Source organism: Schistocerca piceifrons, chromosome 4 (genome assembly GCF_021461385.2).
Source record: "Schistocerca piceifrons isolate TAMUIC-IGC-003096 chromosome 4, iqSchPice1.1, whole genome shotgun sequence".
NCBI lineage: Eukaryota > Metazoa > Arthropoda > Insecta > Orthoptera > Acrididae > Schistocerca > Schistocerca piceifrons.
Window position 1 is genome coordinate 729,469,582 of NC_060141.1, and position 72,089 is coordinate 729,541,670.

The window sequence follows — 72,089 nt, forward strand, 5'->3', positions numbered from 1 at the left end:
ATGTCTGACTCTTAAGCAACAGGTTCCCGGGTTCGATTCCCGGCGGGGTCAGGGATTTTCTCTGCCTCGTAATGACTGGGTGTTGTGTGATGTCCTTAGGTTAGTTAGGTTTAAGTAGTTCTAAGTTCTAGGGGATTGATGACCATAGATGTTAAGTCCCATTGTGCTCAGAGCCATTTTTTTCTTAATCAACAAGCAAATATTATAAATGAAACATGAAAAAAATCATTCAGAGCCATGCACATCTTATTAAATGGCTGAATTAAGATTTCAAAAATTTCACTGTCTTAATAAGCTTCCCATTTCCCTTGAACTTTACAAGTGTGGCTCTATAAAACGGACTCATGTCTTCCTTTAATAAAATTATCAACGTCTAAACTACAGAGGCATTTGTTCCTTGAAATTTACGAGTCGCCTTAGAAGCTGTGTGCCCTCTCCGTATCTACACAGAAATCTAAAGGCGCGCTATGCTGGAGGCCTTGAACTTAGCACGGTGACCAACTCGACCTACCTATCGATCGCATAATATTGACTTTCGTGGAGGTGTTTCCGGACGGCCAGAACGTGCACCCATGTCGACAGCAAAACTTAATTTTACTTGACATAGAATACCTGTAATACTTTTCCACACAAAGTGCCCATTAATTGGCCCCACTGCTGTCAGTCAAAACTGATAATGCAGACTAATCGTAAACTTTCCATTTAAGACACAATTTAATCTGTGCTTCTAGTTTACCAGAAATATTCGGGACCAAATTTTCCTCTTACTTTTATTTATTTTATGTCAGTACTGTAGGATGAGTTTCAAAACAGATTTTAAAATCTTCTATCCGTCTATTGTTAATCTTTACCTGTAATAGAAAGTCCAGCTTGGAATGTCAACAATATTTTCACTTAATTAAGGTTGTGTGGCATCACAGCCTGGCGCAATTCTTTCATTTGGACGTCACTTTGGCGATCTGAGTGCCCTTAATTCCAACGGCACCCTGTTTTTCCCCCACGGTCACGTTTCCAAGCAGTAGCCGGAGCCAACATTGATTAACCTTAGTGATCGGGTGCGAACCAGTGTTATCAACCTGACACAGTTGTTGGTTAGCAAAATCATGAGAGGGACAGATTGCCGCTCACTGTAAAGATGATAGGCACAACCAAAAGACCCGTCTGTTACTTAAAATGTCAAATGTTTCAAATGGCTCTGAGCACTTTGCGACTTAACTTCTGAGTTCATCAGTCGCCTCGAACTTAGAACTAATTAATCCTAACTGACCTAAGGACATCACACACATCCACGCCTGAGGCAGGATTCGAACCTGCGACCGAAGTGGTCGCTCGGTTCCAGACCGTAGCGCCTAGAACCGCACGGCCACTCCGGCCGGCCTTAAAATGTCTGTACGGTGAGTAGCAATTTATGATTTTCATAATATTGTCAACTTTATATGTGCCAGCTACAAAGATTCAGCAGGAACAGAAAAGCAAAAGTGATTCATTTGCGTCCTATTGACGTAGTATATTTGGTTTTCTCCGTTTAAGGACCTGTAAACTTCCTCAGAGATTGCTGAAAACAGCCTTAGTGAAAAGGTAATCTGCTTACCCGACTATCCTTTCAGTAATGGATTTCACACAGTTTGATGAACTATAAGTGATGCTTTATTTCATGATCATTACATTAACATACGATAAACTAGTGTCGTGGACTATTAATGACAATTTAGGTGGAAATAAGTTATGTGTTGTTCAATATGATATATCCGAACTAATGGCAGGTCCTTTCTTTGCTTGATTTAAATCCAGGAACCATTCTGTGGCGAATGAGACATTTTGTACAGATACTGCTTAATGTAGACGGCACTAAGATAATTCTATGGTTTTTTTTTTTTTTTTAATCTCTTGTTGGTTTCCTTTCCGGTGAAGTAGAAGAACTGAAAAATTGCTCCGCCTTTAGATAACATTATTGTAAAACAGTGATGTGACAGTTAAGTAAAGTCACCAAAAAAAGAGTCTCGATCTCATAACTGTTAATTTAAAAAAAAAATTTCGGTTTCGGCCCCTAGTAGTAGGCCGGAACTGCTCATATTTTTAATACATGATTATGTGATCGAGAATCTTTTTTGCTAGTTTTATTCTACTTTTAATAAACTGACTTCCTCTGCACATACTCTGTAAATAATCTGGCAAGTTACTTTTTATTATCTTGCGTGCTGCTTTAACTATTTCTGTGCAGTTATCGCCATCTCCTGTCGTCTTTACATGGCTTTATGTAATTCCTTTATATAATCCCGTAATTTCCTAGATTTCATTATTAATTACCTCCATTATCACTGATTTCTTGAATTATGCAAATATTTAACGAAACCTTTGAAGATTGAGTAATGATCTCTCTGTTGTTAATTACTGTGATATCTGCCATCTCAGTTTTGCAGAGCGTGATGCCTACCTAAGATAAGTTTCTGTTTTGTTTTCTTCACATTTATATTTTTTCAGTTGTTTCTCTTAACAAATTTTCATCATCACTTCTCACATCCTTTTGAATATCATCGAATTTTTTTCTTTATATCTTCTCTTATTGCTTCTTTGAAACAGTACTGCTGTTCAATACTGGACTTCGTGTTTTGAGGATTTATTTTCTTCTTCATACCTGATACGTCTTTTGCTGCATAAGTACGAGGGTAACCTCAAAAGTAAGGTCTTCAATTTCTTTATAAGTACATGGTGTGGTGTCACCGCCATCACCGCCAGACGCCACACTTGCTAGGTGGTAGCCTTTAAATCGGCCGCGGTCCATTAGTATACGCCGGACCCGCGTGTCGCCACTGTCAGTGATAGCAGACCGAGCGCCCTCACACGGCAGGTCTAGAGAGACGTACTAGCACTCGCCCCAGTTGTACAGCCGACGTTCATAGCAATGATTCACTGACAAATACGCTCTCATTTGCCGAGACGATAGTTAGTATAGCCTTCAGCTACATTTGCTAGGACCTAGCAAGGCGCCGTATTCAATTGATAATTAATATTATGAAGCATGTACCGTAACGAGAGATGTTCTACAATTGTGGATTAAAGTTAAGTATTACATCATCTACGTACTTTATTTACAATTCTCAAGATATTGTCCTGTTCCAGACCTCACGCCAGTCAGCGTGTAATTAAACGCGTGCACTTCGGCCTCCTCTAGAAAAACAGTGTTGGCTCTTCTGCCAACACTACACATAGACCTGTTTATTTCAATTTCGATTTTTTAAATTAAATATTTAAATATTATATTTCACCTTATATATCGTATTTCATCTTCACGCATGTGGTACCGTGTTATCCTTTTACCCTGTCGTCTTCAGTTAGAAACTCTTCTGTCTCTTTCAGACTGTTTACGGGATGAAATCAACAGATGTGAAGGTAATTTTGGAAAGAGTCAGTATTGCTTAAAATGTTACAAAATTTTTCCGGAGCCCAAGCTGATCCTCCAGGAAGTGGACTTCTACCATTTTTTCCATTCTTCGGTAAATAAACCCTGTCAGTATTTTGCAGTTCATAATTCGGCATGTCCGCTCCTACCTTCCTTGGATTTAGAATTACAACAGTCTTGTTGTCGTCTAAGGGTATTTCGTCTGTCTCATATATCTTATACACCAGATGGAGTAGTTTGTCAGTGCTGCCTCTCACCAGTAACTCAATAATTCTGAAGGAATTTCGTTTAGTCCACGGGCCATTTTTAAAGTACGTCTTTCAGTGCTCTGTCAAAATTCTTGTCGCAGTATCGTATATACCGTAATGACCACCCTTATTAATTTCATTTGTTTCTGTAACATCGTCTTCAAGTTGATTTCATTTATGTAGCCATTCTATATATTCCTTCCACTTTTCAGCTATCCATTTTTGCTTGGCACCGGCTTCCCATCTTAGCTCTCGATATTCGTAAAGGTGCCTCTGTTTTCTATAATTTTTTCAATTTCTTCATCACCTGCTGTGCTAGTTCGCATAAAACCTCGTGCTGCTGTGTTGAATTTAGGCTTTGTCTCTATCTTGACTATGATTATGCATTCACTATGCTGTTGATAGTTTACCCACGTTCCTCATTTCTTACTCAGCACTGGACCTACTCCAGCACTACCCGTATTTGATTTTGTTATCATTCACTTGACCAGAAGTCCTGTTCTTCTGCTATCGAAATTCTCTAGTTGTCACTTAATTCACTTTACCCTACCCCTTTCCTCTCATAAACCCTCTAACTTGCCTAAGCGATTAGGGGCCCTAGCGAGGTGGCGCAGTGGTTAGCACACTGGACTTCAGGCAAATTCTGGGATGGTTCCTTTGAAAGGGCACGGCCGATTTCCTTTCCCATCCTCTCCCACCAAATCAACCATCAAACCAGCCAACCTAATGATAACATCCTACTGAGTAGTCCCCATCAGGAGATCTGTATGGGGGACTAGGTCATCTCCCAAATATTTTACCCCAGGGGATGCCATCGTAATTTAACCATACATGCCCTCGGGAAAATCAATGGCGGGAGTTTTGCTTTGCTTTCAGCTGTTTGGAGTACCAGTGCAGTAAGGTCATGGTAGCTAATGTTGCAAGGGGAAACCAATAAAAATAAAACATGTAGACTCTACCCCCGCAACAACTGAAAAGCCTGTTGCTCCTATTCAGGAACGATAAGTTAGTCTGAGATCTGCATAGTCACCTCTCCGTTGAGGTGACATCTGCGTTACAGCTACCTGTATCGTTGAGATACGCAGTCAAAAACACCTTGGCAAGATCCATGGGGGTAAGGTGGGTAGGGGAAGGAAGGGGGAGGGGGCGCACGGATCACTTGTGAAAAGAATCACGACGAGAAAATCAGAGTAGTTTATCGACAGTACTTTTTCCCACGCACCATTCGCTAATTGAACAACAAAGTGGAAAAATGATAGTCCTATCAGAGGTATCCTCCGCAGCACACTGTAAAGTGGTATGCGGAGTATAGAAGCAGATCTAAGTAACCTGTGCTGTTGGTCCCTCATCTTATCTTTCCCCTTCTTTTATCTCTTCTCTCGTTGTTTTGTTGCCCTATTGCAAGCATTACCTGTGATTTATGCACTTGCCTTACCTTTGTAGCTTCAAATATGTCTTTTTTTATTATATTGTTTTCTCCTACTGAAGTAGAGTAACCACTGGAGGACCTATTCGACTACGACAGAAAAGACATCACGTGATGAACCTTGCTTTCACTCGTACTGTTGATCGATCCTTCTGAGGTTACATGAGCAATGAAGTTAGTCAAAGAGTCGAAGAAGTTAAAGATGATTTCGATTTTCCCTTACATCAAGATCTTATAACCATAAATTTCATCAATTGCAGTTGCTCACCCATGGAAAACGAGTGAAGCAACAGTGAAATCATTCTGCAGAGACGAATGGAAAAGTAAACTGTTAAATGAAATAAATCAATGAAATCATTTCTTTCTCTGTGATATTATTTGCCTATCGTGGCGATTGAACTAGGTTGCTGTTCAATTTTGGAGCTACGACTTTATGAGGAGTAGACGCTTTAAGCATTACAAAATCTGAGCATGCTTCCAGGACTGTATTTTTCCTCATATCATTTTCGAACTAAAGAGATCCTCACACCGTATATGGGAACAGCAGCAGTAGGGAGACGCATTTGGTGCCACAAGTACCACTGGCATGCACGTTAATTTTCCATGAGAGATTAATAAGTTAACATTGACTGCCTTAATGAATTTTACTTCATTGGCGGCATTATATGGATATCAACATCCCTAGTCCGTGGCATAGCTGTCTGCTCATTGGGTGGCCTGTCAGGCGGAGGGGTTAGGCTTATGAGCTTGAACGACTTTTTTTTTTTCTTTTTGTTTTCGTTGTAAAGGAAGATGTTGGAACGTCAGAAGCTAACACTTTGATGGCAAAAAGTAAATACTACTTATTTCCTTTATCCCTGAACCCAACCAGATATTTATTTCCATTACATAACAATTGTAACAGTTTTCGAAGACACACGATTCCATCTTTAGGCTTATAATGCGGGAATCTGTACTGTACAATGAGCTGTGCGATTTGTACCTCAAGATGGAACCTTGTGGGTTTGAAATATATCGCAGTTATAGTGGAACTCAATAAATATAGCTGTTCGGGTAGAAAAAGAAAGGAAAAGCAGTATTTGTTTTCTGCCATGAAAACTCTGGCGATCTGGTTGTATATACACTCTTCGCGACTGTATTTACATTTCTGAAGGGCCTTCAAGCCTCTGCAAGTAATTGGAACAGCATGGTCGAGGGAATATTAACAAAAACAGGAACTCTTTGGGATTGCATCTATCCATTCATCCATCGTGAGAACATTTCGTCATCATGCACTCTCTGGGAAACACAGCACGACTACAATCACCATTGAAGACATGCCAGCATTTTATGAGGTCACTTTCAAATTAGATCAGCTATTGCAGAGGTAACTGCAGTCAGCTTGAAGACATGCTAGCAATTTGTGAGTCGCTTCCAAATTAGATCGGGCACTGAAGAGGGAATTACATTAAAACATTAAACAATAAAAGTAGTAGACGAAGTCTATAATTTGGTCAGCGACAAACCTGTTAATAATTGAACTAAAAGGTACATAAAATGTAGCTGGCTGTAGGAAGAAGAAATTCTCGCAAATAAAGAAAGCGCGTAGTGTATATGGCATTTTGTAAAATGAAAGGAAAAGTTGTGTTCTAAATAAAGGTAACTATTTACAGCATGTGGCTGCTCTTACGTTTTTTAGTAGAACTGAGACCATATCCGACGCTATCTCGAAGACCTCCGCCTGGCGTTCAAGGTACAAAACGATGCAAGATTGGACGAGTTGACTTTAACCTTCGATCCCAATTGGAAATCAAATAAACGTGTCTGCAGGAGTACTTGTGTTGGAAGAATTATGCTATTATAAACCAAACTGCGACGCACTAATAGGACACTTTACAGACTGTTACAAAAAAAAAAGCACTTGTTGGCAAAGAATGTAAACTGAAGTGCGAGTAAGATTTTGTTATGAAAGTATATGGCAATAGTGTAGCCGTTAATACGGGAGTTAAATGTAGATTATAAGCAGAACAGCAAAGGGAGAATAGGAATGAGATGAGATCTTGAAAAAGAATGCTGAACATTAGATAATGAAGAGATACTGCGTCGAATTAGGGAGAAATGAGCTTTATGGCATAGTTCGACCAAAAGAAAGGGTAGACAGATGGGTCGCATCCTGAGGCTTTAAAGAGGAGGTAATTGGGTAATGCAGTATGAAGTCTTTAAATTAAAGAGGTAGTCAAGGCCTGTCTGTACTTAATAGTTTCAACTCGATGAATTTTGCACTACTTACGTAGAGATGAAGAAACTTGGATGGACAAACCATAATGTCTCTCTGACCAGCACCGAGAACCACTTGTGCCGTCGGATCGTGGCGCTCTGTACGTCCAACATGTTCGCCCCACTGGCGATGAAGTGAATCGCTTGCACTGTGTTTGTGGCCACAGTCACTAAGGAAGTCACAAGGAACCACTCGTGAGCTGACGCAACACTTTCTGATGTCTCGCACAAGGCCTCATACAGCAGCTTGAGTGAGCGCACACACGCTGGTTGGTGGAGCGAGTTCTGAAAAGGATTGAGAGGTATATCCTGCAATATTAAGTTTCAGTCTATAACTCTCTTCCTATGAAACTTATGGAACCCATTTATCAGCATGTTAAGTAAACAAACATTAAAGACCGAAAGCCTTTGCTTTATCTGCAGTTGCAGATTGACATGTTTTAATTTTGTTAACATAATGCCACGAAACAGTTCGTAATACAAAAGCCGCACAGTACTAAGTGGTAGCTAGATTTTAAACTAAACACCAAAATGTATTGCACAGAACAAACGCAAAGCAATAGTAGCAAGTATATATGCACAGCCTTAAGAACTGACACAACATGTTGCCCTTTGTGCTCCAATAACATTCTGTCACTCAATGAAAGCAACATGAGAAATCTTTCATATTTTATAGTATTATAAAGCTGATCCGAAACTATAGACACCACATACAATAATGGGCACTGCATAACGCTTAAACGCAAACCATTTTTTTAAGAAAATTGTGGCATTATCCGATTACAGAAATAGAGTGTAGCAAAGGCAGACGCCTTGTGTACAGTGCCACCGATGCTGACAATAACAGTACCTGTTACAGATCTCCTCAGAGTTCACAGTAAAGGGTATCATGCCGAACAGCGTGTATACGAACAGGACGACTTGCTGGCCAGAGAGGTTCGCACAGCAGTTTGTGGAGTTGACCTGTCTTGTTCATTTGTCAGTGCAACCTGAAACATGAGATACACCAATTTTTAAATTTGACTTCGTACAGTGACCATTAACTAATATTTTTCACCATTTTACTTTTCATAACTCACAAAATAAGGTGTAAGCTCCTGCGTAATGAAAGCTACTTTGAGAATAAGATTCTATAACCAAGTAAACAACAACACTAATTGATAAAAAAGAATTGTTAATAATAAGACGTTAACAGCAGTTCAAGATATTTATTTAGTGGTGCCACTGAAATACCATAACATTACGAGAAATATTAAAACAGCTATTCTTGTAACAATGTTAATTATTGCTCATTAATTTATATTTTATCACCCCAATGTTCGTAAATGAAAGTGAAATACACGATAACTGGGAAAAACTCAAATAATACTGTAAAGGGATCAGGGGTACTGGGGGGGGGAGTCCGGACTGAAGTAACGTATCACCTATTTCACATATGATTATGACTCTCTCAACCAGAGTAAGCTTAGTAAAATTTCAGTAATCAATGAAGTGTAAATTTTTCGTTATTTTTTTTTTAGAAAATTTGTAAACTGTATGAATGCTTAAGGCTACAGGACAGATTTTTCTGGAATTAAATATTTTTCCTCTGCTCCTACAGACATGCAAACTATGAATGTTCAGGAATGACGTTGCCAGTTTTAATATATAGGCTATTTCATTTAATCGTGATATATTTCTAAATATTTTAACTTCATAGTATGTATTATTGCTTCTTTACCATATTCATATTACTCCAAACCTTGAGCAAGCCATTCAGTTAGAAAAATATCCTAATCTGACCTATCGTAAAAGTTGAAAACCGACAAAATCGTATTCTAGTGCAATAAAACGTGGTAAATTGCGCTTTTAATTGGGTTATGAAGAACGTTCTTGTGATTAATATTATAAGATATGAAAATTCATTTCTCAAAAGCAAAGCATAAGAAAACTCTATATAGCATTGTAGTAGGCATTATCACGGGTAGTAAAATGCTTTGAGTGCTGTCGAGATTGTCAGGGGATAAAACAAAGAGCTGTCGGCACTCTTTTTCCGACTACTAGCGACTTCCGCAGGTTTAGAACTGGGTAGAGTGTACACTAAAGAAAGTTTGTCAAACAGTTCTTCTTAGAAACTGTCAACAGTTTTGTTTCATGATGACTCCTGTTGCATCAAAGTTATCATTTAAATTAAGATATTGGGTTACGATGAATGATACTTCCACAACAGACGGGAAGATCGTCGTATATCGTGCAGAATAAACAGATTGGGTGCTCTACGAGGTCCGAACTTCCGGAACATACGTATAGTGATGTGCACAAATGAACAAAGCAGTGCAATCGTCAAAGGAGCAGATGTCATTGACACAGATACATAAGGCTCTGAGTTCCACAAATGATTTTGTTTGTTTGTTTGTTTGTTGGTATCTGCTCCACTGTGATTGCGGCTAACATTCCATGGTTTAAAATTCAAGTGCCCAAATATCACCCATTTCTAGCGAAGTCTGCAGGTAACAGATTCTTGTGGAATCAACAAGAAAGGAAAACTATTTAGATTTTTATTACCAGAAGTTCTGAAACGTGTATGGCTCTATATACGTAACCACCACATATAGATACCCGTCTACGAAACAGCAACCGTATGTGCACGTTTAATTGGCAGTATTATTGTTGCCATACTCGATTTTTTGCAGAGTCAAAACAATCATCAGTAGCACAATTTGTGAACGACAGTCATAAAGTACTATAGCTTGAGAGAATTCAAGAAGAAAACGTTCTTGTTATGTTTCCGGATGTTGCAGTGTACTTGCTGAAGACGGTAACTACCAAACACGTATTGTATGGGCATTTAATCCTCTTCATCGGTTGCCCGTATAGTGCAACGTGTCGTAGTGTATAAGAATATCACTTCGGGATACCCAGAACAAAATAAAACAATTTCATACACCAAGAAAGTGTTTCTCACAGCCAAGTATCGTGTGTCGTTCTACATCGAACTGCTACCGAAACGTTGCTGTCCGAGCCTGTGCTGACGAGGTGTGATACATGGGTTAAAGCTGTTGGCTTTTGACACGAACATTTTTAAGTTGTGGTAAGTGTGACTATTCATTTCGAGAGAATCTTCAGTTTCAGTACGAGAAGCACAAAATGCTAAAATCGAAAATTGTCTGCGGTAAACCCATAGAAACATTGGCTTCCTTGCTAGCAGCATTAATCAATTAGACTCTATTGCGTTACCTTTGCAGAATTCGTTAGAAAATGTCGAGAATGTCAAAGGGAAGCGGACTGACACAAGAAGTGATATTAGGTGGAGGGTAGTGATAAGTTTCACGTTGTTTTGGCCAGAAGTCTTCGTTACTTAATTTTTACTGCTATCTGAAGCATCCTCAACGTGGGGGAAGGTACTGCAGCAGCCACCTCTCCAGGAATATTTCATTTCCTAAAATGCGCACGTCCTGCGATATTCCTCCTATAAAGACATTCTTTCTAAAACGCTATATTTCTGACTGCAGAGAATGTGGAGATGTACTTGGTCGTTCACTGCGCTTCAGAATGAAAGGTTAGGTAGGGCACCTTCGTAATTTCAGAAGAAATGGGCGTTTTAGTAAATACGAGTAGATGTGACAAAAAATAACTTTCGTATATCAACGCAGTATAAAGTTCCTAAATAAAAAATTAATTAACTTCAGACGTGCTTTTTTAATGTTCTGCTCGTATTTCTGGCACGTTTAACTTCGTGTGAAGATAATACACACTGAGGCACTAAAGAAACTGGTATAGGCATGTGTATTGAAACAGAGAGATATGTAAACAGCCAGAATACGGCGCTGTCGTCGGCAGTGCCTATATAAGACAAGAAGTATCTGACGCAGTTGTTAGATCAGTTACTTCTGCTACAATGGCAGGTTATAAAGACTGAAGTGGGTTTGAACGAGGTTTTATAATCGGGGCACGAGCGATGGGACAAAGAATCTCCGAGGTAGCGATGAAGTGGTGATTTTCCCGTACGGACCTTTCATAGGTGTACCGCGAATATCAGGAATCCAGTAAAACATCAAATCTCCGACATTGCTGCGACCGGGAAAAGATTCTGCAAGAACGGGACAAACAACGACCGAAGAGAATCGTTCAAAGTGACAGAAGTGCAACCGTTCCAAAAATTTCTGCAGATTTCAAGTCTCGGCCATCAACAAGTGTCAGCGTGCGAGCCATTCAACGAAACATCATCCATATGGTGTTTCGTAGCTGAAGGCCCACTCGTGTACCATTGATATCTGCACGACACAAAGCTTTACGCCTCGCCTGGGCCCGTCAGCGCCGACATTAGACTGATAATGACTGGAAACATGTTTCCTGGTCGGGTGAGTCTCGTTTCAGATTGCATTTAGCGGATGGATGTGTGCGGGTAAGGAGACAACCTCATGGCTCCATGGATACTGCTTGTCAGCAGGGGACTGTTCAAGCTGTGGACGCTCTGTAATAGTGTGGGGAGTGTGCAGTTGGAGTGATATGGGACCCCTGATACGTTTAGATACGACTCTGACAGATGACACGTACGTAAGCATTATGTCTGATCACCTGAATCCCTTCATGTCCATTGCGCGTTCCGACGGACTTGGGTAATTCCAGCAGAACAATGTAACACCCCACAGTTTCATAACTGCTCCAGAAACACTCTTCTGCGTTTAAACACTTCTGCTGTCCACTAAACTCCCCAGACACGAACATTTTTGTTATCTGGGAAGCCTTGTAACGTCCTGTTCAGAAGAGATCTCTATCTCCTCGTACTCTTACGGATTTATAGACAGCCCTGCAGGATTCATGGTGTCATTTCCCTCCAGCACCACTTCAGAAGCCTTGTAACGTCCTGTTCAGAAGAGATCTCTATCTCCTCGTACTCTTACGGATTTATGGACAGTCCTGCAGGATTCATGGTGTCATTTCCCTCCAGCACCACTTCAGACATTACTTGAGTCCATGCCAGGTCGTGCTGCGGCACTTCTGCGTGCTCGCAGGGGTCCTACATGATATTATTAAGTAGGTGTACCAGTTTCTTTGGCTCTTTAGTGCAGTAGGCTATGGTGTAATTCACATTTTGATTTCTTTCGAAATTAATGTTTTATGATAAATACTTCATAAAATATGTTCGTGATATTAGACATTTTCTTATATATTTTAGCCATTTTCATTAGATAAATGTGTACACGTTTGCGTGTTGATATTATATGAAAATCTATGCTGTAATTATGACCAAAGATGATAAACAATGATCGAATCAATACTTTGAAAATTAAACAGAAGCCTTATGGAAACATGATTTATAATTATACATAACTATACAATCTTTTTAAGTTCATGAATATATAACAATGACAAAATGGTCATATTGAGAAAGTTAATACTGTTGTGTACCTATTGTTTATGTTTCTGGCGCTATGTTTGGCAGCCGAATGCTTTGCGAAGTAGTAGTAGTCTGTAAGACCTCACTGAGAAAGAAAATTCCTTGGGACACCTCATGGAGAGCGGGTACAATGTGGAGAATAGTCTCGAATTTACTGTACCATGTGCATAGTAGTTATAATTAAACCTCTGCTACTTAATAATGCCCCCATGAAATACTAGTGATCATAAGACAATGAAACTTTGTGGAAACAATTGTAAGTACATGGGAAAGAGAAATAATGAATAAACCTGAATAAACTACTTTTATATTCCACGTTTGTTGATTTCGTACAATTTTTACGTTCCAGGTTACAAACGTCGCTCAAAATGCTGACCATGTGCGTCCATAACAGCCTGCAACCGTAATAGAAACACTGTTTCATACTTGTTTACAGCACTTTTCGGACGGTGTGCCATGGAATGTTCAGTTGTCTGGTCATAGCTCGTGCACTGTTTGAATGTCGCACTTTGCGTCCAGCATTCTCATCCAAGGCAACAGAAACTTCTTCAACAATTTACGGTGCAACTGGCTGTCGACCTCTTCCAGGAGCAATTCCAAGAATGCTTTATTCTAACTTCCGAATCACGTTCTTCAACCCGGGTGTGGAAAGACCTCTCTGTGTTCCTGTAATAGGTCAACTCTTGCACTACTGCTGCTGTTTTAATAAATCAGTTTTATGAGAAAAGTCATGTTCACATTGTTCAGGTCCATGTTGACTGTTGGCAATCATAATGCAGACTTGCATTTGTGTTTAACACTACGTCGTTGTACCAACACCGAAGCCTAACGGCAATAAATGCCAATAACAATACCGTCGACCTAAATCCTGCAGTGCACAGTCAGAACATCACTCCTATGAAATTGGGTACCCAAAGGGTAAATAGTTTTCCGTGTATACTGCCTCAACTAACATAAGTTTAATTAAAAACCACTCTGTATATGAAGTTCAACATTGTGAGAAAGGCATTTGAAGATTGTTATTTGGAACACACTTATTATTGGGGGAAAAGGAACTGAAAAAGTTTGCAGTGGAATGCAAACAATGAAGATCGTTCTGGTAAATACGAATTTTCAGGAACTTCATCATCATTCAGCTATTAGTTGTTCTTCAGTTTTTCACATTTCATTTCTTTTAAGTAATGAGCACCGTTGCTCTTTAGGATAACTAACTTTTTTGTTTATTAAGCTGTGAGTTGAAAAAGTGGAAAGGTACAATTTCTAATCATTCAAGACAGATCCACTCCAAGCAACCTAGCTGTTGGAGCGGTCATATGAGGAGGTTATTAGAATGAGTTAGAGCACGAGTTGAACAAAATAATGTGAACACTGGTTTAAACACCTCATCTTCACAGCTTATTATCTGATTTATCTGCAAAATTCTGATACCTTTTTGTTTTCACTTGTAAAACAATACTCTGGAAGCATTCACAGCTGCCATATGTCTGTGATCACTCTGGAGTTGCTGTATTACACGGTCATATGTTTTCTTACGTTCTACCAAAAGCAGTGCATTGACAGAATATTTAATTTTTATAATTTGTTTTCACTGACTTTCAACATTCATACCATGCAGCCAATACTTTATCAACTAAGCACTACAAATGATGTTTAAAAATAAAGTGCCAGGAAGACTGGTTTGGGCAATTCTCCACGATAGTCTGTCCTGGACAAGCTTGTTCGTCTTTGAATAGCCATAAAAGTTCTTTTTTCGCAAGCTGGTTTCAGACCTCTTTATTAGTTACTCGATATATCCGTGTAATATTTAGCATTTTTCTGCATTACCACATTCCAAAAGTTTCTATTCTCTAATTGTCTGAATTGCTTAGCATCCACGTTTCACTTCGCTGCAAGGCTACACCCCAGACAAAACCTTTCAGAAAAGCCTCACTAATACTTAAATTTATCAGTTATTATTGGTTTTCCCATCAGACAAAATTATCATGAAAACAAACAAACTTAAATTTGTATTCTATGCTAACATATTTCTCTTGTTGAGACTTGCTTTCCTTGTTATCGCCAGTCTGCATTTTATATTCTCTCTACTTTGACCATCATCAACTACTTTTAATGTCTCATTTCCTACTCTAATTCTCTCAGCATTGCCTGACCTTATTTGACTACATTTCTCTATTCTAGTTTTACTTATGTGGCTATTCACCCCATAAACTCTTTTGTAGACACTACCTGCCATACCCAACAGCTCTCATTAGTTTTTTGCTGTCTCTGACAGAATTAAATTGTCAATGGCAAACTTCCTAGTTTTTATTTCTTCTCCCTCATCTTTAATCACCTTTCCTAATTCATCCATAGTTGCTCTAAGTACCGATCAAATAGGACCACGGAAAGGCTACAACCCTGTCTTGCTCCATTTTCAACTACTTTTCTTCCCCTTCATATCCTATTCTCATAATTGCAGTCTGGTTTCGGTGCAAGTTGTACACCTCCTATCACTCCCTGTGTTTTATCCTTGTTGCATTCACAATTTCAAAGAAAGTATTTCAATCAAGATTTTCAAAAGGCTTCTCCAAATATACAAATGCTTTTAAACAACTTTCCTTTCCGTAACCTGTCTTCCAAACTGAGTTGTAAAGTCATTATTGCCTAGTGTTTTCCTACTTCTCTCTGCAAGTAGTTTTTCCATTCTTCAGTAAATAATTTGTATAAGTGTTTTGCAACCATTAATTACTAGCAGCATTCACACCTATCGGCGCTGACTTCCTTTGAAATTCGAATTTTTACATTATATTTACGGAATGAGGGAATTTCGCCTGTCTCATACATTTTGCACATCAGGTGGAAAAGTTTTGTTGTGACTGCTTCTCCCACGTATCTATATAATTCTGATGGAATGTCGTGTACTCCAGATTCCTTGATTCAACTGAAGTCTTTAAATTTACTGCTCTTCAGCTTCTGTAATACTGTCTTCATGTACATTTCCACTGTACAGCCTCTCTATATATTCCTTCCACTTTTCGGTTTTCCTTTCTTTGCTTAATATTGGTTCACTCATTGAGCTCTTGGTATTCATGCTGGTGTTTCTCTCTTCTCCAAAATTCTCTTTAATTGTTGTATTCGTAACATCTGTCTTTCCCTTACTTATGCAGATACCTTGCCCTTGTTCTGTAGCCATTCTTACTTAAACAGTTTGGTCTGTCCATCAATCTAATTTTTTAGACATTTGTGTTGCCTTTCGCTGCTTCACATGCAGCACTTTCTTATTTTGAGATTTTTGAATGTCTTGATGTGAGACCACAATAATTTACCATGTTAACTGGAAAAAACATATATTAAACTGTTGGAGGGGGGGGGGGGGGGGAGGTAAAGATTAGTGCAAATCAAATACTCTGTTCTGAAATGAAGTTGATGGTTAGTCATCTGGTAGCACAATGACTTCTATCAGGCAAATCCAAAGCTTTACATACATTTAGCAGTAGCCCCTGACAGTCGATGGAATGACGTGGAAGGTCTAAGAGGGAGTACAGTCAGTTATACACGGTGTTTAAGACAAAATGATGTTCTCTGTAGCCGGCCGGAGTGGCCGTGCGGTTCTAGGCGCTACAGTCTGGAGTTGAGCGAGCGCTCCGTTCGCAGGTTCGAATCCTGCCTCGGGCATGGATGTGTGTGATGTCCTTAGGTTGGTTAGGTTTAATTAGTTCTAAGTTCTAGGCGACTGATGACCTCAGAAGTTAAGTCGCATAGTGCTCAGAGCCATTTGAACCATTTGTTCTCTGTAGATCCCAAATTAATAGGTGGAAGTAACATTTATTATGTTGGGTAAATGTAAGAAACGTGATTCTCTCATTAAATTTCCAAGAGTTTCTGCCCTCACATCAGTTTATGAGAAGTCGCATCAGTCACTGGTAACAGCCATAGATGTGTGTGGCGAACAGTACACGGTCACAAGTTCCACCTGTACCACCTGTCACTGCCACAGTAGCTGCTTGGGAAGATCTTGTATTGCAGTCAGAGAGTTGCTTTCTGCGAATGGTCCGTGCATAATTTCACTCTGGACGTCTGACAAGAAGTTATGATCTCTGATGGATCTATATTCACAAATTCATAACTTGCCTTACTGGGCCATAGGAAATCCTAGGTGTGTGTGTGATATACATGTTCAATAGAGGTTATTTCTTAACGCCTAGTATGGAATCCAGGAATCCTTCGAGATAAAATCGTTCGTCTGACCGAGAGATGTATCGAGCTTTTGTCATCGAAAATTTAGATGCGCTCTCTGAAAATGTTAGTCTGGATATTGGAGGTCGTATGAAAATGCAGAATGGTGGTCATCCAGTCCAATCTGCATGTCATCTTGTGCAATGACTGAACAGTAGGTATAATGGCAGTGTTTACATTACCAAGGTCCTAAGGCCTGCACAGTCGCCTATTTTAACGGGGATATCCTGCTTATGTCACCAAACACACATCACTTGATGACTTCTAACAGCTCATAGAGTAAGCTTGTCACTCCGTGACACCAATGACTTCACATTTGGTCAGCAGATCGTTTAATAAAAGGTGGCTTCAGTTTGCTTTAGGGAAATGGGCGCTCGTTTGAACACTTCACATAAATGGGAATTCCGCCAGCAGAAAATCTTCTGGACACAGCAAGTTATGTACTGTATGCTTGGTCCACCACTAAAAGTTTGAACGTTTCTGGCTTGAAAGGTAGCCCTCTTATTTGCAAATACTATTTTCAAGAAGTTTTGACTATAAATGCAAATGAATTTGTGAATTTGATAAATTTACTCCACCTCTCTCGTATCGATGTCACCACTTCTTCGTACATCTGTTCTTGAGACCTCAAATGTCGGTCGGAGAGATTACTTCTTTTGAAGAGAGTAGCAGTCAGTGTGTGTTGGACAGTCTGGTGGCGAACTTGATTTGAAAAGGGCGGAGGCTGGCATGCCGTGTTGTGGAGGCAGCATTATTAAAAAAATGATTTTGTAGTATGATGTTTTTCAGGAATATTGAAGATATTGAGCAAATATTAATGGAAGCATAACAAACGCAAGTGTTAATGTAATTCAGTTTTCTCATATTTATAACTGTTTATTTTCTTATTGTTAGGACGTTCGCATGGCTGTAGTAGAAATTTTATAAGGTGAGGTACGGCTTTGTCTTGAAGTTGTAACAAGTATTGAGGAAAGTAACTCTGAACAAGAGAGTTATTAAGAAATATTTTGCTAACTTCCCCAGTTAAGAGAACTTTATGAAAAGATATATTGTGGTTATGCTTAATTATGTATAGATATACTTGGATTCTTTGTTCTCATTTACCATTCGTTAATTTCAGTTCCCCCTTTTTCATTCTTTACCTTTATGAATGTGTTTTTATAGTCGCGTTGCACATAGCGAGTTGTGTACTGCACAAGTATTTGTATGAATAGTGATAAGATGCCGTCTTGCATTGCTCATATCAAGTAAAGTAAATGAAATTAGATTTTTGACAGGTGCGTCATTATCTTTGTAGTAATAGGTTGCAGAACAGATGAGCGTTCCGTGCTCACAGGCACGCCAAAAATTTATTATCTTCCAAGTTCATGTCCATTGTAAGTTATAGTGATTGTCAAAATGTATTTTGGAAGATATCACATGATTTCAGAGGTTTAAAATCAGTAAAAGGTTTCAAAAAAGTGCTATCTCGTAAGTTTTCAAGTAGTTTATCATGAAGTCAGATGTGTTAATTTATATGGTTCAAATGGCTCTGAGCACTATGGGACTTAACTTCTGAGGCCATCAGTCCCCTAGAACTTAGAACTACTTAAACCTAACTAACCTAAGGACATCACATACAGCCATGACCGAGGCAGGATTCGAGCCTGCGACCGTAGCGGTCGCGGGGATCCAGACAGTAGCACCTAGAACCGCTCGGTCACCCCGGCCGGCTAATTTATATGGTGATTTACTGTGTAATGACATCAACAGTTCTGATACAGTGATTGTTAGCACGACTAAAGACAAAGATTAGCAACATTCTGTGCCAACATTTAAATCCGAATCATTTTTTTTTTCTTTTTTTCAGTCGAATAGAATATATAAATCTCATTGAAAGCGGATTACCAGCTATTGTGAATTTCACATCGTGTAGCGTGAGCTTCTCATACTTTCGTTCAAAATTTATTTTAATAAAATTCTGTTTCTCTGCACTGAGATTTACATGTTTCAGTGTTAGATTAAGTTTCTACCAGTTTCTCGGACACCAATCAGACAAATGCAAACACGAGTTTCAACAAATAAAAACACGAGTTTCGCAGTATTAGCGTTAAACCTCCAAGCTCTGTTAATACAATGACAGTAATTTAAATTGATTCTGTTTAAGAAACTGTAAGTCGTTCTAGTAACTCTCTGGAAAATAGCTGGAAACAAACTATGTGAATTCGTGAACTTTCTCGTTAGAATAACTTGTGATTCATCGGCATGCAGCCGTATTTATAAGTCAGGTCGACACAATATATCCACGGTTCACCTGGCCGTCATCTTTAGGTGAGATACTACTGTAGCTGAGGCTTAGAATGACATGTACATAACACGTGAAAGATTTGTAGTGGAGCTGTTATTGTCGAAAATTCTTGTATACAAGGTAAACGCAAAGAAGAGTTCTTATTAGAAGAAACGTATACAACAGGTATCCGACGAATGAACACTTAGTATGTCCCAGTCAGTCTACTTTTCTTTAGGTTTAAGAAATTAATATTGATGATTACGTTCCTTCAGTGACACAAGCATTGTTCCCATAATGAGATAGCATTTTTCAAGACTGTAATGTGTCCTTTCATAAAGAAAAATTGTTACGCGTATTTCAAAAACAAACAAGTGCCAACCACCATTCTGCAACATGTGTCAAGGAATGTGAATTAATTATTTATGAGAAAGAATATAAAAATTCATTAATCTCGCTGGCGATTTACATTCACATGTGGCCAGAAGGCGATTAGTTTGGATTGCAAAGGTGGCTACTACAGAGCATCTAACAGTAGGGCCGACATTACTGTTAATCACTGTCGTATCAAGCAATGTAATGGATCTCGGAGAAGCAAACTTAAAAAAAAAGTCTCTGCTGTAAGCACCTTTATTTGCGCACACACAAATTAAATGTGTTTTTATTTGTTATATGCATAACAACTGCTTGAAGTGGACTATAATTCACAAATGCGAATTTTCTGCTTCAGTGATTGAGAGGTTAGAGTACCCCCCGGCCATAGACAGGATTAAGTATCTGTCACGTCAATATTCCGTGGTGGAAGACTAGATATGAGTCATTCCAGTCACCAGCTGACAACTGATGTGCTACCTAACGGAGAAGTAGCAGTTCCGATTTCGGTGCCGACGTTGATGGCTGGCAAATCACTGGTGAGTTGTTTGCAACCCAGTTTTACCGAGCAGTGGCGTCGTAGGCAGAGGTTGGAGCGGCTGTTGCCAGCAGAGCGCTAAGAGAACGAAATATCCAAGGTCTTTAATTTAAGTGACAGCTACTGTGGCACTTAGGAAATAACTGGAATTTCTTTTCATGTAACAACTATGAGAATTACGCCTGTAATCCAGTTCATTGGAAGAAATTTGACAGTCGAACTACGTTGTCATACGGAAGAAAACACAATATAATTATATAGATTTAGTTTACAGTTATCCTATTTTGGCGTGGTGAAATCTGTCAGCCATATATAGCATCTTGTCCTGGACGGCGAGTTTTGATTGAAGATAAAGGTATCGTCAAAAGTGACCTTCGGAAGTGTGACACATCTCTCTTATTCGTTACGTACACACGCGATCTGATACCAGTCTGCGACTGATTCCTGATGACGCTGTAGTGTATGGGAAAAGGTCGACTGTGCGTGGCTGTGGAAAACCGCAGGAGACTATAAAGGAACTTTATAATTTTTCTTATTGATAAATGTATAGATAATTAATCGACTGTCGCACCAAAGATACACTTGGAAAGTATTTAACACCGGCTAACAAAGAAAGTTTTACGCTCTTCGTTTATTAGTTTTAGTATTAGTTACCTTTCGTTTTTCTCATGTCTGGTGATAAGACGTGTTGTGTAGTTTTAAAGTGAAATTGTGTTATATAATGAAAGAATTTATGGAAAATATGATTTCCTGAATTTCGGTACCATGGATCTCAGTTCCCGTAACTTTGGAAAGATTAGTATTAGATTTAATTTTGTATGGAGAATTTAGATGCAGGCGACGACCTTAACGACGGCACTGCTCAACAATAGTGTATAATAGTCAAATTTGTACTCAAGATAATGGCCTCTAGAGGATGAATTTCATGCTGCTGGCCGCCTACCACCTACTGATTGGAGAAACTGTCTTCCGACAACAAAGTCAGTAATACGGCTTGTTGGGATTCACGTTCCTGTTCGACTGTGAGTTGTCTTCAGATGCCGAAACCTACCAGTGGTAGGGAGGTTATCAGCTGACCACACGACTGCCAGCTACCGATACTTGGCAGCCAGCGCGAGAACCACTTCGCGCTGGGTAGTTTGCCGCAACACGATGGCAGCCTTCGCACCGCCATAGCCGCTGACATCACCTCCTGTGTAAGAAGGCTGTTTAGGTTTTTATGTTGGTAACGCCACGTAGCGCTGTGTATGAAAATCACTAACTGCGTTGTGTGCAGTCTGTGGCTGGTTTGCATTGTTGGAATTTGTGGTATTGTAGTGTTGGGCAGTTGGATGTGAACAGCGCAGTTGGAGGTGAGCCGCCAGCAGTGGTGGATGTGGGGAAAGAGATGGCAGAATTTTGAGAGCGGACGATCTGGACGTGTGTCCATCAGAAAGAGTAAAATTATAATACTGTATATCATGAACTGATATATATATGATGACTTTTGAATATTATTAAGGTAAATACATTGTTCGTTCTCTATCAAAATCTTTCATTTGCTAACTATCCCTATCAGTAGTTAGTGCCTTCAGTAGTCTTTTATTTAGCTGGCGGTATTGGCGATCGCTGTATTGCAGTAGTTCTAGTAACGAAGATTTTTGCGAGGTAAGTGATTCATGAAAGGTACAGGTTATTGTTAGTCAGGGCCATTCTTTTGTAAGGATTATTGAAAGTCAGACTGCGTTGCGGTAAAAATAGTTTAGTGTTGATCATAATAAGTAAAGAGAGAAATGTCAGTACGTTCAGTTCTGCTCAGCTGTTTGAAAATCAAATAACGTAAGTGGTTTATCAGCACAGTAATTCACTAATTTTCCTAAGGGGATGTTACACCTGGCCGTGCAAGCGCTGAGCTGACTCGACGGACGTCAGCTAGAATACAACACGCTGCTGAACTGGCGACAGCCACAGCTGCTGCAGGAGAACGACAACTTGTAAACATTGTGTATAAATAACTGAACTGTAATAATGCTTCACTGGAGACACTGATGCTACACAGGTTCCCAACATATATCCTGACTTCACACAGAAGTGTCTCCACTTAGCCCTCTGTAGTTGTAAAACTAAATTATTCCTTCAGAACATCGTTTAAGAAATGACTTATAAATGAACATTAAAATTCCCGGACAGTTATCTGTTGGAGCTTCATTCATACGCAATTCGGTATCACAGCTGGATCTAAGAGTATTGCCGATTCTGTGCAGATTAACTTGGGAGTAATTTTCACACATGAATATCATGTTCATTCAAAATGCCTTCAATTGTTATAGATCAGTAGATAGTCGTTTAGTCCATACATGACATCATGAATGCCAGCCTGTTGTCACCTCACAGGTTAAGTATACATCTCATACATTTAAAATTATTCTTCCATTTAGCGATGGGTATAGAAACCATAACAGTTAATTCATATTCATCCTTTACAGCGTATATGGTAGCTAAATTATAGCAAACGTATAATTTGTAAAAATTAACCGGTTAAGTCACAGCAGATATTGAATCTAGCTTACCTTCAAGTAATCTGTAAGAACTGGTCTGAACGCAATAGCAGGCTACTGTCATTTGAGATACTTTCTGGGGCTGCTCTAGGTTGATTGGTTGATTCAGTGGTGGGGGGGGGGGGGGGGGGTGAGCGTAGCGTGGGGACCAAACAGCAGGATCGGTCCCACCGGATTGGGGAAGGATGGGAAAGGAAGTCGACCGTGCCCTTTCGAAGGACCCACCCCAGCATTTGCCTGAAGCGATTCAGGGAAATCCGGAATACCTATATCATGATGACTGGATGCGTGTTTGAACCTTCGTCTTCCCGAGTGCGAGTTCAGCTTGCTAACAATTGCGCCACCTCTCTCGGTAGATTTGCTCTTAAATGAGCAGTATCAATTGTAGCATTTGATAATCTGGTATGAATTGCTAACAATACGATGCTCAAATCTAAGTAGGCACTCACAGCATGTAATCTTTCGAACAACTTTCGAGTACTACACTACTTTCACCACGAATTGTGTTGAAATGTGTAATGAATTGCTTTATAATTAGAACCATAAAAACAGTGTGCTTAGTAACGGTAATTTGAATATTATTATGCAATCTTTTCATTGGAGGGTTTTACTGAATTGGTACTAGACTGCTGTTGAGGAGCTAACATTTTGTCCTTAACATCCAACAGATCTCGGCTGAGTAAAGCACCAAATACAGGGCGAAGGACACTCTCCAAAATGAAACCAGGCACGTTTCGGCCTAAACAAGAATTTGTGCGGTAAAAGATTTAAAGGTCAATTAATCCGTTGTTCATAATTACCAAATGCTGGACTTTACCTGCCTTTCGGTGATCCAGTTCTTATGCCAAGTTGTTCAATTGTGTGTGAAATCTTATGGGACTTAACTGCTAAGGTCATTATTCCCTAAGCTTACACTCTACGTAACCTAAACTATCCTAAGCACAAACACACACACCCAGGCCCGAAGGAGGACTCGAACCTCCGCCGGGAGCAGCTGCACAGTCCATGACTGCAGCGCCTAGACCGCTCGGTTAATCCCACGCGGCATACCAAGTTGTTCCCATTTCCGAAATCGTATCAGTATCCTTAACAGAACGAATTAGATCAATTCGATTCTTAACAGAAATGAATTATCTATTTTACTGTCAGGATTAACAGGTATTGATAATGATACACAGACCTCTGAAACCAATTTGAAATACTTCTCTGAACGTGAATAACTTCGCCTCAGCTGCGTTAGCGATAGATGTACCACCTACTGGTTTCATATTAAAATTTGTGTCGGACCGGTACTCGAACCCGGATTTTCCGCTTATCACCAGCGGCAGCCTTAACTATTAGGCTATCCGTGCGCACCTCCTGAACCGATCTAAACTTCCATAAGTCAGGCAGACTTTGAGGAATCAACACCTATCACGTTATCGTCTGTTTCACACGCTGACAAGAAATATTTACTGCAAGTCTGTATGAGCAGATATTGATGATATTATACAGCAATCGGAAAGTAGTTCTAAATGAATTCGCTGAACGCGATTAACCTGGCCTCAGCTGTGTCAGAGATACGCGATGTTATTCGCATTCAGCAAATTTGTTTTGAATTAATTTCAGACGGCTGTATATCGCCATCAGTGTCTGTTCATCCACACATTAAAGTAGTTGTTACTTGTCAAATGGGGCAAAAGACGTTAACATCGGTTGCCGTAATTGTCGCAGGCGCGAAAGCAGCACTGCTGGTAGTTTTGAGCGTGTAAGACATCACTGTAGACTGTACAGTGATCATGGAGGTCGACATTTTGAGCTTCTTCCGTAAATAGAAAACTTTTCCGTATGTTACGTGCTATGGAATTATTACATTTCGCCGGCCGAAGTGGCCGTGCGGTTAAAGGCGCTGCAGTCTGGAACCGCAAGACCGCTACGGTCGCAGGTTCGAATCCTGCCTCGGGCATGGATGTTTGTGATGTCCTTAGGTTAGTTAGGTTTAACTAGTTCTAAGTTCTAGGGGACTAATGACCTCAGCAGTTGAGTCCCATAGTGCTCAGAGCCATTTGAACCATTACATTTCACAATATACACTGAAGCGACAAAAGTCGTGGGAAAGCGATATGCACGTATACAGATGGCAGGAGTATGGCGTACACGAGATGTAAAAGAGCAGTGCATTGGCGACGCTGTCATTTGTAGTCAGGTAATTCATGTGAAAACGTTTCCGATGTGCTTATGGCAGCACGACGTGAATTAAAAGACGTTGAACGCAAGTTGGAGCTAGATGCACGAGACATTCCATTTCGGAAATCGTCAGGGAATTGAATACTCCGGCGATCCACAGTGTCAAGAGTATACCGAAAATATCAAATTCCAGGCATTACCTCTCGCCACGGGACAACTCAGTGGCCGACAGCCTTCACATAATGACTGAGAGCAACGACGTTTGAGTGGAATTGTGAGTGCTAAAAGACGAACGACACTGTGCAAAATACGAGTAACTGCAGAAATCAATGTGAGACGTACTATGAACGTATTTGATAGGGCATGAGGCGATATTCGTCCTTAAAGGACTATTGCTTGCGGGCTATCAAAAGAAAATGAGGGTGGTGTGATGTGGCCCTCAACTACGTACCCACTGACTCAGAGTTGAGATATTAAAAGTTTTGGCTGGTTTCGTTCTCTAGGGGCAGGGATAGGTAGCTGCCGCATTACAAGCCAAATACTGATGAGTCTACAGTATAGAATATGAATTTACACATGAATCGAATGGTCGAAGTTTCCCATCACTTGGAAATTGCGAATGTAACATAGAAATTTATAAATAACAGATTACAATTAAATAAAATTGCAGGTACTATCTTAACGACTTTAAATGATGAGAACGATAGTAGAAGTACTTTTGAGAACGCGGTATATTTTTGCAAAACACTTATTGGTGTCGATGGTCTAGCAGTTAAATAAAATATAAGCTGAATAACAGGGAAACAATAGATTCCTACTTCACGTAATTAGTTATGAACGACAACATAACTCGCGAGATATTGACTTTTAGATGCATACTACGTCTTCACTGTAGAAGCCTCGGAAATCTCACAAGTTCAGAAGTCGGCACTCCGAAGTATTTCTATCACTCGCGACCACGCGCAAACCGCTCCACACTTTCCAAGTCTCTCTCGCAACCGTGCATTTGTCGCGCCATACTGTCACAGCCTCTCCGTCCTTTGCCACTGTCCCTCAGGCCGCACTCTCCTTAATTCTCGTGTCGTCTCCCGTAATGCTCTAAAACACATTATTAAATACATAAACAAATTAAATAAACATATATCAAAGGAATAGCAACAAAAGGTAGGCCAGTAGCCTAATGTCTCTGTGCTTTCTAAAACACAGTAAATAATTGACCAATTTCTTCATGAATAGTATATATCGGATATAAAGAAAGACATAGATGAATAAATATGTTGATAAACATGCTGCTACCGTTTTTTCGTGTATATGTGAAGTACTTATGGCCTGACACGATCGATAGTAATCGGCCACTTTGACCTCTAACAACTCATGCACTATTCAAGTTACATGCCTGCAATTCATGCCAACTTAGGTTTACACAAATAGCTTTCTTAAGACATGTCGATCGTTGAAATCGAATGAACCTTTTAGATTTTGGAAATTCGTTGCTGGATGTTACTTGTATAATTTACAGTCAGATACTATGCTTTAAACTAATAAAGATATTGAAAATCTGATAACACCATCAGTATTTTCGTGCAAATAATGGTAATGTACATCTTTCTTTTTGAGGTATCATGATTCATCTGGCTACTATTGATTTCTACATTAACTGTGAAATGTCTGCCATGATGGTTTCACAAAGTCCGCCATCTTTGGCACTCTCGGCATACAAGTCTCTTTCACTGGTACGGCTCCACCAAGGAATTCCCAGCCACATGCTCCTTGGACCCCGGCAAACGTTCGGCACCACGTGGACGGCGATGAGCCGCGGCCCGCCGAGAGGTCCCAGCTTGGCCACACCAACTCCGAATTTAGAATATTTCCAGGGCGCCACAACTCGCTCGTTACCTCACACACTGTAGACGAGCGACGTCAGTGCCACGAGGTCGCTTGGAGGTCCTCCGTTGGCCTGGTGATGATATCGGTTGGACCCTAGGCGACTGGAAAACCATGACCTGATCAGGTGATTCCTCATTTCAGTTGGTAAGAGCTGAGGGCAGGGTTCGAGCTGTGGTACAGATCCCACAAAGCAATAAGGGCAGACTGTTGACAAGGCGCTGTTTAAGCTGGTGGAGGCTCCGTATTGCTACGAGTATGTTTACATTGACTGGAAGTCGTTAGGTTTAGCTGCTTGAGGACCATTTGCAGCAATTCAGGGACTTCTGTTTCCAAAGAACGATGGAATTTTTTTGGATGACAATGCGCCATGTCACCGAGCCACAAATGTTCGTGACTGATTTGAAGAACATTCTATACAATTCGAACGAATGATCTAAACATCCAAATCGCCCGACTTATATCCCATAGAACATTTATGGGATATAATCGAGAGGTCATTTCGTGCACAAACCTTGCACCGGCAACACCTTCGCACTTATGATATGCTTTAGATGGAGCATAGCTCAGAATTTCTTCAGGGGCATCCAGTGACTTGTTGAGTTCCTGCCACGTCGAGTTACTGCGCTACACCGTGCGGAAAGAGGTTCGACATGATATTAAGTGGTAAGCGACGACTTTTGTGGCCTCTCAGTAGATAAATGACTGAGCAGGTAATATCTGAAGGTTATTCGCGGATAATGTTGTTGCATACAGACAAGAAGCAACGGTAGGAAACTGTGGCGAAATTCAGGAAGACAAGCAGAGGGTGAACGGTTGGTGGGGGGTTTGTCAGTTGACCCCCAATGCAAAAAAATTGAATGTATTGTGAGAAATAAAGAGAATCGACCATTACCGTATGATTACCTGATTGCTGAACAATCAGTGGAAGCAGGTACGTTCGAAAATTATCTAGGCTTACGCTCAAGGAGTGATTTAAGGTGCAACTGCGACATAAAACTAATCACAGGTAAGACAGACGACAGACAGATTCATTGGAAGAGTTGCCAAGATACACAGTTCAGTAGTGAAGGAGGAGCTTACAGAAAGCTCGTCAGATTCATTCTTGTGAACTGCTCGTCAGTTTTAGGTTGGCGTGCGGAGTGTAGAAGCACTACTGTACACTGTTAGAATAGATTGAGCACACTGTGCTAGACGTGTACGCTTTACGTCTGAGGGTTGTTGCATTACTCTCCCACTTTGTGTTTTACTTTGTGGTGATAGAATAATGTGGGATGTTTCACTGCTGTGAGTGAAGCAAAGAGGACTTGGATAAAACACCGAATAAATAATCAGCGTGTGATGTATATAACACGATTATTATTATTATTACTAGCGGTTATGTGAGGTGAAGAGGAGTGGATTAAAGCTCCGAAAGAACTAGTTCTAACTGGATAATTTCCCAGCAGTGACAGAGATGTTGTGGGAAGCTATTGTCCAACAGAACAGTCCGCCTGCCTTCGGTCGCTGAGCATGTGTGGGTGTTCTCTCCATATGTGTGCTGCACTGAGTGTGCCACCAGCCAGCATTCCTCGCATCCTTCTAAGACAGACACTGTGAGACACGGAATTACGTAAATGTTAATGCCACAGAGCTGGGTTGCGTACAGGTTTTTTAATAATAATTATTATTATTATTAATGTAGGTACATACTGAAACACTTCTCCCACCTGCTTCTATAGGGGTTTTAGCTGCTAGAAGCTGACAGTTATACTTACGGCAAAAATTTTCATAGACAATGCCTATTGGTGGGTCAATTCACAACTTTCTTATGGAATTTAATTACATTAATCAGCAATTATTATCAATTCCCTAGCAGTATTGCTGCTGTACCTGCATTATTTCATCTCTGTCTATGTGTATTATTTCGACGAAATTACCTATCGTCTCTCTGAAAACCAGTACTGCCATGATGTCACACGCACATTGCAGTGTTGAAGTACCATACCTCGTAATATTTATAATCATTTTTAAAACATTGCTTCTCTCGTAGGAGGCTGCTTCGTGTTGATGGTGTGTACTAATAATAACGCAAAACTCGTCTCCAGTTTATCAGCTACAGGGTATCATTTTTTCTCTAAAGTAATTTTAAATATTCTCTAGCCGTTGCAGTGTCATTCCTATGTGGGGGGGAAGGGCTCGTTTCCTACCTGTATGAAGTTATTGCTTTATACTGTCAGAGGATCTTATTCTGCTTCTCACTACAGTGCAGAGGCCCCGAATGGTTGATAAATGCTAGAGTTACTTTGAGCACTACATTACACTACTGGCCATTAAAATTGCTACACCACGAAGGTGACGTGCTACCGACGCGAAATTTAACCGGCAGGAAGAAGATGCAGTGGTATGCAAATGATTAGCTTTCCAGAGCATTCACAGAAGGTTGGCGCCGGTGGCGACACCTACAACGTGCTGACATGAGGAAAGTTTCCAACCGATTTCTCATACACAAACAGCAGTTGACCGGCGTTGCCTGGTGAAACGTTGTGATGCCTCGTGTAAGGAGTAGAAATGCGTACCATCAGCTTTCCGACTTTGATAAAGGTCGGATTGTAGCCTATCGCGATTACGGTTTATCGTTTAGCGACATTGCTGCTCGCGTTGGTCGATATTCAATGACTATTAGCAGAATATGGAATCGGTGGGTTCAGGAGGGCAATACGGATCGCCGTGCTGGATCCCAACGGCCTCGTATCACTAGAAGTCGAGATGACAGGCATCTAATCCACATGGCTGTAACGGATCGTGCAACCACGTCTCGATCCCTGAGTCAACAGATGAGGACGTTTGCAAGACAACAACCATCTGCACGAACAGTTCGACGACGTTTGCAGCAGCAGGGACTGACAGCTCGGAGACCATGGCAACGGTTATCCTTGACGCTGCAGGAGCAGGAGCGCCTGCGATGATGTACTCAACGACGAACCTGAGTGCACGAATGGCAAAACGTCATTTTTTCGGATGAATCCAGGTTCTGCTTACAGCATCATGATGGTCGCATCCGTGTTTGACGACATCGCGGTGAACGCACATTGGACGCGCCTATTCGTCATCGCCATACTGGCGTATCACTCGGCGTAATGGTATGGGGTGCCATTGGTTACACGTCTCGGTCACCGCTTGTTGCATTGACAGCACCTTGAACAGTGGACGTTACATTTCAGATGAGTTACGACCAGTGGCTCTGCCTTTCATTCGATCCCTGCGAAACCCTACATTTCAGCAGGATAATGCACGACCGCATGTTGCGTGTCCTTTACGGGTCTTCCTGGATACGGAAAATGTTCGACTGCTGCCCTGGCCAGCACATTCTCCAGATCTCTCACCAATTGAAAACGTCTGGTCAATGGTGGCCGAGCAACTGGCTCGTCACAATACGTCAGTCACTACTGTTGATAAACTGTGGTATCGTGTTGAAGCTGCATGGGCAGCTGTACCTGTACACTCCATCCAAGCTCTGTTTGACTCAATGCCCAGGCGTATCAAGGCCGTTATTACGTCCAGAGGTGGTTGTTCTGGGTACTGATTTCTCAGGATCTATGCACCAAAATTGCGTGAAAATGTATTGTCAGTTCTACAGTTCTAGTATAATATATTTGTCCAATGAATACACTTTTGTCATCTGCATTTCTTCTTAGTGTAGCAATTTTAATAGCCAGTAATGTACTTACGGATGGCCGGCCTCTGTGGAAGAGCGGTTCTAGGCGCTTCAGTCCGGAACCGCGCTGCTGCTACGGTCGCAGTTTCGAATCTTGCCTCCGGAATGGATGTGTGTGATGTCCGTCGGTTAATTAGGCTTAAGTAGTTCTAAGTCTAGGGGACTGATGACCATAGATGTTAAGTCCCATAGTTAGAGCCATTTGAACTTTCGGACGTTGATGAGACGTTACGCCGATTTGCGTGAGATGTCGTCCTATCGTTTTGGTATATTTTATGGACAAAATAAAATTAATTTGGTGTCGTAACAAATACCCGAGCAGTGAGCTAGAGTGGAGAGCCGCTCTGGATTAGCCAAGCGGTCTAGGGCACTGCTGTCGTGGAGTGTGCGGCTGGTCCCGGCGGAGGTTCGAGTCCTCCCTCGGTGATGGGTATGTGTGTTTGTCCTTAGGATAATTTAGGTTAATTAGTGTGTAAGCTTAGGTACTGATGACCTTAGCAGTTAAGTCCTATAAGATTTCACACACATTCGAACATTTTTTATAGAATGAAGACCCTATTGCTCGATGTACATAAAGCAGTTGCGGTGGAATCATCAACAGCCTGTTTACTTTTATTCCGGATTTGAGGTCACACCAAACTGCTGATATCACCAATTTCCAATTTTGGTGCCATTCGACGAATTCCGGTTTTTCGTTTTTTTCTTTTCTTTTGTTTTTGTTTTTTTTTTTGTTACGGGGTATTCACTGACGTCATTATTTCATAGTGATAAATTATCTTACTCTGCTCCTCACTGCACAGCGACACCTCGAATGGAGAGCAACAGCACATGGTAGCTTTTGAGCACTAAATTACTTATCGACGATGTCCTTTTGTTACACAGAAGTGTGTGTGACATCATAAGATCCTTCAAATACTTTTAGGCAATAGTAAATCAATTTGTTGTTATAACAAGTACTTGAGGACTGTGCTAGTATGGAGAGCATATTGTTCGACGATGGCGTCGGCTGGCGGGCAGGCAGGGCATGGGAGCGGGCGTGTAGTGTCTGGGTTCCCGGAACGGTAAGAAAGCGCTGATGCTGATGTTGGCAAAGTACGATACGTATGCGAACTACAATCGATTCTCGCTCTCTCGAACGCGTGAACACAGCGCTGAAGCTATCGCCGGGCAGCGTAAGACACCATGCGTGCAAATTGTATGCCACTGGCTGCCAAGAGTGGGCGTGTTGAAGGTGGAACGGGTGTTTCGTGCCGAGAACACGCACACCATTGGCTGCCGGGTGTCCTGTAAACGGCACCCACTGAAATTGGCATCCAGTAATATCTGCACCCTGGAAAGGTCGAGGAAGGATGCACTATTCGCCCCCGACCCAAATCCACTAGCCCGGCAGGTAGAAGAGTTCAGGCCCCTTACGTGGTGAGCTGGTGAAGAGAACTGGAGATGCTCGAACAAGCATGAAAACATTAAAACAGAATTACAAACACGGATTTTAAAAATCGTGTTTTCTACTCTACAAGAATAATATAGAATATGGCCGATACTCGTGGAACAGCATATAGTACAGGAAACGGCAACCAACACAGCAGTTTTGCATCTGTGTATAGGTACCCACGAAAAACTGGGTCCTTTGGTGCTATTACGTTTTGCTGCTTCAGAATTATAGGAGTGCTGGTCATCGCGGTCAAGCTAGTTCTTGAAATTTGCTAACTAGGCTTCCTCGAGACAGTTTGCTTCGATCGTCAAACATCTGCTAGTTCAATTTCATAAGCATCTCCGTGACACTCTTCCACTGGTCAAACAAACCTGTGAACGTTAGTGCTGCCTTTTTCTATTTCGCTGAATATCCCCTGTTAGACCTATTTGGTGCGGGTCCCACACACTTGAGCAGCATTCCAGGATGAGTCTCCCGACTCTTTTGTATGCAGTCTTCTCTGTAGACTGATTACATTTCTCACGTATCATACCACTGAACTGAAGTCTGTCACCTGCTATATCTAAGACTGATCGTAAGTCATCGATTCCATTCGTATCGCTACAAATCGTTATGCCCAGGTATTTGTGTGAACTGATCGATACCAACTGTGGCTCGTTGATATGGTAATCGTAGGGTACCACGTTATTTTTAAGTGAACAGTTTCACATTTCTGAACATTTAAAACAAGTTTCCCATCTTTGCACAATATACTCACATTATTGAGAACGACGGTTTACACCCACGTCCAGCGATCCTGATTTAGATTTTTCGTGATTTCCCTTAATCGCTTAAGGCAAACGCCAGAGTGGTTCCTATGAAAGGGCTCTGCCGATTTCCCTCCCCATCCTTCCCTAATTCGAGCTTGTGCTCCGTCTCCGATGACCTCGTTGTCGATACGACGTTTAACACTGATCTCCTTCTCCTCCATCCAACCGAATATTTCTGCAGCTGTTTTCCACTTCGTATAACATTACAGGTAACTACGTCATCTGCGAAAAGTCAGACGTTTTTAAAATATTGTCAATACAGTCATTACTATACAACATTAACAGCAGGGGTTCAAACACACTTCTCTGGGTCACTTCCATTTCTGTTGATGACATTCCAAGCAAAATGAATTGCTGTGTTCTTCCTGCTAAAGAACCTCAGTCCAGTCACAAATTTCGCTTGGTATCCCATACGATCGTAATTTTGACAGTAAGTGCTGATTAGGTGCTGAGGCAAATGCTTTTCGGAAATCGAGAGAAAGTGCATCTACCTGACTGCCTTGACCCATGGCTTTCAGTCTGTCATGTGTGAAGACTGGCAGTTGGCTTTCAGATGACCGACATTTCTGGAATTCATGTTGTATTGCATGGAGGAGATAACACATTACTATTGAGTTCAGAATGTAGTCTAAGATTCTACAAAAAAAAAATTGATCTAAAGGATAATGGATACTATTTTTGTGATTTACTTCTGGTACGCTTCTAGTGGATTGGTGCTCTCTTCCAACCCCTGGACACTGTTTTTGGTTCGAGGGATCTATGATACATTACGGTTAGAAGTGGGGCTAACTTAGATGGAAATATGGTATAAAATCTCGTAGGAGTTCTTTCGGGTGCTAAAGCTTTGTTACATTTAAGCGATTTCAGGTTTCCATACACCACAGACAGCTGTGGTGCGAGAATTATATAAGAGCCATATTCCTAGGTAATTCAGCTTATAACTGCCGTTATTGCGAAGTGTGAGATACAAGAACGTTATTAAATGTATATTAAGTGAGATACACTTTAAAAGATTATAGTATTCATCACAACTGAAATAACACAATAACTTACATAACAAAATCAAATTAAGGTGACAAAGCATAACGATTTTTCGTGTTAGGAAAGAATAAGAGTGGTAATGTTACCGATGACAGGGCCACAAAGCGGGGTTATTAAATATGGTGTTCCGAAATTCCCTCACCAAAAAAACACGAAGTAAATATTCCAGAATTCGACTCATACACTGCTGCCAACATGAATAGCATAGAAGTAACTATCATAATTGTGGCGAAGCACCTTAAGTAACTTAATGCAGGGAACTCCTCTTGTCTAGACTGAATAAAAGTTAGGTTTCTTTCAGAGTATGCTGATATATTAGCTCCTTATTTAGCAAACATATGCAACCCCTCTCTCGACCTAGGATCAGCACCTTAAGACTAGGAAAGTTTCAAACGTCACACTAGAGCTGAAGAAAGGAAACAGAACTAATCTACTGAATTGCAGATTTGTATCATTGACGTCGATTTGACGTAAGATTATGGAACATATACTGTGTTCGAACAGTATGAATTCCCTCCAAGAAAACGATCTATTACACAGAGTCAGCACGAATTCAGAATAATCGGTCTTGTAAAACACAGCTACCACTTTATTCTCATGAAGCTGTGAGTGATATTGACAGGACTTCTGAAATTGATTCCATATTTCTAAATTTTCAGATGACCTTTTATGCTGTTCCTCATAAGAGACTTCTAATCAAACTGTGAGCCAATGGGGCATCGTCTCAGTCGCGCGGCTGGATTTGTGAGTTCCTGTCAGAAGGGTCACAGTTCGTAGTAATCGACGGAGAGTCATTGACTAAAACAAAAATGACATTGGTAGTTCCCGAAAGAAGTGTTGAAGGCTCTTTACTATCCGTACTCTACATAAATAATTTGGGAAACAATTTGAGCACGCATCTTAGATTGTTTGCAGATGGTGCTGACATTTTCCGTCTAATAAGGTCATCGGCAGATCAAAATAAATTTCAAAATGACTTAAACAAAATGTCTGTATGGGGCAAAGAGTGGCAACTGATTCTAAATGATAAAAAATGTATGTCATCCATATGATTACTGAACGGAATTCGCTAAATATCGGTTATACGATAAATCACACAAATGTACAGCCTGTCAGTAAAGGATATATCCAGGGGTAAGAGTTACGAACAACTGAACCCTAGGATGCCTAAGGTGGGGAGGAGGCGTTCGCTGAACCCACATTTTTTTAATGTCCCCTGCTTTTGCCCAAGTAACTTTCATACTACATATTCCCTTTGAGTTATTGTTTGTTGGCTATTCTATGAAACGTTAGTGTCAATATATTTTATAGAAAATTCCTGCTTTGAAAGAAAAAATTAATAAACTTATTATGGGTCCAACAAACACCTCCATCAGGTTTCCATGCTATAGAAAATTTCCCTTAGTAGGATTTTGTATTTCCCATCTCTACAACAACGCAAGTTAGTTTCTTGTTGGTTGGTATTCTTGGTATTCACAACAATCGGTTTACTTTCAGACGAAGTGATTGTTGATGTCATTCAGCTGTTATTTATCTTGTAAACTTGCATTGAGTTAGTGTAGTTACCTATTGTTCACACCCAGACTTAGAAATGACTAAAAGAATACGTGACTCGTCTTTACAAAGAGTTCTGAATGAAATTTTAGATGAAGATTCTGACTCGGGGAGTGAAAGTGAATATGAGGATGGTGTTATGGAGTATGATGTGGATCGGGAAAGTGATGTGGATGTTAGAGAAGATGAAGATAGCGCAGCTTTAGGCAGTAACCATCAGGACGTTATTGTAGCCAAGTCTGGAAGCAGGTACGTAACCACACAGCCTAGAGTTCCTCGGAGGTCTGTTGCTAAAATAGTAAGAGAACAGGCAGCAGTAACTCCAGCTGGTGTTTTCCATTCACCTGGAGAAGCCTTGAAGTTACTTCTTACACTTGACATCATGGATATTATAGTAAAACATTCAAATCAAGAGGCTGTTAGGTGAAATGTTACTTTGACTAACGAGAAAGAATTGTATGCCTTTACAGGAATCCTGATACTTATGGAGGCAAATAAGGACAATTCTGTCAGTGTACACGATATTTGGTCAGACCTAAACGGTCGACCAGTTTACAAGGGTATTATGGCAAGAGAACGTTTCAAGGAACTTATTGCAATGACAAAAGTACCCGCCAGATAAGAAGGGAAGCAGACGAGTTCACAGCAATCCGTGATGTTTTCAACGAAGTGAACGATAGGTTTCCACTACTGTATAAACCAGGGGTCCACTGCACTATTGATGAGATGCTCAGCTTCTTTAGAGGGCGCTGCCCCTTCAAAGTATTTATGAAGGATAAACCAGGCAAGTATGGCATCCTCTTACGCATGATGTCCGATGCAGTTGACAGATACGCCTTGAATATGGAATCCTACGCAGGTAATGTTCAGAATTTGTCGAAAGAAGAATGAGGTTCAGCAGCTGTCGTCAAACATCTGGTAGCACCTGTGAAAAATACTGGTCGCAATATTACTACAGACCGATACTACTCATCGGTGGATTTGGCGGAAGAGTTATACCAAGACTACAAAGTTACTACAGTAGGAACTCTCCACTCAAGCAGGAAGCATATTCCAGAGATAATGAAGAACACGTCAAATCGAGAGCTATATTCATCAATGTTCTTGTTCACAGACCCAACAACAGGTAGGCCTCTAGTAACTTTGGTGTCCTACATAGCAAAAACGAAACCAAGTAAAAACTTACTCTTGTTGTCGTCCGAAGCTCGTGGTCATGCGGTAGCGTTCACGCTTCCCGCGCCCGGGTTCGATTCCCGGCGGGGTCAGGGATATTCTCTGCCTCGCGATGACTGGGTGTTGTGTGATGTCCTTAAGTTGGTTAGGTTTAAGTAGTTCTAAGTTTTAGGGGACTGATGACCATAGTTGTTAAGTCCCATAGTGCTCAGCGCCATTTGAACAATTTTTTTTTTTTTTTTTTTTTTTTTACTGTTGTTGTCAAGAATGCACCAAAATAAAGGCACTGTAGGAGGAGAGAAAAATAAAACCGCGTATGTACACCTGCAAGAGGGGAACAAAGAGATGGCCTCTATCTGCATTTTTCTCTGTCATCGACATTTGTGCTATCAGTGCAACCACCATATTCATCCAGCAACATCCAAGATGGAATGAAATGGAACACAACAAACGGAAACTTTATCTTCCGCAAGCTGGGATGGAACTAGTGAAATTGGAGGTAGAAGAAAGAAGTTCCAATGCAAGAGGGTTATCTAACCAAATTGTTCAATCAATGGAGACTATTCTACAAAAGAAAATCAAAGAAGTGACAACAGAAGCACGTCAGCCTCCTGCAGGGAAAGATCGGTGTCATATTTGTGTAAGAGAAGCTAAAGTAAAGAAGCAGAAGTAGAACAATCTAAGTAAACCAAAACAGTATTGTGGACAGTGTCATAAACATGTGTGTAACACACATTCAGAAAAAATTGTGAAGTGTGTCTCTTGCCTTGAAGTTGAGGACTCAGGGTAGTCTATTGTATATGAACACATCTGTATTTTGTATTGTAATATGTCAACTTTTTACTCACTCAATCCAATATTTATAACAATTAACATTTATAAACCGATGCCTTAGTTAAAATACATAAACCATTTTGAAAGTTGTAATTTTTCGTCAGTAAACTTATTTAATAGCCGTGGGCTCGCCGACCCCCCCCCCCCCCCCCCTGCCCCCTTTAGGCATCCAAGTTAGAAAAAAAGGCTTGGGCGTCCTAGGGTTAAATTGGTGTTCCAATAGATAATGTCGCCTGGATCCAGGAAGAGAACTAAATATTTCATTTTATTGGAAGAATACTTAAAAGATGCAACAAATTCACCAAAGAGACTGCGTGCATAACGATTATACGTCTTCTGCTAGAGTATTGCTGTGCGCTTGGGATTCTTACCAGATAGAATTTGCGGAGGACATCGAAAAAGTTCAAAGAAGGGCAGCACGTTTTATATTATCGCGAAATAGGTATGAGAGTATCGCGGGTAAGATGGTGTGGAATGCCCCCCTTTTTTATTTTTTATTTATTTTTTATTTTTTAAAGGCGTTTCTCGTTGCGGCGGGATTTTTCACGATATTTCAATGTCCAAGTTCCTACCTTGAAAGCTAAAATATTTTGCTGACTCATAGCTGCATAGGGAGAAAGAAGATTGTGATAAAATAGGAGAAATCGGTGTTTGCACGGAAAGGTTCAGGTGTTCACGTTTCCTGCGCGCTGCTCAAGTTTGTACCAAGTAGAGAATTATTGTGAAAGTAACTCGATGAACCCTTTGCCAGGCAGTTCAGTTTGAATTGCAGAGTAGTGACGTAGAGGTAGATGTACGTATGCATCGTAAAAGGAGGAAGTGTAGGATACAAACGAAAAAAAGAGTAGAATCAGTGCCATATGCCGATTTAAGCAGTAATATCGCAGAACGATATGCAGACAATTCGTGGCACTCATGATCTTCTTCCGGCAGTAGCATATTTTGTTTGCGTTGGTCATCTGCAAGGCGGCGTCGACACGGCTCGAGCAGGGCCACACAGCACTCCACAGCAGGAGCAGGGAGCGGGCGAGCGACGACTACCGATGCAGGTAGGCCGTAACGTACTGAGCTGGTAGTGTCCAGGTTACTGGGTGCAAATTTGACAGATTTCTGGTTGGATGCATGTTTGACTGGCTGCAGTTTTATGTATCCAGCTGCCGAGTGTAGTGTAAGGCCTTGGCACGTGCCCAGATGTGATGATGGTGATGTAATGATTCCTGGGATGTCACTGAAGATAAGGAATTTCTGATGCTGATGTGACGTGCACAGTTGTCTCAGCTGAAATATGACACCGCAAATAAAACATTTGCTGGCAGCTGCTGAGTCTGCGTTTTGGCCTCGTATGTCAGTGCCCCACTGCTGGTGATGTTCTCGGGGATGGAGTGCGGATTGGACAAGAATGCGACAGGAAGTTGATCATTGGCTATCGAAAAGGGTCGTCTCAGCAGTCGCCTCAGCTGAACTACAGGAATCATGGTCAGTCTACATGTGGATGGCTAGCAGGTATTTCTAACCCCCAGTTCTCCAGAATGTGAATTAGCCATGGAGCCATCTCGTTTCTTCAAAAAATCTTGTACATTTTCTTAAAACACAAAAAATATGGAAACGAATAGAAGAAATTCAACCAGGAAAAATGTGGTTTTGCTAAGTAGTTAGAACAAATAAACAATAGAAAAAAAATATGTTATTCGCACTGCGTATAGCTTGAGATCGACACTGACAACTGCTTGGTGGAAAAGTGAACACAGTGATTGTGACGGTAAGAACTCTGAAGCGACTGACAGAGTTCAAGTACAATGGTATGGATTCAACAGTGATGTCAAGTGCAGAGACAGTGCGCATCGTATACGTTTAGCTTGTACATCGCACGACTTGATTAATTGATGGTGTACTTGTTGTTTGTTTATTTTAGTTCGCCGTTAAGGGATGAAATGACAGATTCATTTGCAGCACCCTTTGACCTTTTAATCCTTGTGTGAATATATACAATATCAAAAGAAGCTGAAGCAAAGCATGAGAATATACACACTGCACTCGTGGATCTTGCGTTGCTGAGACTGGCATAACTAAGCCTATGGTAATTGAGCTGGTAGAAGTGGGAGGATAGATGGTTACGAGGGAAGTGTTTATGATCTGGTGCGACTTGCTCGTGGAGTTAGCCGGTTGAGGTGTGCCCTGGTTTTGAACGATAGGGTGGCTAATGTCGTCACCAGTTGGACCCTCACAGGAGAGGCGGCAGTACAAAGACTGCCACGAAGAAGGCAAGACAGCTAGCGATTATCTAATGGGGCAGCTGGTGGGGAAAGGGGGACCAGACGTTGATGCAACAAGGCAGCGGAGGCAGCCGGGCAAAGTCTTGGACTGGGCTTGTGATGGCCTGCTGTCTACACGGGGCATCGGTTCCCACCTAGTTGAGAGCACTGTGCTGGGCTCCGTTCATACAGGGATCCTGGTGCCGTCCAGCTACAAGTTGTTTTTAGCTCTGGTGTATTCTTGCCTACTATAGTTAAAGCAGGTTGTGAAGGTTGTATGCAGCAATGGTGCCCATACTAGGGACAAGGGGGACCGCTACCCTCCCCAACCCCTAGCTCTCTGAAAAGGAAAAAAAAATGATGTAGTCAGGTGTTTGCTTTCAAGAAAATAGTTTAGAACTTGCTACTGTGCAGGTTTATAACAGGGTCGTAAGTGGAACTTTTTTCTGGCTGCCATTCATCTTCCAAAGTATTAAAGGTACTCCATCCCCCCCATGTCTAGACACCCCCCCCTTCCTTGGTAACCAGTTCAGACCTTAGTCACGCAGTTGACTGTGTTTGTGGCTACACTGCTGAAGGAAATAGAGTGTTTAACCCTGCGAGTCTGAATTTTTTTACTTATTGGCGATTTAAGAAGGGGAAAGTAAAGATGAGCTGAAGAGTGAATTGAAGTTTGTGTTAGGGAGGGTGTTTGATTAGGGTAGTCCGTGCAGCTGTGCTAGCCACAACTTAGTGGATAGTATATCTACCTAGTAAGTCGGAGACCTGCATTCGAGTCCTGGTCTTGCCACAAATTTTGATTCGTTTCTTCATCTTCTGCCTTTATCGTTTACTGTGTTTTCGTAGTTTCACTTCTGCAGATGAGTCAATTACTCTTTCATTTATTCTGGGCTGTGGTCAGCAGTGGTAACCTGGTTGCTGTGATTTACTAATTATACTCTTTTTTCCTGTTAATTAATTATTTTAGGTTGAGTGTCTGCTTTTGGTGAAGTGTATTTTATAAGTTGTAGTCAGGGTACAGATTTGATTATTGTGGTTGTTCTTGTCATCCCCTCCCCAACCCCTAGCTCTCTGAAAAGGAAAAAAAAATGATGTAGTCAGGTGTTTGCTTTAAAGAAAATAGTTTAGAACTTGCTACTGTGCAGGTTTATAACAGGGTCGTAAGTGGAACTTTTTTCTGGCTGCCATTCATCTTCCAAAGTATTAAAGGTACTCCATCCCCCCCATGTCTAGACACCCCCCCCTTCCTTGGTAACCAGTTCAGACCTTAGTCACGCAGTTGACTGTGTTTGTGGCTACACTGCTGAAGGAAATAAAGTGTTTAACCCTGCGAGTCTGAATTTTTTTACTTATTGGCGATTTAAGAAGGGGAAAGTAAAGATGAGCTGAAGAGTGAATTGAAGTTTGTGTTAGGGAGGGTGTTTGATTAGGGTAGTCCGTGCAGCTGTGCTAGCCACAACTTAGTGGATAGTATATCTACCTAGTAAGTCGGAGACCTGCATTCGAGTCCTGGTCTTGCCACAAATTTTGATTCGTTTCTTCATCTTCTGCCTTTATCGTTTACTGTGTTTTCGTAGTTTCACTTCTGCAGATGAGTCAATTACTCTTTCATTTATTCTGGGCTGTGGTCAGCAGTGGTAACCTGGTTGCTGTGATTTACTAATTATACTCTTTTTTCCTGTTAATTAATTATTTTAGGTTGAGTGTCTGCTTTTGGTGAAGTGTATTTTATAAGTTGTAGTCAGGGTACAGATTTCATTATTGTGGTTGTTCTTGTCATCCTTTTCGGATGCTCTATTATTTGTGGTAAATTCATTTGTGCCCTCCTATCGTAAAACTGAAGACACTTAGAAAGCAGTGGATTTCATCGTGTGTTTGATTGTGCTAGATACTAGGTTGGTATTTTGTAAATTGACGTCTGGATTATTTTCGTATGATCATCTTGTGCGCGTGCTGTCATTTGTTCAGTTTGATTAATAAACGTATTTAAAACCTGTTACGGTTTTCCTCCAACACTGTCCACTACCCAACTGTCTCCAGCGCCACACAGAGTACGGCCAGTTTCCCAGAATGCCAAAGGCGAGGTGCTCCTGGAGTGACACTCTCTGCTGCAAGACCTCAGGGCAGACAATTTGATTTCTGCTGCGATATTCCACAAGACTAACTGTGTACTGAAGCAATAACATACACACTGCCAGTGGGCACCTGGCTGAACTCCAGCTAATTACTGCAGAATTCACGCAACCCGTTCCCCATGGATATGCTATGGATGTGCTACCTGGCATTTTTTGTGTAGAGTGAGAGTTGTCCAACAGCGACAGCAGACCGATCACCACTTAGTAATAATACGCACTAAAAATCCACTAAAAGTGCAGCTTGCTGTGTTCCACTTGTCTGCACGTAACTAAATTCCGTGAAAGTGATCCTGACCTAATTATTAACACAATGGGCATATTACTGTTTCCGTATTTAAATTACGATTTCTGATGGAAGTGCATTAAATGTGTGAGTATAAGGTTTCTAAATGGTAAAGAAAATAAATCTCACTTTGCTCCGAAAGAAATGCGCTGTATTGTATTCCTGCAGTTGTAGCATTTATTTCTTTTCTGGTTAACAGGTGTTATAATCATTCATTATATTTACAATGTGGAACTACAAACGAAAACTTTAATACCAGATAATATTCTCACGATTATGCGTAAGTTAATATCCAATTAAGTTTAAGTCATTGTTAGTATATACATTAATTCTTTATATTGAAGAAATATTTTATGAGTGTATCAGCCAGTAGAAAATGCTGTTTTCACTTTAATTATTACAACTGTAATGAAATAGTATTAGAGACCAAAAAGAAATCTTCCAATAATACAAATTGTGAGACTCATTTGAAAGATAAAAACATTATAAAATTAAGTATACATTACATAGAATCTGAAACAAGCAAATTCCTCACTTTGTACAAACCGCCAGTTAAATATACCGTACTTACTTTCTTGTATTAAGATATCGAGGACCACACAGAAAATATCACGACCATAGTTTGTGCAATAAGGCCAAACGAAAAGCTCTAATCAGTTAACCATAGAGAACGATCCATCTGAGAAAAACAGTGCCTCAGAGTTACTAACACAACATACGGTATTTTAGTGACGTGGGTCACCCTTAAGGTGTTGAACACTTTCCAGATTTACGTTTATGTGTTCAATTTGGGAAAAATAGATTCATAGATTAACTTTTTCCGTGAGACAGTAAGACACGTCAAAAGAGAGGCGGCTACAAATGCAAACGGCCAATATGGAGAAATTTTTTTTTTTTTTTTGAAGCAACTGACAAATAAATTGTGGCGAAGAGGTCTGCCGTATAATTAGTGCATTGTTTTTCATTTAGCGTAAGCAAAAATTATATTGCATACGAATTTATTTGTCTTGATCGGTGTTTAGCTATCGCAAACGGTTGTGTAACTGCTTCTTTGTATTGCGATCAAGACAAATAAATTTATAGTGAACTATTACAGATCGCTTGTGTCCATAACTTCGTGTCAGGACATGCAAACAAATTGTATCGCTTAGAGCAGTTCCTGAAATCATTATCGCCACTTACTGTGTATAAATTAACAACAAATGAATTATAATCTATGACTAATTACCACTCGTCTCAAATTTGCATGTATAAATTGTCACTATGTTCTTTGCTGATTCACTAATGATACCTAAGGTATATGCGTAATGACGAACAAATCAGAATGGAACCATCGTGAAATTTTAGACATTTAAGGGAAATGGAATAGTATTGCAGCATTTTGTTGACTGAAGGCTGATTGAAAGACGGGATGATATATGTTGGTTTTTGCTGGTGAAATCTGATGGCAAAACATCGTGCTTTGAACAAAAACCAGCGTGCTGTTGATAGCACTGTCTCACACCACCGCAAGATCTGCAGGATCTGCAAGGAAGAAACACCGCACTTGAGTTTACTGATGTGATACTCTTATGTTACTCCAGATTAATAAATTATTTATAATGTAAGTAAATCAGTTTATCCTGTGTCAGTCCACAGCATGCAACAACTCAATAAGCTAACACAACCTGATGTAAAATAAACATTTTCCTGTAATAAAAGAACTTCGTGTCGCCGATATACTATTTTTGTTTAAATTATCCTTTCTCTTTCAACAACCTGATTTTCGTTACTGTGATTAAATAGTTTATAAACTTAAATGGCAATAAAAGTGTTAAAGGAAGTGTTAATTGCAAAAGAAAGGGTCTCTGTTAGAGTAGGAAAGAATTTTCGATATCAGTTTATAAATGTCGGTAGTGGAGAACTTTGAGACAGTTAGACTGTTGCCCGACGATAATAGTGAGATACTGGACCACACCTTCCTCCGCATCTGGCCGCTCTTTAGACACTCCACGTGGAAGTTTGCCCACTCACCACAAGTAGGTGAGTACAGGAAATGTTACTCCCGTTTTTATGGCAAACCATAAATTAAAAATTAAAAATAAATTTTTGAAGAACTGATTTATTCAAATCGTAACCTATCGTTGTCGACAGTACACTATCTGATGAAAAGCATCTGGACACAGTATGAGGTGTGCCCACCCTTCGCCTTTGTGGCAGCTTCGTCCTTCCGGGTGCACTGTCAATGATGACTCTGGGTGTCTGCGAAGATAATTCATTTTCAAGAGCAAAAACCACAGATGGTAGCGATGGTGGACGCTGGGGTCTGGAGTGAAGCCGACGTTCTAAGCCATCCGTAATGTGTTCCTTTGGGTTCAGGTCGGGACTCTGGACAGGCCAGTCCATAACAAAAATGTTGTTATCCACAAACCATTGCCTCTCAGATGCTGCTATATTTCAGGGTGCATTGCCATACTGACGTAGAGATTCATCGTCTCCAGACCTGTTCTCTACTGTATGCAATACACAATGCTGTAAATGTGTTGCTATTGTTCCGCTTTTAGCTCTTTCTTAAGCTCAATAAAGAGACCTTACACTAGCCGCGAAAAATACCCACATAGCACAACAGCGTCTCCTCTATGCTTCACCGTTGGCATTACCATTTTGTCAAAGCACTCTCGTCGGATTAGGGGGGGGGGGGGCGTGGTATAATGTGATTCATCATTTCAAATCACTCGTTTCCAGTCGCTCACTATCCAGTGGATGGCATCACTCTTTACATCACCTGATGCGTTTCTTAGCAATGACTATAGAAATGTGCGTCATATGACGAGCTCCTCGAACATTGCTCCCCTTCCTTTCCAAATCCCTGTGCACACTCATGGTGCTAGCTAGACTGCTGGTAGCACTTTGGAACTCTCCAGTGATTCCTTTCTCCTAATTCGTGCGATTTTTTACAGCAACCATTGCAATGCACAATGGTCGTTGTCCGTCAGTGCCTGAGCTATGCCTGATCTATTTTCAGCTAGTATGGAGGTGCGCCTAGTCTTGGTTTCCGCAACACAGTCGCATCACCAACATTCGACTTGGCCAGCTTTAGAAGGCTTGAAATGTCCCTGATGGATCCGTTACTCAGACGGTACTTGTCCTAAATCGAAGTCGCTGAGCTATTTTGACCGATTCACTCTGACAACACAATGCTCCCTACCTTATTTTATACTGGTGGGTTGGCCTCTCGTGACATCAAGTAGTCAATTCCCCGTTACATGGAAGAGACTGGATGCTTTCGATCAGATAATGTACTTATCAGGTTTGGCACTGCATGAATTTTCAATTTCATTCTACGGTAAATTCCGTTAAACGTTCTAATACCTTTGTTTCAACAAAATTCTTGAAAACTGAAGCTTACGTGCAAGTACTGCAGTTGAAAATACCTATAGAATTCATTTTGTTTTGTAGTTAGTTAACAGGCAACAGTTTGGATATAAAACAAGCAAAAATATATTTAGATTATTGAACGTCAGTGTAAATCTTATGAAAGGGTGCTGCGCTGAAAGGAAGACCTGCTGAATTTAATTAAACAGCACGAAGAAATTCATATTTAAACCTGAATGTTCAGCTCTATGCTTCACACAACCGGTGAATCAGAGATAGCGTTAGTATGTTATTTGTCTGTTTCCGCAGCCCGTGTCTGGATGTAGAACCAATCCATGTTGTAAATCAACTATTCAGAATGAATAAAACCGACGTTTTCACCACAACTGCAGTAGCATTCCGCTGGATCTATTAACTTCCACGCCAAACTGTAAAATAACTCTCCCTGGGGAAAACAATTAACGTTACATCAACGACAGCAGTGGCTGAAACGTCCGTTTTATTTATCCAGAGATAAATATTTTCCAATATGATGCTGCTCCATTGCCAGAAACCTTTTATATTAACAACTTTTACGTTAATAGTTATAATGTTGTTACAGGTATTATTCGTGTGTCTGGATTATAGTACATGTATGTGGATGAGTTATCTTCGTTAGTAATGCCTATGGCGATGTGAAGACTAGCGTCGACGTCTTGAGATGTGTATTTCTTAATGGCCAGAATTTTGTAGGAATGTTACTTCGTACTCGGCTATATTCAAGGCGTATCTGGTATGTTTACTAGAGTAGGATTCCTGGTTACCTTGTTCATGTTTCAGTGAGTCCAATATATATAGCAAACATTTCACCGTATTTCTTTTGGAATAGCTTTGTTTTACTTCGCCATTACCGCGCTTAATACTTGTACTCTCTGTGTGGTGTGAACCAGTGTTTCAATTATGCTGGATACCTCCGAATTTTTCGTCGCTAAATTTTCCACTCTTGCTCTTATAAAATGTACCTATGCGTTACGTCGGATGTTATCGCGATGGGTTGGAACACAAAATAATAATAGGAGATACGATAATCAACATCCCATGGTCAAGAAATAAGTCGATTCGAGACACTGAATTCCCAACGATTACAGTGAAACTGCGACCACTTAAACCCTCTGTCACAATTTCGATTCCCTGTAACAGAAACGTTTTGTCTCAATGACAACCTGTCAGTTACTAAGTGGAAATGGTGTGATATCAGGTTTTATTGATTCCATTTTTGAGCAGGATATTTTGTTGAACAACCCAGTTGCCCTATTCAGGTGCTGCGAGCTGTGTTGTTATATTCGTGATTGAAGCTCTCTGTCTATCCACGTTTGGTTCAGAATATATAATTATGGAAATCTTGTTCTGCCTGGAGCAAACACAAATTCTTCTTGTCGAACACCCAGACACGTTTCAGGGAAATTTCGATATCGCCAATCGCTTAATTTAATTATAATGTTAAATTCTCATAGCATCACATGTTTACGTGGATATCTGACATTAGCGGTAGAGCTAATATTTTGCTTCAGTTTGTCACTTGTTGTTCATTCAGCTTTTACATGTCTTTACAGAGTATGAAATCCGCCCTTTCTAACACGTACTATTGAGGTACAAGTGAATATCTGATAAACAGTAACAAATAACGAATACAGAATAAAAATTATAGAAACTAATTTAGAGGCTGTCCACAGAGAAAAACCCTCTTTTCAGTTTGCTTCCAAAACAAAATTAATTGAAATAAATTTATTTTCTTCTCAAAAATAATTTGTATGTCAAGTTAAGGTTTCAAAATAAAGCTACAAGGTCAATTCAAATAACTTCCATGTGGGCCTCTGAGGTGTCGCGAAGAATGTAACCTGCATTCAACACCCATCCAGATCTGCTACAACATGTCCGGAGGGATGGTAACAGTGACTGCCACAACCCAGGTACAGAAGTCTTAAAGCTCCCTCACTGCAATAGTGAATACTCTGTCCTTCTGTAGTCCCAAAGAGAAATATATATTAATGGCGTGATATCACAAGAACGTAGATGCCATTCACGGGTGCCTCTCGTCCAATCCAACGACTTCAGAATGTTTGATTCAGAGCTGTCCGAACATCCCCCAATCGGTGACGCTGAGTTCCATCTCTTTGAAAACAAATTTTGGTTGCAGGTCCTCAGCCTGGGGAAAAGCAAATATCTCCAACATCGTTCTTGTGTCGGTCTCTTCAGGAAGGTGAACGGTCCAGTTACCTTGTCGCATGTGAGACCACACAAAACAATACCTGAGGCCAACCGCGCACGTTTTCCTTGATACTTTGCAGAGCCTGTGATTCTCACATGCGTACGTTACGTGCATTTTCAGTTCCAGGCAAATGGAGTGTGGAGTGATCAAGAACTATTACACTTAACAAGAAAGCAGGATTCCAGTTGGTTCGTTTAAGCATTTCACATGCAAAGCCATGTCGCCGTTGCTTCTCGTCTGGCATTACCGGTTGCAGAATCTGCACCTAGTGTAATGCAGATACAACCGCTTTTTGAAGACCTTGGGAATAGTTACACGTGGCATCTGAAGTTCCTACGAAACCTGACGAATTAATCTGCGTAGACTTCGTTTCGAGGGACAACATCAACTTACTCTTTAGAGACACATCGACCCCTTGTATGCCACTTCAGAACGTTGCCAGTGGCCAGAAGCTACCTACGCCATTCTTTTATCCTTTTGGTGGCTGTTACCACTTTCTTGTAAACAGAACGAACTTGCCTTTGGGCCATAACAATGGGTTTAAATTCCGCATACCAAAGCACAATATGTGCCTCCTCCTGTCAACTGACAACATTTTCGCTTGGACATGCGACAATGAAAAAGCGATAACGCGTCAAACGTTGACAAAAGCTGGGAAGAAACTTTCGTTCCTGCTGCACGCAAAGGACGAGCCAGACCTGAAACAAAGAAAGATTCATTATATATATACTGCCTCAAAAATAGGGCATTTGGGTGTAGCCAACCGGTGTTACGGAACCTCATGATTAAGAAATCTCTTCAAATCAGCTACTTCGAAGACGACATGTGTTCTTAGCCAGAGCAATTTATTGTTTTTGAGACACAAATGAAGACTGTATCCCCAGTGAGGATGCACCTGTATCTGTTAGTTGCGGGTTTTCTTGTTGTTTGGTTGTTTCTGGCGTGGTGGGTCCTGTTTACTTCCTTACTGGTAGTTCGCATTATATGATCTCCTCTTAGAGCGTACCAATAAAAAATTAATAGTCAAATGAATCAACAAATATTAAAAGAAATTATATAAATTATTTGGTCTTTTGTAGGTACCAGAAAGTTATCATTTCCTTGGCATATATACTTTTAGTGAAATTAAGCTTAACCCTTCCTTATCCAAGCAGGAATCACTACCTGTCATCAGAGGCGCGGTTATGGGTCGGTGACCTAGTCCAGTACACAGACTGAATCAGCAAGGAAGAGCGAGAGCAAGAAGGTTACTATTGCACTGTGTACTATTGGAAGACACTGCGTATTGTCATCAGGAAGGAATAACAAAATTAGGGTTTAATAACCTATCGACGAACTAGGCCAATACTCTCTCTTTCAAAGAACGACGCTGATATTCATCTTAATTTGCTGAAGGAGACAACAGGTGTGGAACATCGAGGCACATTTTTCTGCCGCGAACACCTGCCGCTGATTTGACCTTGAAGAAATGCTAAAAATGGTAGTTGGAGATTTAGGGATTGAGGCGGAGGACAGCGGAGGGGGATTGGGTTCATGGGCAGCACGAAGGGAGCATCAGACGTTCACGTAAACGTCTTAGAGCTGCATGAGTGTAAAATCAGATTACTACGGCAAATTGTGTCAGGCAAATATGTATAAACTCACGCCTGTTACGCAAGAAATCGACATCATCTTATGCACTTCAGTGCCTATACATTTACATGTTTGTGAGAAGTTTGGTAATACCTTTTAAATTAAAACGTATTTCAGATGTTTGACTTATTTCTTGTCCTTGGGAGCGCTTTCAGTTACCATTTGTACAAGGAACGTTAGTAATTGAGGTTTCATAGCTGAAATAGTTGAATGTTTCTTCTGCAACCACTCTTAGAACTTACGTGTTCGTTAATCTATTTTGAGAGTTTCATTCTCAAATGTTACTTAATTGCTTGGTGAAATGATCCCTGTAACATTTGATTGGGAGGTTGAAGATGTCAGACCCTATCATGAGAATAAAGGTACCAGAAAAATCCTAACTGTGTCTGCAGAAGGATATACTCAATTGATTCCTGGGACGGGAAATTTTGTCTGAAGTGCAGGCCTACAACAGTGATTGACGTTTTGCGTATGCATGACTACAATGTATAGTTGTGGATAAAACTAGCATTTTCTGCTAGAAGTCAATAGTGACACCGTAATAGGATGGTAATAAATACTGTTTATTAATAAATATAAAGCTTCACATAGGAGATGCATAAGAGACATAAATTTATGCTTTGTCGCTATTGCTGTGCTGTGTAATATCACCAGCGGAAAAATGCTACCATCGGAGCACAAAAAGACGAATGTTCTCCTCTTTACTAAAACACTCTGGATGAAAAGTGTGGAAGCAGCTTCCTCATTCCTCCTTGCTCAGCACCTTAAAATTTTTTCCCAAAAATTTTGGCATGAGAAAATATGCGTACTCTTTTTAAAATGCAACTCAACTCTCACTTCTATAACATCCACTAACTGTATCTCGCTCACACCCACTACTCCATAGTTGTAAATCTCTCATACCTATCCACTTCCAAGTGCCCATTCCCATTCAGTCATTCAGCCTAACTCATTGCCATTATCTCCTTCTGTCTCTCTGCCACTGTCTCGTATCTCACAGCCACTGTCTCCTTCGTTCAGTCCTATTAATACTGTCCCATTTCACTCTCACTGTCTCCCCCTTCTCTTACTACTTCTATCTCATTCATTCCTTTCCACTGCTTCTGTCTCTTCTACCTGTCACTATCCCTGCCTTCCTCGTTGTCATTGACATATATTCTGTCCGTCATTATCAATGGCTCTCAGCCCCATACACTTTCTTCTTCTTTTTATCGTCTCCCATTGACGCTGTCTCCTTCACTCTTCCTACTACTCTTCCGTTAGTGTCAACTATGTTTAACTGCCACTGTGTCCCTCCCTTTCTCCAACGCTGTCATTGTCTCCTTCGCTCTTTCTGTACCATAACTCCTGTAAGCTATCTTCCAGTATTCGGCACCTTTCTGTCTCTTTCCTTCTACCACTGGCACAACTATGTTCACAATCCAAAATATTAGCGAAAAATTGTAAAGGTGCTGAGGAGGGTACTATGAGATAGCTTTCAATAAATTGTAGCGTATTCGCCTTTTTTCTGCTTTGATAGGAATCTTTTTCCGCTGTTTCCCTTCTTTTCCCTGCTACAGTAGGGCATGTCATTCATATCAAAAGAATCTTGCGTATCAGCAAAATTTTTATAGTTTACTTATGGGGAATTGAAACAACGCAGAACTACATGCTTTCATACCTCAGGCCGGATTTTGGGTGCAAAAAATTCTGCATGTTCTTCCCAGAAGAGTCTCACGATAAGGGAGACACTTTCAGCATATTTCTTAGTGTTACGTTGCTTTATAAACTATGTTTTCACCTTACGTTGGATATTACGTGCGTATTTTATGTAAAAAAAGGGGTAGTTTTTAACCTCAGTCTCTCGAAAAACAGGTAAAGAAATCAAGAAAAATTTCAAGGTAGTTTGAGTTTGGGATTTTAGGAATATATCTTAAAAATTATAGCAATTTTTTGTATATCGCCGTCATGGAAACAGTGGCTCAGATGTTGTACCCAGAAAACATGTTTCTTGGGTTTTCTTATGAACCGCCCATGAACCAAATGGTATCCCCATAAGCCCCTCTAGGTGCACCGTAGAGCACATCCAACCCAAGAAGATCAGACCGATTTGCTCCATTTGGTTAAGCTGGAGTAAGACGATACTTCTCTTGGGTACAAATGGACCATAGCCCAAGGGCTTTCCAAACCACTTGATCCAATCTTTCTATCGCCAACAGAGCTCCGAGGTATGAGAGACGGAAAAATCCTGTTCTTATACGCGGCGTTTTGGAACATATTGGGTAGGTACGCTGGTGCATGATTACCGATTATGAAGACAAGAGATTTCCCACATGCGAGGTATGATTACGAGTAGATGGTTTACATGGAAGAAAGGAATAGCGCGAAATCTAGTAGAAGGCTAATTAATGCTGTACCACTACCTGCTGCTGGATACCACTGTGAAAACTTGTATAATACAAATTTCTCCTTAGTTTTGATTGGTATCGGCAATTGAAGACAGATGCCATTGCAAATGCAGCTTGGCGTTACCAACGTGACCGTCAACTGTTTGACGTCGCTGAAACTAAAATGACTCTGGTCAATTGCTTAGTTTGCATTTGGCAGCCATTCAGTACTTTGTTTTATGTGGTTTTCACTGAGGTGGAAAAAGTGCATTATTATTCAGCAATTCGCTTTTTGGAAAACATACGACAAGGGAAATAAAAGAAAATTTCAGTATAATTTAAGTCATCAATGGTGATGGTTAGATACTGGATGAAAGTGATCGAAAATCTGTTTTTGATGAGGATTGCTCCATTTGTTCGCGAATGTTGTTGCCGAAGAAACAGCTGAAAAGTTTATATGGTTTCCGCTGTCCCAGAACGAAAGTGCGAGGTGTAGGAGTCCGTAAGTATGTTGATGGGAACGTCAAATAATATTTCACACGACAACTTTATAATGAACTGCTGCGGGCTCTATGACTGCCGCGATTTCTAGCAAGAACCGGGTATGCCTTTTGACTTCGAAGGAATTGGGTGCAATGTAACTATATCCGAGGAACTTTTTGCGTCGTGTTGTCACCATCTGTGAGATCACAATTGAAACCCAGGAAGTCAAACTGTAATAGAAACAATTTCCTCCAAAGATAAGTGCCACAAATTTGTGGCAACAATTTTTTTTTTTTTGTGATGCAAACTGTGTCGCACTCATACACTTCTTACAAAAAGCAGAAACAATCGCTGTAAACTACTACAGTGAGATATCTGTCATCTGCTGCGTGAAACTGAACGAAACGTGGCGCATTTGGCGAAGGATAACGTTAAGTCGTGTTTCAGTATGACACTGCACCAACACATTTATATCGATCTGTCACTGCAAAACTGCGTGAAATGCATTATGGGTTGCCGCTATATCGGCGTATTCACCAAATATAGCTTCCTGAGATTCCTTCTTGTTCCAGAAATAAAATGGCTTCAGATAACGAACTCTGCTCAAATGACGAAGTGATTGTCCTGTCAGAGGAGTGTTTCGGAGAACTTGACTATTTCTATTTTATGGGAGAACTGTGTACCTCTAAAAGCTGACGTTGCTTTTGTTAGTGAAAATAATTTAAAACTAATCATTTGCTCCAAAGAAATTTATTTATTCTTTCAACCGCAAATAACACTACCAATTTTGGAACCTATGTGAGGCACGTACGTGGTCGACTCTGAGAACTCTGAGACAGAGGACGGACCAAAGTTTTCCGTAACATACCAGACATTGGCCCGACGCTCATTGCATGAAGGTGTATGTTGGTAAGTGAGATAGCGTCGTTACGATCGCTGTATTGGCACATACAAAGCTACCCTTTTTTAAAACAGTTCTTTCTTTAAAACACGTATAACACTGCGCTTAGAGTTTTATACCCGTCTCTTGACTATCTTGACTGTTTTCCAAAACCTTCGCAGCGTCCTAACGTTTTTTACTGTATCCAAGTACTGCTGTGTCAGTTCCTCGTGGACCTGAACACGCAGAAACACATACAATCTTTTTGACTTTAATGAGAGTCTTGTGGTTGCATTTCTGTGTATACTCTTATATGCCCGATAGATACACCTGATAGAAGATAATGCAGCCTTATCATAGTGTTTGAACTTTCTTTAAGAAATTCATCTCACGAGATTTGGTGTTCGTCCGTGGGAGAGTCGCTGGCTATGTGGGTCTTGGCCGCATTACATTACTGCCGCGCATTTTAGCTACTGTGGTGCTGTGCTCCACAAGGTCTTGTGCGCCATGCTGTTGAATAACTCCCTCTCCCTGAGGTTACGATGGCTTGTCTACAGTATACTCAATTGTTCAATTGTAGCCGATATTCCACAGGAAAACTTGCTCGAGACGCAGCTACACAAATTTTGCACTTCAGAATTTCCATTGGTAGAGCAAGTGCACCTCGAATTTTACGCCGACGATAGACGCTTTACTCACTTATTATGAACGTGGCACACCTATGTCGCTGCCTCCAGCCAGAGTGTAACACTCCGAAATTTTAGACTACAGATTGAGCATCTGTAGCTTAATGCAGCACAATACAGGTGGTCAGCATGTGTAGGCGACGGCTACCAGTCGACATCCAACCGATGACTCCTGTTTGCTGGACGAAATTGTCGTTATGTCTCGGAGTGGAGATGGCCAGACGTCCGACTCGGCGTTCACATCTCTTCAACCCGTCGTCCACGAACTGCAGTGACCAGTACTGCAATAGGTGGCAATGGTGTGAAGTAATGCCACCTCCAACCACTTTCAGCGAATCCTGTAAGTAGGCTGTTTAGGTTTTTTTATTGGTAACGCCACGTAGCGCTCTGTAAGAAAATCACTGGCTGTGCTGTGAGCAGTCTGTGGCTGGTCAGCATTGTTGTAATATTCGCTATTGTAATGTTGGGCAGTTGGCTGTTAACAGCGCGTAGCGTTGCGCAGTTGGAGGTGAGCTGCCAGCAGTGGTGGATGTGGGGAGAGAGATGGCGGAGTTTTGAGAGCGGATGATCTGGACGTGTGTCCAGTGCCCCGCCACGAGTATTTCCAAACAGCATGCGTTGAAACAGGTAGATTTACCCTGCATTGTGTTCCTGTATCGGTTCCATTTTCATATCCATTACCGTAATTTCACCCCATAGATCTAAGATCAGGGACCTTTAGCCACACAATGCACTGTGTGACGCACCGGAAAAAGGTCACTCAAAACATGGCTGGTATGAGTAGTTTTGTAGACCAGCTGTTTTCACTGAACTAAGGCGAACAATGCAGACAATTTTTTAACATTGCTTTAACGTTTATAAATGTCAAATTATCACACTGCCTTTTTGTAAAGGAATTTATATACCTTTTTCCCGAAGCAAGGGTCTGCGAAGAGGACTTTAGCGACATAACATGTACGGAACTTGATCACACAGTAAGAGGATAACAGCGCCGCATACTATCCACCTCGAGGAATACAGGTCCCACAGACATCTCCCTACTGTTTCAAATGTGACCAACTATTTAACTCAGGTTCACTTTCTTTATTTACCTGTGCACTTGAAACCCACCAGTATTTTCTCCGCTCTTGAGGTTACTCAGACTTTTCAACGGGTTCAACAGCTGAAGAAGTGGATGTGGTTTTTGTTTATGGCGAGTGTCACCAAACTTTTAGATGGGTTGTGAAGGTGTAAGCGAGAATGTGTTCTGCTCCTGCCAAGCCCTTACAACCTGCCTTTGCAAATTCTATCAAAAAATTAAAGAAACTGAGACTGTGGAAAACAAAGTACACGCACAAAAAGAGTCAGCAGCTGATGAAAGAAATGCAGCTAAATTTGTAGTGGAAGTATGACAAAATCTACACCTGCGAATATTATAATTCAACGCATTTCGTTCTTTCCATATTTCGCATCATTTACAGCTTCCTGTAAAATACTTTAAGAATCGGTTACAGTTCTGCAGAGACTGTAGGTGAGTTGATTTTTGCGCGCCAGATTTTGTTTACAGATGAAGCAGCTTTTACAAACCATGCACATCAATTTTCGCTGTATGCACTACTAGCCACTTACAAATCCACACTGGCAGTGAGAACTGGATAGAAAACAACCTTGATCTGTCAATGTGCAGGACGGGATTTCCAAGACTGACATCAATGATTCCTGTTTTAAGGAAGGGACTCCAAGTATTCACGACTATCTACGGATACTTAGAGATCTGCTGCTGTAATTATTGGAAGACCTTCTGCTGGACATAATGCAGTCTTCATGGTATCAGCAAGACTGATGTTCCGATCAATCAGCACAGATAATGACAGCCATTCTTAGCAAAACGTTTCGAGGTCGTTGGATCAGTCATTTGAGAAACACAAAATGACTTGCTCTCTCACCAGACCAAATAGCTCTGGACTTATGTGTGGGGCGAAAATTAAAACTGGAGCTTCTGAAACACCTGTGATTAAATTTTTTATTGATTGGCAACTCCATGGCGTTCTGTGTGCACAATGGCCATATATGTTAAATTAAAAGGAAGGTCAGCGTTGGTCATAGTATTGATGTTTTATTGATAGCATAGAGTTATTGTGATCGTTTCTCAGTTTTGGTTATTGATAACTTGATTCCAGTATCTCAGTTTAATTTGTACAGCACTGAAGATGATCACTATGTGATCGAAAATCGATTATGGTATCAATAAACATCAATATTACGACCAACGCTGACATTCCTTATAATTTTAAATTTTTTATTGTTAGTGATTGAATAATGTAGGAGCTTAACCTTTCATTTTGATGACTGTTACCTAATGGATAAGAGCTGATCAGTTTTAACTGCTAGGGGATCTGTTTCAGTCGGATTTTGGATGGTCAGTAATATTTTACTGAAGGAATAGAGGTTTTCTGTAACGAAGTTCATGTAAGTTTTCACTAAATAAGGCAATATATTACCATCAAATAGAATAGTAGACAGTCACCATCTTCATCATACATGTCTATTCATGTCCAAGCACAGGTCAAATTCACCGAAATCTGACACACGCTGTTATAATGGTTCAAATGGCTGTAAGCACTATGGGACTTAACATCTGAGGTCATCAGTCTCCTATTCTTAGAACTACTTAATCTTAACTAACCTAAGGACATGACACACATGCATGCCCGAGGCAGGCTTCGAGCCTGTGACCGTAGCAGCAGCGCAGATCCGGACTGACGTGCCTATAATCGCTCTGCCACAGCGGCCGGAACTATTATAATCTGCAAACATGATACACACTGCAATCCACTGGTCGATGTGGTACATGAGAATGCGTAACATCAGCATTCCATCTTTACAATCACTTTTTCTGACAATATGTACTTCAGCGTTAGTCGGTGTAATTCTTACGTGTTACTGAGTGTCAGTCCATGGCGATGGGCAGTGGGGAGAGGAGGGGGAAGAGAGGGAGAGGGATAGAGAGAGAGAGAGAGAGAGAGAGTGAGAGAAAGAGACGCTCAGCAATACGATAAGCCCCATCTTGCTACTCTTGCTACGCCATTACACTACTCCTCAGTTGACTGATGACTGCAGATCCCTTATATTCTAGAAGTAAACATATACAACTACTGAAGGCATGAAATTTTGTATAACACGCACTTATGCTGTGATACACGAAAATGAAATTCAGTGTGCAGCATTGTCTGACCGAAACCGCTTTATCGCTAGTACCAATGCTCAGCCTCAAGATTCTGAGCACTTTATATGACAGTCTTTACAACGAACACAAAAGCCGAACCGAGTTATGTGTCCACATACATTTGGTGCAGTATGGCACACGTTTCTGCAACTTCCTCCTGGCGATGGGACAGGAATTTGTGGCGCTTTTAACTTATTACTGTTCGATCAAGTACCATGCATGTTAGGCCATCGAAGTCCTCTCAAATAGCTCTGTCCATGCTACAGAAGAAATGCATAGTTCCATGAAAAAGTCGGTGTTATAATTTGGCAACTATAAACATTAAAAGTTACATGCATATATGAGAAAATTTGCCACATTGGTAGCTGCCGCACCCAATACTTCTCCAAATTTTCGATTTTAATTTGGGCTGAAATTTGATAGCATAATGTTGTGTACACAGTTCCGCGTAGTCAGTGCGTACACAACTTTCCCAGTAGAGCGCGCCCCGCTAAGCACAACAGTGCAGTCGCAGCGCTCGTCCGTCTCCACACTACGAGATGGCGCTGCCATAGAGACGGACCAAATTCTGCTTCCGCTGATCTGCGTATTAAAATGTAACGCAGCCAATGGGATTGCTGCTAACGTAGAACCTTTTCTCCTCATGGATCACACTCGCGCAGTGATACATGAACGTGCGAGGTATTATAACGAGTGTACAGACCTCTGATTAGTCAGTCTGCATTTGTCTGCACTAGTCTGTACCAGTCTGCATTTGTCTGCAACAGTCTGTACGAGTTCTACATTTGTCTGTACCAGTCTATAGTCAAGTGTCAGTCTGCACCTAATAAGATTACCATATTCCTGTACATATCCATGAAGATAAATGTATAGACACTTTTGCCGAGTATCAGAGATATATGTGAGAATAAGATTAACGTACCAATACCAAAGGAACTTGAGATTGTCAATTGCAAATAGCATCCAGAACCAAGTTAAGTAATTTTTATGCTTGTTATTATTTTAATAAATGTGTGTGAAAATTAATCAAGTTCTGTTTAAAGTTGGTCACTGTCAATCTGCTACTCTAAGCGTGCAAGTGGCATATCTATCGTCTGACCTAACGGCAGAAGATAAACACGCCATGATAAGACCACGAGGCATATTGCTGACACTCGCCTACGTCGTTAGAGCGACAAGTCAAATAATCTCATGGTGTGTGTACTGAGAGTCTTACAGTACGCGCACCACACGTAAATATGCATGACAAATCGAAAGCTGCGTGTTACTGACACACTCTCTAAAGAAACTGATGAATCGATGACAGGGCAGAAAGATACGATTAGATTACCTGAAGGCATGAACGTGAGGAACAGGGTGCTGTAGGTGGTGACGATGGAGACGAAACCTGCGACGAGCCGCAGGTCCAGCGTGAGCACGCCCAGCAGGTTGACCACGGGGCGTTCAGAGGACACCTGCCGCGCCAGCAGCCACAGCTCGCGGTGGGCGGCGCCGCCCACACGCCTCCCGCCCAACAGCAGCTGCGAGCAGAGCCGCAGTGTGACGCTGGCTTCGGTCGCTGTCCAGTGGCCAGGCAGCAGCAGCAAGGCTAGCGCGCTCACTTTGAATATCAGTCCAATCCCCGACTCCTTAATGATCTCCTTTAATGTCGTGCCTGGCGATGACAGTTTCCGAAGAATGAAATAAATCTTTACTACAATTTTCAGCGCGAGCATTGCAAAGTTCAACACTAACACGCTGGTATGGATGGAGGTAACCAGCAGTGACAATTTACAGAGTGCTGCATAGGCCCGCCTGAGCGAACGCAAGTAGGACGCTTTGCAACATGCGCTTTGGCTGTTCACTTGTGACGCCCGTCTTGTTACCGAGCTTCTCTTGCAAGGTGTCCCACAAACCTCGTCTCTCATGTTGAGGAGGCAAATGTTTAGGAGCGAAACTCTTTGCCTGATAATGAGCTGCAAGTCCATGTATTTCAAAATAACTAGTATACCAGCTCCCAAGCTGTTCAGACTAAATATTGCCCCTACAACAGCACCCCAACCAACACGAGCACGAAAAGGGCCAGTGAGAAACAGACAAAACCAGAGAAACAATAAAAACAGTTGCAGTTTGACGAACCGTTTCTGGTTTGTCTTTTCCGACCCAACATGGACCATCAGAACTCTGTCACATTACGTTAGTAACCGTAATATTTCCATGTATTTGTGTGTATTGCATAAAATATCTGTAACTATTGCAGTAAAAGATAAGACTGGGTATTGTGAAGCACCTATAACTACAACATAATTTACTGCAGAGAATGTGTTTATCATACCACAAAAAAAGTCTAAAAATATGAAAGCAGATGTCAGCTGCAGAATAATAGCGAGTATTAGGATGGCAATATCCGATCTGGACTGCTTGAGCGATGTGGTCCTCACATCTATAGTGAATGGCGTGAGCCCAAACAGCTTGCACGCGAAGTGGAATGGTTTGCACGCCAGGAGTAAGTTCTTAGTGAGCTGTGTTGCTTGAAACTCGAGTCCATTTGTTGTCGTCATCTGAAAAACGATCAGACACAGTTATCAAATTAGTTAATACTGATTTCAGGTACATATTTCAATACGAAAAATCAGCGTTTTCAGAAATTTTTGTTTTGGTATTTTTTCACATATATCGTTAACATTAGCATCCATTTTTCCTCCCTTGCTACTACAGTTATGTTACAGACATGCTGACAGCTGCGAACCACCTGCATCCCCTTAGTGCTTGATGTCTTCCCCGAAGGCGATGTCATCTCTCAGCTGTATAACTGTCCATGTCTCGGAGACAGAACCGTGCCACAGTAGTTTGAGGAGCTTTGAACTGAACGCACGTTGAAGTCTCTGGAACGAAACACGATTGATGTAAATCCTAAGGGACACATCTGGGCAGCTATCTGGCGCCATCACCACATATGCAAATCAGCGGCCTGTTACTTATGTGTACTACATGTTACGTGAATAGACATCTAATGCCACATAGCTCTCGTTGCGCTGGGTAGCCGCGCGGTCTCGGCGCCTTGCCACTCTTCGTGCGGTTCCCCCTGGCGGAGGTTCGAGTCCTCCCTCAGGCATGAATGTGCGCGTGTTGTTCTTAGTGTGAGTTTGTGTAAGTTATATTAAGTAGTGTGTAAGCCTAGGGATCAATGACCTCAGCAGATTAGTCCCATAGGAACGCACCAACACTACATAGCTCCAGATGCCTGCCAACAAAATGGATTAACAAGCTATATAATATTTTGGCACATCAGTGCCCAAATATATCGTTATTTTACGCATACATTCATTTCTATGTCCTATTCGTATATATATATATATATATATATATATATATATATATATATATATATATATATATATATATTCTTATTACAGTCTGCACACCATATCTCAATCTCTGATGACTCTTCTCTCAACCCTCTACAGCTCCCGCGATTCTTGAGTCAGCCCTACATCACGCGAGCAACTCCATGTGCAGCGTACTACAGTATCGTTTTTGTCCAGTGAAATGTTTACTTATAGCCCGTCAATTGGAAACCTGTACTTTATGCATCTGATACTTACAGATGAACACATGGATACATGAAACGTACATTACCTCACTGCTGCGTCACGAATAAATGCAAACGTGGATTTGGGGAATTCTTGTAAATTTCGAACAGCAATTGCTGGAATGCAGTAAGCAAGGGACGGATTGGCACATTGGATGGCAGGCGCTGGGAATGTCGACATTTTGCAAACGATTCTGCGAGACAGGTTCACAACACTGCTGGCAGGCACGGCCCGGCGGGCACTGTGTACAAATGTGAAGTAATCAGGGCACCACAGGGCATTGACGTGCTGTGAAGAACCCATAACGTAGCAGTCAACACAGTGTTTAGTGACCCGTGTGTATGTGCTGAAGTGGGATAACGTTGAATTATCAAAGAACACTCCAGTTGTCCCCTCCAGAGGAAATACGTCAGAGGCATAGGAGGCTCAAAGCAGGCAGTCGTGTCGCCATTTTGTCCTCGTCTAGAACCGGAGAGAATGACGATTGCTCAAGTTGCAGGTTAACCACGACGACCTTGTGGTGACGGATATCGGTGGCCAACCAGCCTGCTGAAACCACCTCCAACCTCAGCTGCGCAGACGAGTCATTGCTTTGGCGGGGATCGTCGCACCTTGGAGCGAGAGGGCTGCTGGCGTCCGCTCTCCGGCGCGCAGTAAGGTGCTGTCTGCAGGGGCGGGGCCGGGGCACGAACGTGTGACCTCCTGGATGCAGAGCTGTCTGCGGACACTGAACGAGCTGCCCTGGACGGACGGCCTGAGCTGCCAAGGCTCACTACAACGACGGCAGTCGGCTGTTTCTCTTCGGCCCTCTACGTGGTGTCCACGAGTCGCGCTTGAGGGAGCAGTCAGCCGTGTTCTGGGCCAAGGGCACTGTTAACGCATCCGGCGGGCGCTTCGCTGTGGCCCAAGTAGGATCGCTAGGTTCGCAAGGCTGGGTAGTCGGACGCCGATGATGCAGATTCCAGCATGTGCATGGAGTTAACTCACGCATGCTGCACTGCGCCACCGCTGAGTTCGGTGCAAGGCCGGCAGTATATCTCCGATGTAATAAGTCAGTGACACACTCATCCCTCTCACCTAAACCACACCTCTCGGTCGTTCTGACGTATTACAACCCCTGAGCTCGGGGTGTTGTAACATGATACATGTAAACAGTTAGATAACTGAAATGAGCTGTCGAGGTTAACTACAAATTTCCTGTCAAGTATGTATCGTTAAATGATATTCCTTATATTGTACACGACTGATGATGTCTGGCAAGAATGGGCGCAACATATTCGGTAGACACAAATAAAACATCAACTGCAGTAGACGGAATTTTTTTTTGGTGTATATGACGAAACATTATTGTTCTAATATGAGTACACCGAATAAAAAGCAAGCCCACCGCAGGATACTTCCCGTTACTACTGACTAACAAAGCCTCCAGCCTTAGTAAGGGCCGTACAACACTTTTCATAATGCTGAGATCTGATAAATTTCGAATGAAATGTGTTTGAAACAGGACATTGTCATGGGCGCAGTTATATCAATGTACATGGCAACTAGAGTAATGTTTGTCTCAAATAGTGCGTCAACGCGCAAAGTCGCATGCGCTCTGGATGCGAATGGATTAGCGTTTCTTTTCAAGTGGTGTGGTGTACCAAGTTTTACGTGGCAATTTCGTGTAGAAAATGTTAAATAGCGAATGCTGCAAAAGCGATTAATACTCATTTCATTAAAGTGTAGTAGCGTATATGACCTACGTTTACCTCATGTTTGCTATAGACCTAACATTGTGAATAAACGTCGGTGGTTCATTTACGTCTGAATTTCATGATTTCAAAAAGTAGTCACCTAGTTAATTTAAAAGCTCAGTTTATCAAGTAATGGCTGGAAAGTACTAACAAAAATTATTTAAAGGAGGAAGGAAAACTGGTAGAGGTCGAGATTAGGGAAGACCAGTTTGGGTTCCGAAGAAATGTACGGACACGAAAGGCAGTAGAGATCCGACGCCGTATCTTACAAGCCAGGATAAAGGAAGGCAACTCTACGTTTACAGCCTCTGTATATTTGGGGAAAGCTTTTGAAAATGTCGACCGGAGTAACCTATTTGAGATTCTGAAGGTCGCAGAGAAGAAATAAAGGCAGCAATGGGTTATCTTAAAATTATACAGAACAAAACTGCAGTTATGTCAAAGGGCATGATAGGGAGTAGCTGAGGACGCAATGAGACACAGTTGTAGTCTACCGTCGATATTATTTAGCCTATATATTTAGCAAGTTTTTACGGAATTTAATAACGAATTTGGAAAGCGAATTGAAGTTCATGGATGAAAATATAAAAACTTTAACATTTGCTGATTATATTGTTATTCTGTCAAAGAGTGCAAAGCACTGAAAGAGCCGTTGACCAGAACGGGCAGTGACTCGAAAAGAGACTACGAGATGAATAACAACATAAGTAAAACAAGGGTAATTCAGTGTAATTGAATTAAATCAGGCGATGCTGAAGGAATTAGACTATGAAATTTGACACTAGAGGTAGTAGGTGAGTTTTGCTGTTTAGGCTGCAAAGCAACAGATGCTCAGAGTAGAGAGGGTATCAACTGCCGGCTGTCAGTATCATGAAAAACACCTCAGTAAAAGGAAACTTCATTAAATTATACACAAATTTATGCTTTAGGGAGTCTTTTTATGGAGATGTTTGTGAGAAGTACAGTCTTACATGAAAGTGAAACGTGAATGATTGACTGTTCAGAAAAGTAGATAACAGAAGCTATTGAAATATTACGCTACACATTAACACTGAAGATAAGAGAAGTGGATCGAATAACAAACAAGGAGGTACTGAGTCGTATTTGGTATAAATATTTACAGCACTACTTAATTATATGACGGAATAGATAGATACGACATATCAAAGAATCACCAGTATGGCAGTGGAGGGATGTGTGGAGTTCAGGATCGTGGATGGAGGCCATTGTTATAATACCGTTGTGCTGTACGACTGAATAGAGAAACAGGTATACGAAATGCGTCCGAGAGCCTTACCTCCACCGTCATGCGAGCCATAATACTAGAACGCTTTAGCTTAACGCACCATGTTTCACCATACGAGCTCTCCTATTTAGCTGAGTTACACCACCATCAGGTGACAACAGTATCAGTAAAACGATCTATGCTCTTTTATCTGTTACTTCCATTAACAAAATGAAGACCGTAAATTCAGTTTCCCACGTAATCGCATGCCATTAATCATTGGGACCTATAGGTACAGTTATAGAAAATTCACTCCTGCCAAATTCTCGAAGCCAGTTTTTTAATTAAAGTAAAACTTCTTTTGTGTAGAAGTTTCAACATAAAAACTATCAATCCATTAAATTAAATCCATCGACCTCCTGGCAGAAATATAGCAGAATTTGCAAGGAGACTGTAAACCTTCACGCACGCAAAGGGAGTAAAACATGTTGACACACATCACCACATTACCATCTTAAAACTGAATTTAAATTTCCAAAAATCCATCAAGTATACGTTAGAAATTTTTAAATCTGATGCTGGTAAAACCCAACCACTACTGTTAGCAAGCGAACTCGAGAAAACTTAAGATGAAGACTGGAAACAGCTGAAATGCGAGTTTATCAAAACGTACAAAAACCAAATTCCTTTACGAAAGCAGAAAGAACACCCTTGATGGAACGAAGATTTTAAACACACAGTAAAATCGAAACACTAAGCATTCAAAACACGAAACATTAACATATAAAAACCGTGCCTGACATTCATGACATATAGAAAAGAAGCTGTAAAATTAATCAGACAAACAAAACGATAATATGAGATATCAGTTATATGGAACTGAATAAAGCATCCAAGAAACCCAAACCACAGCTTCTTTGTATAACATTTAAAATTAAGCTAAATGGGTACTAGGTCATCTTCAAGAAGAAGAATTGACGATCGGCATTTAACAACCAAAAAAACTGTAAAATTCTCTGCAGTTTCAAAAACTTTAATTTGCTTCGAGCCTACAGAACGATCACCATCAGAAATGCCTCTGAATACAAATCCTCTTACACAAGCAGATATTAAAATCAAATTTCTATCAGATTACAAGTGGAAAAATAAGAAGCATTTATGAAGACTGAATTTCTGCACAACTCCTGAAATCAGCTGCCCAAAAACTTGAAGAGAAACTACACTGATGATGGGAAACTTAAGTCTACCTGGAAAAATTCCGAATGACTGGATAACTGCAGTTCAGTATGTGGGAGGGAGGCAGAAATAGTTAGTGATAACACAGGAATTTCCTTACTTCCTGTCTCAGATGAAATAATCTATCCTGTGCTGAGAACAGCAACAACTCGAAAGTAAACTTGGCTAATACTAATCAGGTTTCAGATAAAACTTTTCTGGCCCAGAATAAATTTTCGTCCTTGAAGTAATTCTCACGCCTGAAAAATTTTATAATAAGAAAACAGTTTAAACCTTTCCAGGCTATGATTGGGAGGACCATCAGTCTCTCTCTTGAAAATTCTGAAAGAACAATATCTGAACTTCAAAACCGCTGATATTACTAGTGACAGACTAAATAGTACAAAATCTGAGGTAATTCAGAAGAAAAATATCAAAATATGTTGAAATTAAATCAGGAGTTACACAAGGTATTGGAATCTCTCCATAACGTTTCATTTGTTTCCTAGGAAAAGTAGTCTAAGAGTGGCGAAACAGAAATCTGAGTTTAAAAAAGACGAACAAATCAAAATAGAAAAAACCAGTATTGGGTTCAAATGGGTCAAATGGCTCTGAGCACTATGGGACTCAACTGCTGTGGTCATAAGTCCCCTAGAACTTAGAACTACTTAAACCTAACTAACCTAAGGACAGCACACAACACCCAGCCATCACGAGGCAGAGAAAATCCCTGACCCCGCCGGGAATCGAACCCGGGAACCCGGGCGTGGGAAGCGAGAACGCTACCGCACGACCAGTATTGGGATAGACGACATAACTCTTGTAGACAATGTGGCGATTTTTTCAGAACATCTAATTACAACAAAAATAAATAGAAAATATTAGAGAAACATTCATTTGAAAAAAAAGTAGGTATACACAGAAGTGACAAAAGTCAGGTTATAGCGAGACGCACACATACAGGTGGCGGTAGTGTCGCGTACACAAAGCACAGAACGGCAGTGCGTTGGCGGGGCTGTTGTCAGTGCTCAGGTGGTTCACGTGGAAAGGTCTCCGTTGTGTTTACGGCCGCGCAACGGAAATTAACGGATTTGCGGAATGATATTTGCAGCTTGGCGCATGGGACATTGCATTTCGGAAGTCGTTAGGGAATTAGATGTTCCAATATCCACAGTGTCAAGAGTTTGCTGAGAATACCAAATTTCATTGCCACCACGGACAATGCAGTGGCACCGACGACCTTCACTAAACGACCAAGAGCAGCGGCATTTACGTAGTGTTGTCAGTGCTAAAATACAAGCTACACTGCGTGAAAGGACCGCAGAAATCAATATGAGAAGCATATCGGTTGAACCTTAGATCACTGGAAAACCTGTCCTGGTCAGATGTGTCCCGATTTTTCAGTTAATACGATCTGATGGTAGGGTTCGAGTGTGCCACAGACATAATTCGTCAACAAGGCGCTATACATACTGGTGTTGGCTCCATAATTATGTAAATTGAGTTTACATGGAACGGACTGGGAGTCTCGTCCAACTGAACCGATTACATCAGTCAACAGTCATTTTACATGTAGGACGTGATACATCAAGTAGTATGTATTTAGTTGTGTAGAATCCGAATATACCTTTCAAAATGTTATAGAAGGTACCATTTTTGAGTTTTTATAAGGTCATTTATTTTTCGTGTTCAGTATTTCGTTTTTCGCTGTTATTATGTCTTGATGCTTAATTGTTTGTTTTTGATTTGCAGAGGAGAGCTAGATGATCCACAAATCGTCAGTAAATTGTTGGTGTGGTACTCAAGTGGTGTGAAATATATCCTCAGTGAGTTTCTCCTGTGAAAGACAGTGCCAACATTTTTGTGTTTAAAACTTACACTAAGAAATATGGCAACTTGTAAAACTCGTTGCTGTCCAAACCACCGCGACAACTTTTGTTACGTGTTTGGGAAATTCACTCCAAATGCTTAAAGAAAGCCAGTCACTGATTTGGTTAAGAAGGTATACAAATTGTATTTTGATTGTTCTGTTAGCGATCAACATAAAACTTTTCCAGCTCATATTGCCTGCATATCCTGTACCACAACCTTAACCGAGTGGTTTAAAGGAAAACTTCGAGCCATTCCATTCGCTGTTCGGATGGTGTGGAGTGAGCTTAAAGACCATCATTGAGACTGTTACTTCTGTCTTAGAAATATTTCGGAACATTCAAGCATAACTAGACATAAAATAAAGTATCCAAATGAATCTTCAGTGCCTTTGCCTGTGCTCCATGATGAGCGGCTGTCTATTCCCGTCTGTAGCTTGAAAGCCACCGAACCAGATACCATGTCAAGTGAATCAGAAAGTATTGAACATATAGAAGAGTACTGCCCTCAATATCACGACACTTCGCCTCAGCTCTTTAATCAAAAGGAACTGAACGATTTGGTTCGCGATTTAAAACTTTCGAAACCGCAAGCTCACCTCTTGGGGTCCGTACTGCAACAACGGAATCCTCTAGCTCCAGGGACAAAAAGTCCTGTTTCAGATCAAGAGGTGCCTCCTCCACTCAGTACTTCGATGTGATGATACAGCTAGGTTTACAACATAAGCCACAGGAGTGGCGACTATTTAAAGACTCCTGTAAAGCCAGCTTGAAAGCAATGCTACTACATAATTGCAATGCATTTCCATCGGTTCCTTTGGCTTTTGCAGTAGACGTGAGAGAAACATATGAAACCATGGGTTTGCTGCTAGAGGCAATCAAATATAAGGATCATGAATGGTAGATCTGCTGTGATTTAAACGTTGTTGCACTCTGTACAGGTTTACAGGCTGGATTCACGAAATACTGCTTTTTTTGTGTCTTTTGGACAGCCGTGACACCCAGAATCACTATATAGTCAAGGAATGGCTTATAAGGAAGTCATATGTTCCTGGGAAACGTAAATGTGAACAATACCCCATTGTTTGAGACCGATAAAATCATTTTGCCTTCTATTCATTACAAGTTGGGCCGTATCAAGATCTTTGTGAAAAGTCTGGATAAAGAAGGTGAGGCCTTCAATCACTTAAAAGAAAAGTTTCCCAAATTGAGGCAAAGCTGAAAGAGAGTATATTTGTTGGACCACAAATAAGAAAATTGCTGAAAGACGCAATCTTTGATACTAAACTCAGAAATATCCAATTAGCTGCTTGGTCTTCTTTCAAAGAAGTTGTGAACGGCTTTTTGGGTAACAGAAAAGACAAAAACTATGTTATCACTGTGAATGATCTGTTGGACAACTATAAGAACAAGGGGTGTATAATGTCGCTGAAAATTCACTTTTTACATTTTCACCTTGATTTCTTCCCGGAAAACTTGGGAGCCGTGAGCCATGAACATGGTGAACGCTTTCACCAAGACATTCTTACCATGACACACCACGGCCATTGGAACCCTTCGATGGTGGGTGACTACTGCTGAGGACTTGTTGAGAGAGTAGTGAAACGACAAACAAAAGAAGAGTTCCATCGTCGCATTTTTAAAAAACCAAATTCGATGAAGGTGAAACTACTTTCTGAAGTAATTTGAACCTTTTCTTGGCATCAAGCCCACATTTACATACAAAATAGTATTGATTTCGAACGTTCTGAATGTGTATTTTTGTTTGACTTATTTGTGTTAATTTTCGCAGTTACGATTTTTTATTCTGCTGTATATCTAGGAAATGTGACATCATAGAGAAAAACTAATTTTACCCGTTTATTCCGCACCCAAAAATTAGTTAAATCCACCAATTTACAAACCAGACGCAGAAAAAAATGTTAAAATCTTTTAACTAGTGTTCTTGACTGGAAATGGCTATGTTCGCCTACCTGAAGAATCTATGCAGCCATTCATGTTCCCAAACAACGACGGATATTTTGTGGATGACAGTACGCCATATCTGTGGGCCGCAGTTGTTCATGACTGGTTTGAAGAACATTCTGGATAGTTGGAGCGAACGTTTTGGCCACCTATTTAATATTTTTGGGACATAAGCAAGAAGTAATTTCATCGAAATAATCTTGCACCGGCAGCAATTTCGCAGTTATGGACGGCTATAGAGGTAAGCATGGCTAAAGGGAAGTGCAGGGAACTTCCAGCGAATTGTTGAGCACCTATTCCTTCGACTTGCTGCACTAAGCCGGGCAAAAAGGGGGTCCGATACGATGTTACGAGGTATTCCATGACTCTTATCATGTGAATGTACGCCCTACAACACGTTAAATTTCAGCCTTCAATACGGAAATTTGTAAGAAATTTTACATTGTGTTATTTCTTTGGCGACACAGTTGCAGAATTCACATTACAGTCAAAATATTTTCCTTATGCTTACATACTGGAATCTTGAGAGAATTCGCGTGTATAATCCTGCATTTTCGATGACGACTTCCTTGCTCGTGTTCATACCATAAATACGCCAGTTCAAATATTGTATGTATTGTGTCCTCCATGATCCATACTGTTGCATGTTTCTTTTCAGATATCACGGCGTTAGGATTTGCATATTGTGCACGCCAGTTCTATTAACCAGACGAACCGTGTCCATAGCTGAGATCCACATCAGGGCAAATGTTGTGCGATTGCGTCCTTTGAATTACAGTGTTCACAAGCAGCTGACATTTCCAACTGGGTAGAGAAATTTTTGTGTTGGTGATATTGCCGGCCGGTGAGGCCGAGCGGCTCTAGGCGCTTCAGTCTGGAACCTGCGCGACCGCTACGGTCGCAGCTTCGATTCCTGCCTCGGGCATGGATGTGTGTGATGTCCTTAGGTTCGTTAGGTTTAAGTCGTTCTAAGTTCTAGGGGACTAATGACCTCAGACGTTAAGTCCCATAGTGCTCAGAGCCATTTGAACCTTTTTTTTTTTTTCGGCGTCGGGAGCACCCGAGCTAAATACTACGCTTTTCGAAGTATTTGCATACTGGTTATATTGACATTTTCTGTCACAGCTAAATCTGCGTCCGCATGGATTTTTACCGCCGCTTTTATTTTACGTAGCGTCATGCGTCAGGGTGAGAGCCTCCATGCATTGAGTGTTATTTGAAATAACGACGCCTAACATTTGATGTTGATCTTTGGGAGTGAACCAGTTCCTCTGCATATCCACTTATTATTTGCAGTTGGCAGCAATACAATCTTTTTGTTATTAACAATGGCACCTGTAGCTTTTCCATACCGTTGTAGTATGTTATGTAAGATGTCAACATATTTCCAAATCTCTATGGAAACACCTGAGTCGTCTACATAAGCTCTACACATCACTATTCATTTCTTCTAGAAATTTCTTGCCTCTTACAACATATGGAACAGAGGAGAGGATCTAAACTTAATGCATACAGGGTGCTCAGAAATTCCCGTTACAAATTCCTGTCACTTGTAAATGGGAGTGACTATATAATATTTTGAATAGGAGCATATCGCGAAACGTTTCCGTGCTACAGCCGTTTGAAAACATAGTTGGCAGACAGATTTGCAACATAATAGTCACGGTTGGGGGGTTCTTATGTTGGTTTGGGTGATGTCGTTTTACGTCTGTCTCACCTCTCTGACCAGGTACGAGCCTCGTTCAGGTGTCTGTGAGTGTGAGAGCAACATGATTGAGTACACGTTTGTAGAACCCACTAACATGATCCTTCTGAAAGTTGGGGATTACTGTAATAGAAGAGCTGCTAGTCGCCTTTATCAAGATAGTTATACACAACATCCGACTCCATCGCAGACCTTTTTCGCCACAATTACGCAACGGCTTCAAAAATAGGGTACCTTCACCGTCGACAGGCATGACTGGGTGTTCCGACAAGACATCGCACACACGAATTAGAAGAGGCCGTACTGCATTGTGCTGAAGAGAACACGTCAGTGAGTGCACGAGCAGTTACGTGTGCAATGGATGTTGCTCCTAGCACCGTCTGGTGTGTTGTGGATGAGCAATAAATACATCGAGACCACCTCCAACGCTCCATACCACTTCTAACCCACACAGACGCGTGAATGAGGCTGGACTAGGTGAGAGTGGAAGGATAGACGTTAGATGACGTCAGCCAGTCTGCCGTAAGCACTCTCCACTATGTCTACCTGTACCAAATCTACCTAGAGAACTTGTTTTGAAACGGCAGTAACACAGAAACGGTACGTTTCCGGACATTATTTCCTTTTCAAACTATTATGTACTCACTCCTCTCTACAAGTCCAAGAGGCTTGTTAGGGGGATTTCCGAACACCCTCTATAACGTCATAGATTATGGGCAACGTTGTATGACTTATCTGTTGATCGAGATTTTCTCACTTCATCTACCATTAATAATGACTTGTGACACAGTATTGCCAAAAATATCCTGTACAGCATTCGTGAACATGTTGCGAAAGCTAATTTTAGTCATGACGTTTTTCACAGATTCATGACTAACCCTTTTGAATGCATTTTCAAAGTCTGCTGATAAAACCTCTTCTTTATTCCGGTTTCTGCGTACGAAACACCATTTCTGTACACTAGTAATACGTTAGCCGCGCGGGATAGCCGCGCGGTCTGAAGCGTCTTACACGGTCCTGGCGGCTCCTCCCGTCGGTGCTTCGAGTTCTCCCACGGGCATGGGTGTGTGTGTGCTGTTCTTGTCGTAAGATAGTTTAAGTTAGGTTAAGTCGTGTGTAGGCTTAGGGACCGATGGCATCAGCAGTTTGGTACCTTAAGAATACACATCTGTAATACGTCATATATGTTTCTCTCCGGATTGGCGCACATGTTACTGTGATTAGTGACTGATTTTATTATTTGCTTTAATCACCCAGAAAAGCACCGAGCTCTTAGTAGATAGTCAGTGGTTAATAATGTGACTGGGCGTATTTTCTGTAACTTTGGTGTTTATTTACCAATATTGGCGTGATGCAAGCTCTTAAAAGTTGTTCTGGTATGTTGACACCATTACGGATTTCATTAGGAATACCCAGTAAATGTTCCTTACAATACTTAAGTGTTTTACACAAAATTCTACAGGAATCCCATCAAATAATGAACGTTTTGATTGCTTCCTCAATTACGTTGAGGCCTCTTTGAAGCCTCATTAACACGCGTCTGGCCACTTCTTATAAGCAGCTGAGGTGATACCTGAAGAATCTTCCTATTGCGAAAATTATCTACGTCTATATACAGTCAGTTCCGCAAGAAAGCACACGATATAATTTTAAAAGTCATGTCTTCCACGACATCTCTGGTCGTGGTCTCGAATCTGTAATTAATGCGCTTTTGTACAGTGTATAGATAAACATTGTGAGAGTTGCAGTTTAAAATCCAAATAGACTTAAAGATAAAAATACTCGTAACGAACAAATGAATAATCTAACGGTAGACTACAGTGATTTCCGATAAACATTTCGCTTAGTCTTCGTGAGTATAGTTCGTTTCATAATTTGGCGCGTTTCCTCCAATCACTTAGATTATTCCTCTTTTGCGTTATTCTTCGTAAATAGTGTCCTCGCCATACTTCTATTAGATACAGTGGATGATTTAAAATTACTAATTACATAATTTCGTTTGCACACAAGATGGCGAAGCGTAAAACTATGTTTACACACTCTTATGTGAA

The 72,089-nt window shown here is 41.0% G+C and overlaps 1 long non-coding RNA gene across 1 annotated transcript; it reads right to left on the minus strand.

The window, feature by feature from the left end:
• Window positions 1–7,405: 7,405 nt before the first annotated feature.
• Window positions 7,406–58,193, minus strand: LOC124794655. Its single transcript, XR_007016593.1, has 3 exons — window positions 58,083–58,193; window positions 8,181–8,319; window positions 7,406–7,615 (listed from the first exon to the last, which is right to left on the minus strand). It is a non-coding gene; the product is annotated as an uncharacterized LOC124794655 (long non-coding RNA).
• Between the last annotated feature and the right edge of the window lie 13,896 nt (window positions 58,194–72,089).